This window comes from Agelaius tricolor, unplaced genomic scaffold (genome assembly GCF_023055355.1).
Source record: "Agelaius tricolor isolate 1412-34295 unplaced genomic scaffold, bAgeTri1.0.p SCAF_10, whole genome shotgun sequence".
In the NCBI taxonomy this organism is placed as follows: Eukaryota; Metazoa; Chordata; class Aves; order Passeriformes; family Icteridae; genus Agelaius; species Agelaius tricolor.
Window position 1 is genome coordinate 35,641,391 of NW_027269270.1, and position 69,115 is coordinate 35,710,505.

General features: G+C 54.9%; 2 protein-coding genes, 2 long non-coding RNA genes and 2 other non-coding genes across 10 annotated transcripts in view; 2 read left to right on the forward strand and 4 right to left on the reverse strand.

Moving 5' to 3' along the window:
- Window positions 1-25,075: 25,075 nt before the first annotated feature.
- On the reverse strand, window positions 25,076-31,371 carry NR4A2 (nuclear receptor subfamily 4 group A member 2). Of its 4 annotated transcripts, none has more exons than XM_071435535.1 (8): window positions 31,211-31,371; window positions 30,217-30,338; window positions 29,161-30,026; window positions 28,244-28,373; window positions 28,074-28,162; window positions 27,346-27,548; window positions 26,746-26,924; window positions 25,076-26,667 (listed from the first exon to the last, which is right to left on the reverse strand). In XM_071435535.1, the coding sequence occupies exons 3-8, from the start codon at window positions 30,022-30,024 to the stop codon at window positions 26,411-26,413; spliced, it is 1,722 nt and encodes a 573-aa protein (XP_071291636.1). In that variant the 5' UTR covers window positions 30,025-30,026; window positions 30,217-30,338; window positions 31,211-31,371; the 3' UTR covers window positions 25,076-26,410. The 4 variants fall into 4 exon arrangements, with proteins under 4 accessions (XP_071291636.1, XP_071291635.1, XP_071291633.1 ...); XM_071435534.1 differs by having other exon boundaries at window positions 27,999-28,162; XM_071435532.1 differs by having other exon boundaries at window positions 25,076-26,924; window positions 27,999-28,162.
- Window positions 31,372-32,226: 855 nt separating this feature from the next.
- Window positions 32,227-39,493, reverse strand: LOC139593963 (uncharacterized). Of its 2 annotated transcripts, none has more exons than XR_011680461.1 (3): window positions 39,318-39,488; window positions 37,743-38,472; window positions 32,227-32,544 (listed from the first exon to the last, which is right to left on the reverse strand). It is a non-coding gene; the product is annotated as an uncharacterized lncRNA (long non-coding RNA). The 2 variants fall into 2 exon arrangements; XR_011680462.1 differs by lacking the exon at window positions 32,227-32,544 and adding an exon at window positions 36,118-36,242 and having other exon boundaries at window positions 36,340-38,472; window positions 39,318-39,493.
- On the reverse strand, window positions 32,551-35,922 carry LOC139593964 (uncharacterized). Its single transcript, XR_011680463.1, has 3 exons — window positions 35,854-35,922; window positions 33,240-35,814; window positions 32,551-33,016 (listed from the first exon to the last, which is right to left on the reverse strand). It is a non-coding gene; the product is annotated as an uncharacterized lncRNA (long non-coding RNA).
- A 13,948-nt stretch (window positions 39,494-53,441) lies between the features above and the next one.
- On the forward strand, window positions 53,442-53,513 carry TRNAA-CGC (transfer RNA alanine (anticodon CGC)). Its single transcript has one exon. It is a non-coding gene; the product is annotated as a tRNA-Ala (tRNA).
- A 201-nt stretch (window positions 53,514-53,714) lies between these two features.
- TRNAG-GCC (transfer RNA glycine (anticodon GCC)) lies at window positions 53,715-53,785 on the reverse strand. The gene has a single exon. It is a non-coding gene; the product is annotated as a tRNA-Gly (tRNA).
- A 7,045-nt stretch (window positions 53,786-60,830) lies between these two features.
- GPD2 (glycerol-3-phosphate dehydrogenase 2) overlaps window positions 60,831-69,115 on the forward strand; it is a 48,938-nt gene continuing 40,653 nt past the window's right edge. Inside the window, exon 1 of the mRNA XM_071435537.1 lies at window positions 60,831-61,126. The gene's annotated coding sequence lies outside the window, so the exon portion shown is untranslated. The remainder of the gene's footprint in view (window positions 61,127-69,115) is intronic.

The window sequence follows — 69,115 nt, forward strand, 5'->3', positions numbered from 1 at the left end:
GAGGGGAATGTGGGATCAATTCCCCTGCAGACAGGGGTGCTGCAGCCTGGGGTGCATCCCAGCCCAGCCCACACAGCAGCAGCACTCGTGAGGCGCTGCAGGGCCCCTCGGCTGTGCCAGAGGGTCACTCACACCTGAGCCATGAACTCGGTGTTTGATTGCATGGGATGGGGCTGGGCTGGGCTGGCTGCACACGTGAGGAATGCAGGACCCTCGTGCCTGCTCAGCAGCAGCTCTGAAGGACGAGCTTGGTGCCACGGCAGGGCTCAGAGCGAGCAATCAGCTGTGAGGGGAGCAGGGCTCAGAGCGAGCAATCAGCTGTGAGGGGAGCAGGGCTCAGAGCGAGCAATCAGCTGTGAGGGGAGCAGGGCTCAGGGCAGCACGGAGCCCTTTGGCCACGGCTCCAGCAGCTCCAGCCACGCCAGGCTGTGACCCAGCCCTCCTGCTCCCCTGCCCAAGGTCCCCCTGCAGCTCTCTGTGCTTGTCTGCTTGGCTTAAATGAGTTCTCGGCCATTCCAGCAACCTCTCCTCTCCCCATGGATGTGTCCCTCTGCTGAAGTGGCAGTGACAGCTGCCCTGCAGCCCCACTGCTGTGCTCCTGAGACCAGGAGATCAGCACAACCATTCCAACCGGCTGCCAGGGCTGCACCACAGCTGCTCCCACTGCCCCAGGCTGCTCCAGACCCAGCCTGGCCTTGGGCACTGCCAGGGATCCAGGGCAGCCCCAGCTGCTCTGGGAATCCCAGCCCAGCCAGGAATTCCCAATTCCCAATGTCCCATCCATCCCTGCCCTCTGGCACTGGGAGCCATTCCCTGGCTCCTGTCCCTCCATGCCTTGTCCCCAGTCCCTCTCCAGCTCTCCTGGAGCCCCTTCAGGCCCTGCCAGGGGCTCTGAGCTCTGCCTGGATCCTTCCCTTCTCCAGGGGAACATTCCCAGCTCTCCCAGCCTGGCCCCAGAGGGGCTCCAGCCCTGGCACAGCTCCATGGTCTCCTCTGGGCTCTCTCCAGTGCTCCCACGTCCCCCCACACTGGGGGAATGCCAGGGTCAGGTCACCCCCTCCCCTCTGCCCCCATGGGCTGCAGGGCAGAGCCCCCTGGGCACGGCAGGGCTCATCCCTGGTGCCCTGAACAGCAATCAGGCAGTGCCCTTTGGGGGCTCCATTTTCACTGCCTGGATACCTGAGGGGAAAAAAACAACATTTCCCTCAGTGCTGCCCCACGGGGCCAAGCTTAAAAAGAGCTATGGGAGCTTTTTAAATAGCTGGAGCTGCAGGGAGGCTGCTGGAGGGCATATAATAAACGGGTAAATAAATGGATAAATAAATGGATGAATAAACGGATGAATAAATGGATAAATAAATGGATGAATAAATGGATGAATAAACGGATAAATAAGTGGATAAATGAAGGGATAAATTAAACAAACGGGCACATCCCGGTCCCGGCGGGAGCTCCCGGGCGGGGCAGCGGCGGCGCAGTTCCGGCAGTGCCCGGCAGAGGGCGACACAGGCGGCACCGCCCCGCCCGCAGCGGGGACGGCACCGGGACAGGAACGGGAACGGGAATGGGACAGGAATGGGAACGGGACAGGAACGGGAACGGGAATGGGACAGGAATGGGAACGGGACAGGAACGGGAACGGGACAGGAACGGGAACGGAACGGGAACGGGAAAGGAATGGGAACGGGACAGGAACGGAACGGAAACGGGACAGGAACGGGAACGGGACAGGAACGGGAACGGGAATGGGACAGGAATGGGAACGGGACAGGAACGGGAACGGGAACGGGAACGGGACAGGAACGGGAACGGGACAGGAATGGGAACGGGAACGGGACAGGAACGGGAACGGGAAAGGAATGGGAACGGGACAGGAACGTGACAGGAACGGGACTGGGACAGGAACGGGAACGGGACAGGAACGGGAACGGGACAGGAACGGGAACGGGACAGGGGAGCTCAGGGCTCCAGGCAGAGCTCAGAGCCCCTGGCAGGGCCTGAAGGGGCTCCAGGAGAGCTGGAGAGGGACTGGGGACAAGGGATGGAGAGACAGGAGCCAGGGAATGGCTCCCAGTGCCAGAGGGCAGGGATGGGATTCCCAGAGCAGCTGGGGCTGCCCCTGGATCCCTGGCAGTGCCCAAGGCCAGGCTGGACATTGAGGCACCCTGGGACCGTGGGAGCTGTCCCTGCCACTAGAGTGGCACTGGGTGGGCTTCTAAGCCCCTTCCAAGCCAAAGCATTTTGTGCCTCTCTGGTTCCATGACCTTGCAAACAAGAACACCACCACAGACAAATGTGCTCCTCTGCAAATGCCCTCACTGTGCCAGGCAGGGACAGCCTGGCAGGAAGCCCTTGGCACCTTTGGGTGTCCCTTGGTCACTGCAGAGCTCACCTGCCTGAGCAGAGCATCCCATTGCCCCCCTCCATCCTGCACCAGTGCACACCTTTGCCTTTGAATAAGGAAATCAAGCCCAAGCCCGTGTAAACCCATGAAATTCAGACACTTCAGACTCAGGATTTATGGCTAAACACCTGTAAATTCTTCTGAAACAACACCAGCAGTTGGTCCCAAGACAGCCTGGTTGTCTCATAACAGACAAGCACAGCGTTTGCCACTTCAAGAACACTCAATGACATCACAAAGACTGCAGAGTAAAGTTTGGAATAGATGCAGATTGTGAGAGAGAGACATAGCAATAATTAAACATCTGTCATGTCCATCCACCTTAAATCTGACATAAATCCCCCACCCTGTGCCACAGCTGGATCAGATATGGCCAGAACTCGTGAACAGGCTTTTAAAACCATCTTTGTTCTTTGATAACCTTTCCACAGCAGCACCCTCCCAGGAACCAGCCCTTTGCCAGGGAGCACAGGTCATTAAACACCCATGAGAGAGAAGCTGAAGGGAGCAGTGCCAGCCTGCTGCCCTCCCACAGGGCTCACCTGGACAGCTGGGGCTGCCTCACCCTTCCACGCTCCCACCCAAGCATTTCATCTTGGAAAGAGAAACAACCATCAGGTGAGAAGCCACAGAACCCAAAGAGCTTCCACAGAATGTAGGATTTTTAAAAATATCAAAGAGAAAAGCCATAAATACACACCAAGGGGAAATGGTGAGTGGCAAATGATTGAAGTGTGAGGGATTGGTCCTGGGAAATATTCCTGTTAAGGAAGCAGGGGAAATGCAGCCAGCCTGGCAGAGGAGGGTGTGTGGGTGCCTCTCACCTGCCCTGGGACAGCAGTGCCATTGCCTGGGAGCTCTGGAGCTTTTGGTTATTGGAACTGAAGGATTTGTGCTCACATGGACCAAGGAAAGCTCAGCCTTGGCATTCACCTGTCTGCTGCCCGTGCAGGGATCTGGGGGCACAGATCCTGGGCAGGGCATTTAGAAACATGGGCACACCAAAACATCCACAGAGAACATGGACAGATCAAGGAATCCATGAACTGGAGCTCAGAGAACATGGGCAGATCAAAACATCCACAGAGAACATGGGCACATCAAAACACCCATGAACTGGAGCTCAGAGAACATGGGCACATCAAAGCATCCATGAACTGGAGCTCAAAGAACATGGGCAGATCAAGGAATCCATGAGCTGGAGCTCAGAGAACATGGGCACATCAAGGAATCCATGAGCTGGAGCTCAGAGAACATGGGCACATCAAGGAATCCATGAACAGGAGCTCTGAGAACATGGGCACATCAAAACATCCACATTCTGGGGCTCAGAGAGCATGGGCACATCAAGGAATCCATGTTCTGAACATGGGCACATCAAAGCATCCACAGAGAACACGGGCACATCAAAGCACCCCTGTCCTGGGGCTCAGAGAACATGGGCACATCAAAGCATCCATGAACTGGAGCTCTGAGAACATGGGCACATCAAGGAATCCACGTTCTGGGGCTCAGAGAGCATGGGCACATCAAGGAATCCACATTCTGGGGCTCAGAGAACATGGGCACAGAGCACCCCTGTTCTGGAGCTCAGAGACCATGGGAACATCAAAACATCCACATTCTGGGGCTCAGAGACCATGGGCACATCAGAGCACCCATGAACTGGAGCTCAGAGACCATGGGCACATCAGAGCAGCCCTGTCCTGGGGCTCAGAGACCATGGGCACATCAGAGCAGCCCTGTCCTGGGGCTCAGAGACCATGGGCACATCAGAGCAGCCCTGTCCTGGGGCTCAGAGGTCACATCTGCTGCCTGCCTGTCCCTGCAGGATGGCCTCAGCCACCTGCAGAGCTGCCAGCTCCCAAATGGACAATTCCCTCTCCCCAGGGGCTTTGAGCACCGCAGCCAACAGGAGAATTTTGGTGATTCGGGTAAAGGCAATCCAGCAAGGGAAGTTTCCCTGCAGGGTGGGCATTCCCAGGAGGGTAATGCCTGGATTGCTTCAGAATAAATCCCACCAGGCTGTTGATTCAGTGAATCACTCACATCCCTGTGAGTGTGCCCCTCGTGCCCCCCCATTTCCAGCAGTATTTTACCTTAATTGATTACAATCAAATTCCTTCAATTGATCCCACATCCCTCAAAGTCTGCTGGCCTAAAGACTAATCCTTCTGAGCTACTACCTTTCACACAAACCTCAGGTGGGTTTCCAATCTGATCTGATTACCAGACCCTTGATATTCATCACTTTCCATCATATTTATCATACTTGCTTCATTTCCTAGGAGAAAGGGTCTGATTCATTAAAAATTATATGCTCCATTTAAGCAGGTTTTCTGCATACTTTACCCGGGAAAAAATGCTGAATGCATTTTTTTCCACATAAAAGTATGTCTTTTTTTGTGATTTATCAACCTTTTATGCCCTGCCTATCAGCAGCTGCCTCTCAGCCACGTACCCCAGTGGTGCAGGACTCCTGGAAAGGGTGATAACAGGCATTTCCAGCTCCCAGCTCAGAAACCACAAGCATTTCAGACAGAACAAATGCCACGTGCTCTCAGCCTCTCTGATATTTCTGTGGTTTTATTCCAGCCCCACCATTCCCGGCTCCAATTCCCTGGAATGGTTTAATTAACGCTCGATTCCGTCTCCGTTTGGAGGGAGTGTTTGTGGGTCAGATGCAATGCAAATGGTGTGGGGGCTGGCGTGGGTTTTTCTGGAGGAGCAGAGATTTCCACAGGGCTGTGATTCCTCTCTCTTTATTACTTTGGAGATTTAAGCGATCGTTTGCTGCGAGCCACGCCACAGTTAAGGAGGGAAACTTTTAATAACATCCAGGACGGGATTCACTCCTGGGCACAGAGCTCAAACAATGCTCAGGCCCACCTGAAGCCTTCAGGATGGAGTTTACACAGGCAGGCACCTTTTCACAACCTCTCCACAAGCTGACAAATCTCGGAGCCGAGACAAAAAAGCCTTTTGAACACTCGCCTCCTGAAAGTGCCTCCTCCTTTTGCTTCCTTTCCCAGGTGAGGGGAGGGAAAAGAGGGTAAAAGAAGGAGCAGGAGGCTGATGATCAAAAGGAAGAAGAAGAGACTGTTCTCAGCTCTTTTCCCAGGATCCCTGAGGATGGAAAACCCTCCCAGCCCATGGAGCTCCAGCTGTGCCCATGCCCACCCTGTCCCCAGCCCTGAGTGCCACCTCCAGGCCTTCCCTGGACACCTCCAGGGCTGGGCACTGCAAACCTCCCTGGTCTGAGAGAGGTTCACCTGCAGTTCAAACCAAAAACGCCCAGGGTGTCCCCAGAGCTCTCCAGCATGGCCTGTCACGTGTTTCTGACAGAAAAGAAAATGCCACTAATGAAATATCAGGAGGATGAAGCAGAACAAAGGACAGCTTTGGCATCACTCTCCACACAAACAGCAGATATTCCTCATGCAGCACGAGGCTCCTGGTCTGCTGAAAAGTGCCCTTGCCTGTGGCAGGGGGCTGGAACTGAAGGAGTTTTAAGGTCCCTTCAACCCAGGCCAGCCTGGGATTCTGCTGCTGTGACATTTAGACAGGGCTTGAAACCAGGGCAGCCAAACCAAACCTTTCCTTCATCATTACCCAGCACTAGAGCCCGCCTCAAGCTCCTTTAAAGAGAAAAATTGTCTTTTTCCTGCAATTGAAAGTCAGCTTGCACAGGAAAGACCCCCAAAATTGGGCTATTTGCTCGCAATGCCAGGGGCAGCGATTCCACAGCCCCTTCTCTGGCATCCAGACAGCCCTGGCAGGGCACAGCCTTTGCTGGGCGTGGGGACAGGGAGAGCCTCAGTGCCTGGGGATGCCAGGGAGCCCCAGGCAGGCCCAGCAGGGCCAGGTCTGAGCGGGAGCAGAGCAGGAATTGTCAGGAGCGCGCCTGGCCCTGGAGCTGAGCACGAGCTGCGAGCACCAGAACAGGGGCTCAAGCTGTTCTGTGACTCTCAGCTCCATTCTGAACTGGTAATTATACAGCACAGGAGCTGGCAGCTCACACACAGAGCAGATTTAGCTGTGACAAAGCGCTCCTGTTCCCAAAGGGCAGGCAGCAGGGCTGCAGCATCTCTGGGCTCTGGGCACGGCTGCAGGGGAAGGGGTCCCTGCCATGCACAGGGATGCCATGGGTGGGCTCTGAGCCCCCTCCCACCCCAAACACGCTGGGATTCTGCTCCTGAGGGCAGGAAAACAAAGCACAGCCACGACAAACTACACAAAACTTTCCCTCTCTATCGAACACAACTGTGAAAGCAGCCAGTTCCAATGCTCTGTGGAACAAACAGAGCACACCCACACTGCAGGCCAGGCTCACCTCACCTGTCATCAGCCTGCTCCTAAATCAGGGCTGCAGCAAAGCCATCAGGAAAACATCTCCCCTGTTCTGCTGAAACTTGCTCAGCTTCACCTCAAGATCCCTTCTGGTACTGGCGACACAGTTTCTTCTAATCATTTATTATCTTCTAATTATTTATTATATTCTAATTATTTATTATTCTAATTATTTATTATATTTATTATTATTTATTAATAATTATTAATTATTTATTAACTGCCTCACTCTGGGTTTGGGAGGCCACACTTCTGGCCCCACACACTCAGAGTCCCAGACTGGCAAGGACCTTAAATCCCATTTATTCCCCCTATCCATGGCAGGGACACCTCCCAGTGTCCCAGGCTGCTCCAAGCCCATCCAGCCTGGCCTTGGGCACTGCCAGGACAATTCCCAGAGCTGGTCACAGCAACAGCAGCACAGCAGCTCCTGTGCCAGACACAAACCCCTCAGGTGCCACGGTGAGCTCTCAGCTCTGTGTGCAGTTCACAGGCACTGCTGCCTTTTTTGGGGAAAAGTTACACTTTGTGCAAACTACAAATTCAGTTTACAGGATTTCCCTCCTCCCAGCTTCAGCTGCTCCTTTAGTGCACGCTTTCCCCTTACTTGGCTATCCAGAGCACCAATGTCCCCACAGGACTGCTTTACAACTTTAAACCTTCCCAGTGTTCCTACAGTTCCATCTGGTCCATTTGCCAGGCACCTCAATGCTGGAAAACTCCTTTGTGCTGAAGCCCTTTCAGCCACACCTGCCCCTGGCCTGCATCCCTCTGCACTCACCACTTTTGTACATTCGATATAAAACACTTGTTTATCTGTAAATGGGAGAAAATAAAGGAGCCAGCCCAAGATTCCCTGTGAGTTTCCCTCCCTGGAGCATCCCTCCCATGGAGGCAGGGTGAAATTACCCAGTGTTTGCTGGGAAAGTGCCTCTGAGGAGGAACATGAGGAGATTCAGAGATTAGGAGCCCTAATGGAGTTTGGAGGGGCTGCATTCTGAATCTATCAAACCCTGACATTTGAGGGAGCTTTATATTTTCCTTTAAGAGTAGTGCAGGCCCCAGTGAATTATGTAATGGAATATGGCTCCCCAATGTAATCAAAGTTGACCTAACAGATTTGTCTTTCTGGTGCTACAATCCACTGAAAATCTTTAAGGAAATCAGAACTGGATTCAAACAACAAAGAGGAAAAAATCACTTTTTAAATATAAAACAGGCCTAGAGAAAGCAACTCCTACCAATTAGGGATGCTGCAGCCATGGAATGGTTCAGACTGGAATGCATTGCTCAGGGTGGGACACCCAAAGGCAGCCACAGCAGCACTGACTGAATGCTCCAGGGGAGGCTGAATAAATCCAGGTTAGAGCACAAAAACTGTATTGATCAGCTTGAGGAGAGGACTCCTTCCTCATCCAGAGGAACAAAAGCAAAGGACTCAGGCTTGCCTCACAAATGCATTTCAAGAAGCATTTTCCCATTTTTCCCTAAAGAAATGGCACAACATTGAACTGATTTGATTAAATCCCTCAATATAAAAACATCCAAATGAGCCTCCCCCCAGATGGTTTAATCACACCCTTAAGTCAAATTTACCTGTAGCTAAAATATCTCAATTCCAGGATTGCTGTTAACTGAAGAACGTAATGCTGATTTCTATGAAGTTAAGAGCAAGGAGTAAAATTCTAAAAATCCAAATTTCTCTCACCAAGCAACTGAGCAGAGGAACCTGGATCAGAAGGCAGAGCCACTGCTGGTCCCTGAACACACACAATAAAACCAGTCAGATCCCATTTGCTAAAACATGTGATTCAATTAATTTCGCCATCTTTACTGAATAATTCACTTGATGAATCAATTCTTCTGGTAAATAAGCACTTCCACGTCCCATTGACCTCTGTGTGGGCACAACTGATTTTTCCTCTTGGCATTGATGTTCTTTGGGGCCAGGAAGGAAGGTGGCTGGGTCAGGAGGCAAATCCAGAGGAGCCACTGAAGAGCCCCTGGCACTGAGGTGTCACAGACATCTTTTATGGAAAATCCTTTCCTTAGGGATTTCTCCTCCTGAGAAGCTGAGAGGCCTCAGGAACAAAATGTACCCAATGGTTATCTGCTGCTGTGGAATGCAACAGGTGCAGCTGGGATTGGGCTCATGGGGTTGTTTCTAATTCATGGCCAATCACAGCCCAGCTGGCTCGGACTCTCTGTCTGAGCCACAAGCCTTTGTTATCATTTCTTTCCTTTCTATTCTTAGCCAACCTTCTGATGAAATCCTTTCTTCTATCCTTTTAGTATAGTTTTAATATAATATATATCATAAAATAATCAATCAGCCTTGTGAACCATGGAGTCAGATCCTGGTCTCTGCCCTCACCCTGGGACCCCTGTGAGCACCAGCACACTGAGGGACCCACCTGTGCCCAAGGCAGCCCCTGCCAGGGGCAAGGGGGCCAGGAGAAGGTTCAAGCCGAGCCCAGGAGAGGAACAGCCCTGGGGAATGACCCTGGAAGCTCAGCAGGGAACAGGGAATGCCCCCCGGGACAGCCCCATGTCACTCCAGCCAGCCCAGGGGACAGTGATGCATTTGGAGACTTTCCCCTCGTTTGGTTCCCTCCCAAAGGCGCCTTGGCCATGCAATAGGATTTGGGGGCTCTTAAGGACAATTTTTTCTTTGGCTGCTTCTATGACTAGTGAAAAATGTTATAACATTTTTAAAGAGGAGGCTTTCCAGTAAGCACCTCCAATTTCCTTAAAATGTTTGCCGTGGAACCTTTATCTCGGAGAACAGCTAAACATAAGGACACAGAGACAGAGAGGAGATATTCCTGCATCTATTTGAAGAAATCTCATCCATAAAGAAGCAAATTGCCATGGTAATTATCACTCCCTTCCTTGTAATGGTAGGAATAACCGTGCCTGGGTTATACATATGGACCGCTCTCATCCCATGCGTTCATCCTGCCTGCAAAGAAATGATCTTTTATGGAGCACCAGCCTGAAATGTGTTCTGGCAGGGGGAGCGAGGTGCTCAGAGCTGGAACTGCTCCTGGGGGCTGCAGGGCGCCTGTAGCCACCCCAAACCCAGGAGAGCAGCTCTGTGCTCCAGCCAGGCTGAGCATTGCCAGCTGGGCACAGGCACAGGGGCAGCTGCCCTGGGGCACAGCCACATCCTGCCACATCCTGCCAGATCCTTCCAGGCTCCTCCAAAAGCCCCAGACAGGCAGGGGCTGCACTGAGGGTGCCAGGAGTCACTGAGGGACCAAGGGGTGAGTGGCTCTGCCATGGGCTGGGCTGGAGTGAACAGCTGGTGTAAAACTGAGCCTCAGATCTGCCTCGTTAACCCACGTCTGGCTTTGTATTTAGTTCCTGTGGTCACTGCAAAGAATCCATTCCAAGAGGTCAAGGAGCTGGAGCGCTCCTGTCCCTGGTCCAATTGGGCACTGGGAATAAATCACCAAACTCTGCTGGACAGTGACCAGGGACCTGTTGGGAATGGCAGCTCCCTGCCTGCCCAGCTGGGCTCCAAACCCTGCAGGACAGACACACGGACAGAGTGACCCCACAGGACAGACACACGGACAGAGGGACCCTGCAGGACAGACACACGGACAGGGCAGCCCTGCAGGACAGACACACAGACAGGGCAATCCTGCAGGACAGACACACAGACAGAGTGACCCCGCAGGACAGACACACGGACAGGGCAGCCCCACAGGACAGACACACGGACAGGGCAGCCCTGCAGGACAGACACACAGACAGAGCAATCCTGCAGGACAAACACACGGACAAGGTGACCCCACAGGACAGACACACGGACAGGGCAATCCTGCAGGACAGACACACGGACAAGGTGACCCCACAGGACAGACACACGGACAGAGCAGCCCCACAGGACAGACACACGGACAAGGTGACCCCACAGGACAGACACACGGACAGAACGGCCCCACAGGACAGACACACAGACAGAGCAGCCCTGCAGGACAGACACACGGACAGTGACCCCACAGGACAGACACACGGACAGAACGGCCCCACAGGACAGACACACGGACAAGGTGACCCCACAGGACAGACACACGGACAGAGTGACCCCGCAGGACAGACACACAGACAGAGCAGCCCTGCAGGACAGACACACAGAGTGACCCCATAGGACAGACACACAGAATGACCCCGCAGGACAGACACACGGACAGAGTCCCAGCTGTGGCTGCCCTGCATCCCTGGCGGTGCCCAGGGCCAGGCTGGACGGGGCTTGGAGCAGCCTGGGACAGTGGGAAGGGGCCGTGCCCATAAAATCCAGCAAGCAAACACCAGGAATCCCCTCCAAAGCAATAAATGCCTCTTTTCCAAATCCCCGTCCTTCTCTACTGAGCTAAAGGAGGTGGCCAGGCCAGGCCTTTGCCATGCAGGAATGTTTGAGCTCCCTGCTCCCCTGGCTCTGCCATGGAAATGTTGCACAGGAATCTCCCTCCAAAGCCCTGAGCCCCAGCCCTGTCTGTGCAGAGCCCTTCCTGCCCCTGCACCCCAAATTCAGCTCCTCAGGAGTGTTCTCTGTGATTTGCATCGGGCTGGCTTTGACTCATGGATGTTTCCAGCAGCTGCCCTGTGCAAACCTGGAACTGGAATCTCTCATTAGTCAGATTTCCCTGCCTTCTGCAGGGAGCAGCGACTGCTGCTGTGAAATTGTTTGTGAACAGTGGAAAAGGACGTGGATCTCACTTACGGCACCGAAAACAGGAGGGTTTTCATCACGAGTACAGCACACAGGCACAGGGCTGGAGAGCTGTGCTGCACCTGCAGAGTGTGCTGGGGACTTTTTTGGTCAGCCCTGACTGCTCTCCATGTGCAAGGAGCAGAGAACTTGGAAATATCCCACGCTGAGCACTCATCCTGCCTTTCACTCCCAATACTGGTACGTGTGTGAGGAAAACACTGATTTTTTTAGAAGTTTTTTTCCTCAGATTTTTGGCCTCAAGTTTACATTTTAAAAAAAGTTTTTTAAAAAAAAGCCCCTATTCCTATTAACAAATGCAATTAAACTGCAAGCTAGAATGTTAATTTGGGCTCTTAGTGCTTCCTAATCTGTTTTTTTCCCTCCAAAATCAGCTCCAGGATGAGGCTCTGTCCTTCTGGAGGTGTCTGAGACCCCACAGACGCCACCACCCGTGTCCTTTATCCCCACTCACATCCCTGGGGGTGCCACTCTCGAGGACCAAACAGGGAAATGACCATTAACAAGGTCCCTAATTGCATTTAGGGCGTGGGTTTGGCTGTGCCAGGAGGGAGGCAGCAGAGGAGGTGTCACAGACATCTTTTATGGAAAATCCTTTCCTTGGGATTTTTCCTCCTGAGAAGCTGAGAGGCCTCAGGAACAAAATGTACCCAATGGTTATCTGTGCTGTGGGATGCAACAGGTGCATCTGGGATTGGGCTCATGGGGTTGTCTCTAATTAATGTCCAATCACAGTCAGCTGGCTCGGACAGAGAGCTGAGCCACAAACCTTTGTTATCATTCTTTCTTATTCTATTCTTAGCCAGCCTTCTGATGGAATCCTTTCTTCTATTCTTTTAGTACAGTTTTAATATAATATATATCATAAAATAATGGATCATCCTTCTGAAACGTGGAGTCAGATCCTCGTCTCTCCCCTTATCCTGGGACCCCTGTGAGCACCAGCACAGAGGAGGGGACCCATTCTGTGTGCCCAGCCCTCCTGTCCGTGTCCCCAGGACACACACATCCCATTCCCATCCCATTTCTACCCCATTCCCATCCCATTTCTATCCCATTCCCATCCCATTTCCCGGCTCCTGTGCCCCGGGGCTGCTCTCCCACGTGCTGTGGAGCTGCAGGAGCGGCTCAGAGCCGATGTGCTGTGACAGGTAAAGGGCACCGTGCGGGCTCGGGGCTCCGGCAGCCACAGGGGCCGTGCTGGGATGCGCTGCACCCTCCGTGTGCCGGCACGGAGCAGGAGAATCGCTGCTGCTGGCAGGCGGGGCTCCCTCTGCCCGGTGCCTGCAGAGCCAGGGATGGACACCAGGAACGGGCAGCAGCACACATTGCCTTCAGGGGAATAATGCACTGCAAATAAACCCTCTGTGTGAAATCCAAACACCCCACAGCAGCTAGGGGAAAGCCTAAATCGTGGGGACGTCTTAAAACCCCTTCTGGTTTTGCATTGATCCCGCCTAAATCGTGGGGACATCTTAAAAACCCTTCTGGTTTTGCACTGATCCAGCCTAAATCATGGGGGCATTCTAAAAACCCCTTCTGGTTGCTCTGATCCAGACTAAATCGTGGGGACATCTTAAAAAAAAACTCCTTCAGGTTTTGCACTGATCCAGCCTAAATCATGGGGACATCTTAAAAACCCTTCTGGTTTTGCACTGATCCAGCCTAAATCGTGGGGGCATCTTAAAAAAAAACCCTTCAGGTTTTGCACTGATCCAGCCTAAATCGTGGGGGCACCCTAAAAACCCCCTCTGGTTTTGCTCTGATCCACTCAGGAGGAAAAGTTTACATTTTCATGGAGCACAAGCATGAAAGTTCAGAATGCCTCCAGGCTGTGTGTGTCACAGAGGGGTCTGGGCTGGGAGGGACCATAAAGCTCCTGTGTTCCCAAGCCCTGCCCTGAGCAGGGACAGCTCCCCCAGGGCAGGAGCAGCCCCTCCTGGAGCCCAGGCACCTCCTGGCCATGGGCACCGACAGCTCTGCTCCCTTCTGAGAGAAAAGGCTTCAATGTGTTGCTCTAGAAGTTGCATTTTGGTCCATCCAATGGGCTTTGTACTCAACATAACTCCCAGACAATGCCACTGGGCTCAGCAGGGCTCCTGCAGCCATGCTCCCAGGAAGAAAAATGCTGTAAATAGTGCGTTCCAGGCCGCTATTTCAGGATGCACGAGGTTGGAAGGCACCAAAAAACTATTGCTGCAATAATTCCTGCTTCTCCAGTTCCGTCTGAGAAATCTCAGCGCTCGCTGCCCGGCCTTTGCAAGGCTCGTGTTTGTGTTCCAATTTTTCCCACATATTTGATGACGACTGTTTTCGCCAGCAGAGCGGCCAGACTCCCTCACAGAGCAATTACACAAGGAATTAATTATAGCAGGAGCAGATGAGAGCAGCACCCAAAATAACTCCAGGTCAGATTGATGCTGGGGATCGACTTCATGTAATCAGACTGGGCACCCCCAAAACTGGGCAGCCCCAAAAACTGGGCACCTGTGACTGTGCTCACAGGGGTCTCAGGTTGAGGGAAGAGACGAGGATCTGACTCCATGTTTCACAAGGCTGATTGATTATTTTATGATATATATTTATTAAAACTATACTAAAAGAACAGAAGAAAGGATTTCATAAGGCTGGCTAAGAAAAAGGAAAGAATGATAACAAAGGTTTGTGGCTCAGAGTCCGAGCCAGCTGACTGTGATTGGCCATGAATTAGAAACAACCCCATGAGCCCAATCCCAGATGCACCTGTTGCATCCCACAGCAGCAGATAACCATTGGGTACATTTTGTTCCTGTTGCATCCCACAGCAGCAGATAACCATTGGGTACATTTTGTTCCTGAGGCCTCTCAGCTTCTCAGGAGGAGAAATCCCTAAGGAAAGGATTTTCCATAAAAGATGTCTGTGACACGCACCCCCAAAAAACTGGGCACCCCTTCCAAGGGGAGCCCAGGGCAGGAGCCTCCATTGGGTTTTTCTCCTCCTGCCAGTGAGGAGCTTGCAGGAGCAGAGGAAGTTTTCCAGAGCTGAGGAATTGCATTTTGTCCTGGGGGAAACCTTGCCCACCTTGTAATTACAGCTCAGCAGGTGGACAAAGCCTTTCCCCCCCATGAACTGCAGCCTTTTAACGCAAGGAGCCCTTCCTGCTCCAGCTCTCCTTTTCCCAAACGTCTCCCAAACTGTGGGGTGAATCCCCTGCCATCCCAAAGCTGGGAGATGCTGCCTGGAACAGCCCCAGCGCTGCTCAGGGCTCTGATGGGAATGAAAGCCCAGCCTCACACGCTGGGTTTTACACCAGATCATGGCAACGACAGATGGACACACATTGAATGCACCAGAGGTGACAGATCCGGGCTCCAGGGTGGGTGACACCTCCAGCCTCATCCAAACACCTCAGGGAAGGGAGGGAAGGGCTGAGGGACACAGCAGGAGCTGCAGCCAGGGCAGGGCCACCTGCACGGGAATCCTGCTCATCTGCCAAAAAGCCACGTGGAAATTAAACTAAAAACAGGAAATTCACCTGTTGGAGAGAGGCCAGAGGAGGCTCTGGAGCTGCTGCAGGGCTGGGAGAGCTGGGAATGCTCCCCTGGAGAAGGGAAGGATCCAGGCAGAGCTCAGAGCCCCTGGCAGGGCCTGAAGGGGCTCCAGGAGAGCTGGAGAGGGACTGGGGACAAGGGATGGAGGGACAGGAGCCAGGGAATGGCTCCCAGTGCCAGAGGGCAGGGATGGATGGGACATTGGGAATTGGGAATTCCTGGCTGGGCTGGGATTGCCAGAGCAGCTGCATTTTTTGGAATTTTGTTTGGGGTTTTTGTTTTTGTTTTTGGGGGGGGGGTTTTGTTGTTATTTTTTATTTAGTCTCCTTTAACATTTTGAGTTCACTTGTGCCCAAATCCAGAGGCATTCAGAGCTCAGCTCAGCCCCAAAGCCAAAGCAGCTGGGTTTCATAAACATTTGCTGCCAACACTTAACGTTGATGAGGATTTTCTCCCTCTGCAGCTTCATTTCCCCTAAAAAGTTGATATTTTGCACTGCTCTAACTCAGGAAAATTTAAGGGCTTTTTTGGAAATATTTGGTGGATTTTATTTTTCCCCACACCGCTGTCTGGTGGGAATCTCTAATTTTCCCTTTGGAAATCAGGCACATCTAGGGGCAAGGCAGAGAAATGCCACCTGGTAAACTTAAATACAGATGTGCTCTCCCAACACCCGAAATTAAGCCATTGTTATTTCACCATTCAGGAATCCAATGACTCCTAACCATAATTTAGCTAAGATCAAGTGTAAAATCTGTTTAATAATACCTGCTACATCCTCTATCCTGGAGATTATATCCTGCATTTGCAGGGCATTGACTCCATAATCTAACAGGTCTTTTCCATCTCTGACTTCTATTAGCCTATGAATTATAACAAAAGGACCATTAGGCAAACCATAATTGTGGAAACAGCCTCTGACATGTGAGACTAACTCCTGCCATGGCAGGGAAAACCAAAATTAAAACTCAGACAATTGGAGGGAGAGCATTCCCTTTATCCAAGAGTTAAGTTGCTTGGTTAAAATCAGGAAAGCTCAGTAAGTCACAGAAAAGGCTTTTTTCCCCTCCCTATCTCTCCAGAGAAAAGACTTTGGGCAGCACAGCAGGTGCTGGTCTGTCCCTGCAGGAGGGATGGGACTGGGATTATTTGGGATATTTTCCTTATTTGCTGCCTCTGCCCAGCCCAGCCTTCACCCTGGAGCCATTTCTGCCAAGCAAAGTCACATCTGCCACTGAGCCTCACCTGGGGAAGCAGAGAACAGCCCAGGGGCTGGGGAGGCAGGGGGCTGAGGCATCCATCCTGCAGGGGGCTCAGCCATGCATCCTGCAGGGACAGGGGCTCAGCCATGCATCCTGCAGGGACAGGGGCTCAGCCATGCATCCTGCAGGGACGGGGGCTCAGCCATGCATCCTGCAGGGACAGGGGGCTCAGCCATGCATCCTGCAGGGAGCTCAGCCATGCATCAGGCAGGGGCAGGGGGCTCAGCCATGCATCCTGCAGGGACAGGGGGCTCAGCCATGCATCCTGCAGGGACAGGGGGCTCAGCCATGCATCCTGCAGGGACAGGGGGCTCAGCCATGCATCCTGCAGGGACAGGGGGCTCAGCCATGCATCCTGCAGGGGGCTCAGCCATGCATCCTGCAGGGACAGGGGGCAGCCAGCCTGTGACCGTGGTGTTCACAGGGGTTCTTGGATTGGGGAAGAGATGGGATCTGACTCCATGTTTCACAAAGCTGATTATTTTATGATATATATTCCATTAAAACTATACTAAAAGGATAGAAGAAAGGATTCCATCAGAAGGCTGCCTAAGAATAGAATATCAAAGAAAGAATGATAACAAAGGCTTGTGGCTCAGCTCTCTGTCCGAGCCAGCTGGGCTGTGATTGGCCATGAATTAGAAACAACCCCATGAGCCCAATCCCAGATGCACCTGTTGCATTCCACAGCAGCAGATAACCATTGGGTACATTTTGTTCCTGAGGCCTCTCAGCTTCTCAGGAGGAGAAATCCCAAGGAAAGGATTTTTCATGAAAGTTGTTTGCACCAGGCAGCCCAGCTGCTGGGCAGGGCAGGGCAGGGGGCTCAACCATGCACCCTGCAGCATTCAGGGGGCTCAACCATGCACCCTGCAGCATTCAGGGGGCTCAGCCATGCACCCTGCAGCATTCAGGGGGCTCAGCCGTGCACCCTGCAGGGCTCGGGGGGCTCAGCCGTGCACCCTGCAGGGCTCGGGGGGCTCAGCCGTGCACCCTGCAGCAGCTCTGGCTGCAGCTCACTGCTGCAAAGGTCAGCAGCTCTGCAGACAGCCCCGGGCAGAGGGGATGGCACGGGGGGCACACAGCATGGGGAGCGGTGCAGGAGCCAGCCAGAGCCAGCCCAGCTCCCTGAGGGGCTCCCAGCCTGTCCTGGGCTCTGCCCTGCCCTGGGCAGGAGTTTCCTTCCTCCCCAGCATCATCCTCCCACAGCACTGCCTGCCACAGACCTGGGGGCCATGAGCACTGCCCGAAGGGGCAGGATGCCCATCAGGGGCTGGGGAGCTCCAGCCCTGCTCCCTGGGGCTCCTCCCCCTGAGCCCAGGCCTCGGTGCCCAGCACGGACTGAGCCCCACAGGTGAGGCAGGGACAGCCCATGGGGTCACCTCATCCACCCCAGCAGGGTGGCACTGGCCCTGTGCTGGGAGCAGGGCTTGGAGCACCTGGCATAATTCGGGACCAGCAGAGCACCCAGCACTGGAGCGAGCCATTCCCAACACCTTCCTGACAAAAACCAGCTTTCAGTGCTCCAGGACACTCCTCCAGCTTAATTAAGAAACACTTCTCACATGCCCAACTGCTCCTTTTCCCCACTACTCCTACCAGGACTGTTTATGCAAAATACACTCATCAGAGACAGTTCTGCAGGCTCATCCCCTCTCCCCCTACCTGCACAGAAAGACAGGGACTCATCCCTTACCTGCACATCCCACTGCTGCTGAGGAGCTGCAGGCTGAGCCCAATGCATGTGAGCCCAGCCCAGTGCATGTGCTGCAGCAGGCTCTGCCAGCCACCATGCAGCACTCAGGGCTGCAGCAGGCTCTGCCAGCCATGCAGTGCCCTGCACCATGCAGCACTCAGGGCTGCAGCAGGCTCTGCCCACCATGCCCTGCACCATGCAGCACTCAGGGCTGCAGCAGGCTCTCCCAGCCACCGTGCAGCACTCAGGGCTGCAGCAGGCTCTCTCAGCCATGCCCTGCACCTTGCAGCACTCAGGGCTGCAGCAGGCTCTCCCAGCCGTGCCCTGCACCTTGCACACCCTTGCAGCCCAGCTGCTAGGCGCTCCCAGCCGTGCCAAAGGGGGTGGCAGGGAGGGCTGGTTGTTATTTATGGAGCAGAGGGACATCCAGGAGGGATTGGGAGGACTCTCAAGATCACTTCTGTTTGCAGCTTAAGTGGGGTTTGAGAACAGGTCTTCTCAAGCAAGTAAAATGGGTGTTTTCAGAGAGTAGAATCCTACATTTCTGCTCCGGCACGCTCGGAGCCACATTAACACTTCAGTTTAAAAACCAGCTCTGCAAGGGGGTCAGGACTTGGCAGCAAGTGCTCTCCATGAGCTAGAGGTGGCCACACCTGAATGGCATTTCTCATGACAATCAGATCCTGAGGAACATCCACACAGAGCTGTTGGCCGAGCAGAACCCATGGAAAAGCACTTGGCAAAGTCCCCTCAAGCTCAGCAGGGCAGGGTCACCCTCGCTGCACTCCAGAGCCCCTGGCTTGGGCAGGCAGGCAGGAAAGGATCCTGCAGGGCCAGGAGAGACAGGGGGGCTCACCAGGAGAGTGAACACTGCCCCTGTCCCAGCCCAGGCACAGCAGAGCTGCCCAGCCCTGATCCTGCAGGGCCAGGACAGACAGGGGGGCTCACCAGGAGAGTGAACACTGCCCCTGTCCCAGCCCAGGCACAGCAGAACTGCCCAGGCTGATCCTGCAGGGCCAGGACAGACAGGGGGGCTCACCAGGAGAGTGAACACTGCCCCTGTCCCAGCCCAGGCTCAGCAGAACTGCCCAGCCCTGGTCCTGCAGTCACTGCCTCACCCGAGCACATCCCTGCTCCTCATTGTCAGTGGGGTTGCAAAGGTCTCTCAGGGTCAGAAAAGTGCCCCCTTTTCAGTTCCTTTTTCAGAGAGGATTTGGTGGGACCCTGCCCTGGGATTTCCAGCCTGTTCCCACCTGCATTCCCAGCTCTGGGCTGTAATTCAGCCTGGAGCTCGGGGTGCCATGCCGCGGCATCTCCTGCACCAAAACAGGCAGCTCCTGCTTTACTTCTCCCTTTCCCTAAAGGAAGATCTCCACAGTGTTAATCCCCATTAAATATCATTAATAAGCTTGGGAAGGAGCTGGGGCCGGATGCATAAAGCCAGGATTCCCTGCTGGAAGCACAGAGCCCAGCTCAGACACCTGGGAGTGCTCCCAGGGCCTGTACAGCCTCTGATCCCTGCAGAAAATGAAACTGCTCCAGCTCTCCATGGCACAGGCACTCCTGGGACTACGGTGCCAAAGGTTTCTCTGCAGCCCCTGGTTCCCTGAACCTGCAGCTTTCTGCCCTGAAACGTCTCCAAAGGCAGAGAGCAGGGCTTTGGAATTCATTCTAGCATCACCTCACTAATAGCAGGGACTTCCTCCTGGTAACTTTGTCATTAAATCATATTTTGTTTGCAAATCTATTAAAAATACAACTCTAACCCAGCTGTATTTTATGGAACATGCATTTCTCATTGTGGCCCTGCTGCCCACTTACAGATGAGGAAAGCATTGTGAACACATGAACTGTATTTGTTTGTGTCAGGAAATGCAAGGAAATAAAAATGTAACAATTCTTTTAGTTCTATAAGGTTCATCTTCAGGAATTAGCACAAAGAATCCTTTTTACAGAGGTTTTCAGGAGAAAAGACATCAGCGTGTGACTTGAAATTAATTTGTAATGGGCCCAAGTGTGTTTTATTGTCCTTCTTTGTGCTCTCTGCTACACAGGAGATTATTCATGGCATAAATATCATGAATATATGATTTTGGGGTGCTGTTCTTTGGGACTCTCCATCATTTACATTTTACAAATATTTCTATAAAATGTTGTGATGCTGAGCTGACCAGCCCTGAGTTTCATCAGTTTGTTGATGCCACATACTCACATGCCAATGGCTGCAAAATTCATGACCAGTTACTGAAATCACATCACTCCAAAACCACATCCCTGCTCTTTGGACACATCCAGGGAAATACCCAATTTTACAGAAAACCAGGAAAAAATGTACAATGAGAGTCATTTAATGGCAGCTTTAGGGAAAGGCTGTGCTCTGGAAACAGAAGCCCTGAACCTTCCCTAAGTGCAGGGACAAACCCCAAACACCCTGAGGCAGGAGCAGCCAGCCCTGACCCATGGACCCCACAGGTTCCTGCTCCCACCCCTGTGTTTGCCATCTCTGACACAGCAAGGGAAAACTGCCACAGCTGAGCATCCCAAACGGCTCTGAAAGAATCACCCAGCCACGGGACAAGGGCACAGCTCCTACAGAGAGCACCTGGAGCATGAAGGAACCACAAAACCCCGGAGTGGCCGGGGTTGGGAGGGACCTTCCCCATTCCACCCTCCCAGCCTGGCCTGGGCCCTGGCAGGGATGGGGCAGCAGGGAGGGAGCAGAGGGGAGGCAGGGCAGAGCCAGGCTCAGAGCAATCCTGCAGGAGGGCAGGGCTGCAAAGCCTGGCCAGAGGCACCAAAGCCTGGCCAGAGGAGGTGCCCCCTGCCCTGTGGGGCTCAGGGAGCCACTCTGGGCACAGCCAGGCTCAGAGCAATCCTGCAGGAGGGCAGGGCTGCAGAGGAGGTGCCCCCTGCCCTGTGGGGCTCAGGGAGCCGCTCTGGGCACTGGGGGAGCTCAGGGTGTCTCTGCTCTGCAGGGTGGCAGAGCACAGAGAAGGGTTCTTGCTCCTTGTGTTGTCCCTGTGGCACAGCAATTCTGGCTGGGGTGCTGCAGCTCACCGTGGCATTTGTACGGAACGTTAAAATGAAATCATAATTAAAACTTTGGGGTTTTCTTCGTAGCAAACCAAATTAGCCAAGAAAAATGAGCTCAGTAACGTTGTTTGGTGTTTATTAACACGTGCAAGTCCCTGTGCCTTCAGTAAGGCACACAACAGGCGTGAAAAGCCGGGTTTGCCAGTGCTGTAGAGCAGAGCCATCCTATCAAAGCCATTAACTCAGCCAGAGCATCAGCCCAGCACACACAGAACAACCAGAGCCTGCCAGAGCCACCCCAGTGACCCCACAGCTGGGCAGGGCCCCAGCTCCAGCCCCGAGGGGGTTGCACAGAAAAGCTGAGGGCCCACACACAAAACCTGGCCCAACACCGCTTCTCCTCAGCGGGAACATTCATCTGAATTAAACTCCTCCACCTCAGCAAAGCAGCTCAGCTGTAAATGAGGAGCTGAGGAGGAAAGGCTGAAGTGACCAAAACACCTGAGGTTTGCCATGGGAAATTCTCATCCTAATGGTGGTCCCCAAATTACAGAGGAGGTTTGGTTTCTGACAGAGAATCATAAAGACTTTTATTAAAGTCAGAAATCATGTGGCTAGACAAGAGGCCCGTTCAATGAAAGGTGCTGCCACACTGCTCCAAGAGCAGATTTCCCCGAGTCCCTCGGCCTGGCACCTGCCCCAGGTGCAGCAAAGAGCAGGAGCTGGAGCCAGCCCAAGCCTCCTCCTGGCTCCAGCAGCGCTGCCCTGCCCGAGTCCCACCCCTCCAAACCTGTCCCTGTCCCTGCTGCAGGAGCTCCACAGTGCAGGCATCCCCCAGGACCTGCAGCCCGGACAGGCTGCCCTGGGAGCAGAGCACAAATCACCTTTTTGTCTGAACCAGCCCTCCTGGCCACCCCTGCCGGGACATTGCTGCATTTGGCCCCGATAAAATGCAACAATCCCATCAGAATGCAGTAATGCCACTGTTTTGATAGGCATATACTTTTAAATAAGAAATTTAAAAAAACAAACCCACAAAGCTCCAGTTTCTCTACATTGTGCCACAGCACCAGAGTGGGAAACTCTTCACTGCTCAACCAGGGGAGCAGAGACAGGAGGAAATCGGGAAAGCAGAGAAAGCACACCATATAGGAAATGTCAAATATGTCAAAACATTCATGAATACCAACATCTCCCTCTGCACCATCCCCAGCTGCAGAGGTTACTCAGGGCTAACGTTTCACAAGTGCAGATTATGCAGCACGGGGTTTACTTATACATAAAAAATCAGCTACAGGTGCATCCACGGTGCATTTTGCACGCAGCCAGTCCGGGGATTTCTCCCGCTACAGAAAAGCCAGGAGGGTAAAATCACATAAAACACGAATTTCCCAGCTCGGGCCGCCCCAGAGGATGGTGAGGCAGGGACACGCAGGTGAGGATGGTGAGGCAGGGACACGCAGGTGAGGATGAGGAGGCAGGGACGCGCAGGTGAGGATGAGGAGGCAGGGAGCGAGCGCTGCCGGCTGCGCTCCCAGAGCGGCGCGGCTCCCACCGGGAGCAGGAGCAGCGCACACGGCCCGGCCCGAGGCTCCAGCTGGCATTTCTGCCAGCCCCCTTCGGTGGCACTCGGAGCTCAACACACCCAGGGCATCGCTGCATCGTCCAGAGCCGCCGGAAAACGCGGCCGGGACTGCGGAACACAACAGGCGGGGCGAGCGGCACGCACCTGGCCTGAACCCAGCCCCGGTTCCCTTGTCAGGTTTGGAGATTTCGGCATGTTTGGGAGAATTGTGCCTTGGTGCAGCCCCCTCAGCCGCGCACAGCGGGAGGAGGAAGGTGCCAGCCCTGAGAGGAGCAGGGAGCCTCCCGTGTGCGCGGCAGGGCGGCCTCCAGACAAAGCGAACGCACTCCACCCTTACACCTCGGTGCACCCGAGGAGTAACTCCACGGAAAACAGCGGGAGCAGAACAGAACGCTGGGTTCCGATCAGCCCGGCGGGTTGGTAAGGAGCCACAAAAGCTGGAATTCCGAGGGAACAAACCGGGATGGGTCTGGCTGCTCCTCACACGAGCCCAGCAGAACGAGCAGTAACAAATTCCAGCAGCAGCGCGCGGCTAAAATAATTAAGATAGCTATTGATCTGGAATATTGCGAGCCCGGAGAAGTGAAACCATTTAATAAATCCTCCCATTGATACCACCAGTTAAAAAATCATTCCTCCAGCTCTACATTCTGCCTTGAGCTCCCACTCTGAGCGTTTTTCCCAACGTCTCTGCACAGTGCTCAGCATTCCCCCCTCGCTCTCCTGCCTCGCCGGAGCCTGCGGAAGGCAGGAAAGCAGGGAGCACGGAGGCTGTGCCCCGCTCTGCAGCCCCCAGAGAGGCTGTGCCCCGCTCTGCAGCCCTGCCCCTGCCCGAGCCCACCTCGGTGCCCGTGTCCGGCCGGGCCGCTCGCTCCGGGCTCGGCTCCTCCGCTCCTCCCGCAGCGGGACACGGCCGGGGCAGCTGAACTGCGGGGAAAAGGCGCGGCAGGTGTGAAACGGCCGCCCGGGAAGGATAAATTCTGCTCTGCCCAGGTGCAGAGGGTTAAACCTGTTCGAAAAGTTACTGCAAAGGGCGCTGATTAGAGCGGTGGGAGCAGCTGATTTCTGGGAGGGATTGGGAGCAGCTGGGGGATATTTAGAGGGGGATCGAGTTGTTAAATTCTTTCTATACACGGGTTTTTGTCTTTCTTTTTGCATTTTAAACCCCTTGTAGAGCATAGACATTTACGCTTTCATATTTATTTACACGTATTGAAGGAATGTCTGTATTCTCTCTGTATATTTAGGGTATACCCGTATTCCACGTGCACTGTTTAGGTTAAAGCCACAGCTACTCCAGCCCCGTGCCCGTGGTGATCCCGAGTTCCAGACCCCGCTCGGGATGAGTTGGGCAGCACCCGCATCTGCCCAGCCCCGCTCCTTGTGCCCCCACAGCACGGGCCCGCCACGGCACCGACTTTGATTCCTCCTTACAACTCTTCATTCTCGGGATTTTTCGCCCGGCCGAGCCGCGAAGCCCCTTCCCCGGCAAACCGGGTACCCGGGGCTCGCCCGCACCGGGGGCTGCAGAGCCGCGGATCGCAGACCCCGGCACCCCGGGATGGGCGTGTGGCACCGGCACCGGCACGGGGATGGGGATGCGGCACCGGGACGAGAGTACGGCACCGGGATGGGGATGCGGCACCGGGACGGGGATAGGGATGCGGCTCCGGGACGGGGATGCGGCATCGGGGATGCAGCACCGGGCTGGGATACAGCACCGGGCTGGGATACAGCATACCCCGGGATGCTGCCCGCCTGCTGCGGGAAGAGGCTGCCCGTCAGCCGTGTCCGTGGTGTTTTGGACACCGCGGGACGTGCGGCACAGAGGAGCAAAACCGATCACGGTCGTGGCTCGCTCCCCCTCCCGCGGGTGTTATATTGGCTCCCGAGGCGAGAGGCTGAAGCTCCGTCCCCACCGGCCGAACCAGCAGAGTTCGGGTTCCCCCTCCCTCTGCACGAGCGGGACCCGGTGAGCGCATCCCGGTCCCGGCCCCCGCGGGGCTCCGAGAGCCGCCCCGACCCAAGGCTGGCAGCAGCCCCGGGCTCTGGGACAGCGCTCCCCGGTCCCCGCTGCCCGTCCTGCCCCCCGAGCCCCTCCGCCGCCGCGGCTTTGGCAGTGCAACTCCTCCATGAAAGGTGTTTTGCTGAGGAATTGGCCCCCCGACGAAGGGATGCGCCTGAGCAAACGCCGGCGCGGGACGAGGGAGGCAGGGAGGGATGGCGCAGGATGCGGGTCCTGACGCGGGGTCTGGGTGCGGCGGGACCGAGCGTGCTGAAACGCGGGGAAGGACCAACCTCCGAGCCGCGGCTCTTCCTCCTCTTCCTCCCGCGGAGCCGGCGGCACCGAGCGGGAGCGGCCCCGGCCATCGCCGCTCCGGGATCGCCGCACGGGCAGAGGCTTTTGTCCCCTGGGTGCGGCGGGGGCTGGCGGAGCAGCTTCGCACTTCGGCAGAAAGGAGACGAAATTCGATTCGTTTACATGTTTTATTGTTGTAAACATTAAAATTGTCTTTCTCAAAGAAAGAGTTCTCGGGAGAAAAAATAATAATAATAATAATAATAATTATAATAATAATAATCCGCGTTTCTAACTGTCGTACACCATATTAAAAAAAGGCAGCGACTTTCCCGTGTGCCAAACCGGGGTATACAAAGAAAAATACTACAGAATATGGCAATATTAAAAATATTACTCGAACATAAAATAATATATTAACCGACAATTTTTAGACATAAAAAAACAAATGGAACAAAACAAACCAAGAATTCAAAGTGCTCAGTAATTTCCAGGGAGTTATGTATAGTATAAGCACTCTGGAAACAGTCAAAAGCTGCTGCATGCAAGATCTGTTTAGCTTTAGACAACAAAATAATCAAGATATAAACTTCTTCTTTAATCAACATCAACAGTACATACAACACTTACAAACAAGGGGTGTCGGGCGGTGTTTACAAACACTATGTGTCCCTTTGGGGGGGATTCCGGGGGTAACACTTGTGCCCACCTATTTTACAATTGAGAAAATGTTTGAAGCTTAGATAACTACCAGTCTTTATAAAAGCTACCAGACTACATAGTGTCTGAAATACTATTTATAGAATATAGACATTACTGAAATAGCAAGTGCCTATAACATTGTCACCCTGGAATCGTCATGCTTCCCTGGTATGGACAGATTGGGTTTTCTTTCTTTTTTTTTTTTTAATTCTCCCTTTTTTTTTTTTTGTAATTTTTTTTCCAAACACATTTAGCTTTTATTTTTGATTATTTTTGTTTTTAGAATTATTTTCCACCTTTCATCATAAATAGGCACAGAAGAATTTTTTCTTTTTTTTTTTTTTTTTTTGTAAAAAGCCAAACTGCATCTGATAAATTTACAAGCCTTCGCCTTCATTAATGCCACGCCACCCACGCAAGGGTTGGGCTCTGGGTATTTTACAGCTTTCTTTTGCTGCAGAAAACTTTAGTCTTTAGGAGGGTGAGGCTGGCGGGGCGCCCCGGCGCTGGGTTTGGCACAGCGTTAGCCGGCGCCGCCAGGCAGGCTTGTCTTTGCACCAGGAGTCCTTAATCATAAACTCATTTAGAAGCCGATAATAAAAAGTTTATACCATGGTATTTGTGTAGTCCATGAGCTGCATCCATGATGGCCCAGAGCCAAAATGCCCATCGCGTTCTGCCTGCAGGAGTTGGCAGCACCGGCCGGGTGGGAGCTGGCACCCAGGGGTGCTGCTCTGGGCCCACACCAGCTCCCCTTCAGGCAGGTGGAGCTTCTCCTCGGGTCAGCGGAAGCGTGCGGGAAGAGTCTTAAAAAGGTAAAGTGTCCAGGAAAAGTTTGTCAATTATTGCTGGCGGTGGCACCAAATCTTCCAGTTTCAGGTAGAAAATGCGCTGCAGCCCCTGTGTGCAAAGCGTGCGGAGTTCGGGGAGCTTCCCCAAGAGTTTGGACAAATAGTTGGGGCGATTCAGCCCCCCGTTATTGAAAGTCACGTGGTCTTTGAGACAATTTACAATCTTGTTCTGAAGCTCTTCCACCCTCTTGGGTTCCTTCAGCCCGTGCCTCTCTGCAAAGAGAAGGGAGCGGACGTTACGGGTCTGGCTCGGAGCGGGGCGGGCAGGGGGGCAGGAGGGGGGACACTGACCTGTCACCATGGCCAGGGCAGCGATGCAGGAGAAGGCTGAGATGTCGATGTTCATGTTCTGCAAGTTGGAGGAAAATTCCACGATGGAGTCGATCCACTCCCCAAAGCCGCGGATGCACTGCAACCGGTGCAGGACCACCCCGTTGCAGAAGATCAGCTTCCCCTCCACGGGGTTGGACCTGCAAGGAAGGGGACAACCCCAGAATGAACTGATGGAGAGATGGATGAGAGAGGGAGGAAGATTAGATAGGAAGAGAAAACGGAGGAAAGGAAAGAAAAAGACAAAAGATAAGAGAAAGACAAAAGATAAGAGTAAAGAAAGAGAGAATGAGCAAAAGGAAGAGAGCAAGAAAGACAGAGAGGGAGAGAAAGATAAAATAGAGAAGAGGGAATGAAAGAGAAAAAACAACAAGAGAGAGCAGGAAAGAAATAAAATAATAAGAAAGGAGATGATGGGGGAGAAAATCTAAACAACTAATTACTTGAGGAGCAATAAATGAAGGATTTAAGAGGCACCTAATTACCGAGGAGTTAATAAAAGGCAGAGCAGTGGACCTTGAAAGGCTCTGATTCCCTGCCCGCGCCCCGACCCCCGCTCACCTGTACGCCAGCCGCAGCACGAACAGCTCCAGGAAGGCGGACTCGAAGAGCAGGTCCTGGTCCGTCTTGGGCAGGTCGGTGAAGCCGGGGATTTTTTCCGCCCAGCCTCGGATGATCTCCATGGAGCCGGTCAGGAGATCGTAGAACTGCTGGATGTGCTGGGTGTCGTCACCGCTCAGCTGGTAGTCGGGGTTAGCCTGGAACTGGAAATTCATTTTAAAAAGCACTTAATGAGGTTCTCTAAAGTCTATAACCCGTGAAATTGCTCACCCCGTCCCTGGCCGGGGAGCGGGCTGGGATAACAATTAAAGCTCTCTCTGACCGGTGAGGAAATTAGATGTTCCGGGGGCAATTAATTCGATTAGGAACGGCGCTCCGAGGCCGCCGCTCTCCGTGCGCGGGGGGCCCGGTCCCGGGCGGGGCCGAGCCGAGCCCCCGGTCCCGGTCCCGGTCGGGCAGGGCCGAGCCGAGCCCCCGGCCCCGGTCCCGGGCGGGGCAGGGCCGAGCCCCCGGTCCCGGTCCCGGTCGGGCAGGGCCGAGCCGAGCCCCCGGCCCCGGGCGGGCTCGCGTGTCCCCCCTGAGCGGCCGCGGGGCCGGACCCCCCTCCCCGGGCGGCGGCGGCGGGGTCCCTCCGCGAGCTCGGTGCCGCTTACCCGGGAATAGTCCAGGCTGGTCATAGCCGGGTTGGAGTCGACATGGGCTCTCACCAGCGCACTGATCAGACTCACCGGGGGAGAGGGGGGAGAAGGCTCCTGGGGGCTCTTCGGTTTGGACGGCAAGCGGCCCCGCCGGCCTTTTAGGCTGTCTGTGCGCACCACTGCAAGAGACGGGGGTCAGCCCGGCGCCGGCGCCGCGGGGCGCGCCCGGCACACGGACACACGGACGCACGGACACTCACCCTCCTTGACCATGCCGACGGCCAGGCACTTCTGGAAGCGGCAGTACTGGCAGCGGTTGCGGCGGCGCTTGTCCACCGGGCAGTTCTTGTTGGCCAGACACACGTACTTGGCGTTCTTCTGCACCGTGCGCTGCAGCGGGCGGGCAGCGGCGTCAGCGCCGGCCCGGGGAGCGCCGCCGCCTGCCCGCCCCTGCCCGCAGCTTCCTTTACCGCCTTTCCCCCTTGCTTTTCTTTTTCCTTCCCCCCCTTTATTTTCCTTTCCGTTTTGCCGCTTTGTTTCTTTCCCTTTCCCCTTCGTTTTCCGTTCCCACTTTCATTTTCCCCCCTTTATTTTCTTTTCCTTTTTTTATCTTTACTTCTCCTCTTTTTAACCTTTATATCCCTTCCCCTTTTTCATCTTTATTCTCTTCTCCCTTTTAAGTTTTTCCTTTCTATTATTTCCTTTTTCCCTTTTAAGATTTATTTTATTTTCCCTTCATTTCCTTTCCCTATTTATTTTTATTTCCTTTCCCCCTTTATTTAGTTTCCCTTTTATTTCCTTTTCCTTCCCCCCTCCCTTCCTTTTATTTTTTTTTTTCCCAGGGCATTTAACAGGAGAAAATTGACAGCGTTAACATCCAAGCTAACCTCGCAGCTCCTAGCCGTGTTTTATATGCCAAGAGGAGGGAAAGAGACGCTCGGTAAATACAAATCCGTGGGCATTCATATTATTTACATTCCTTGGAGACCTCCTCTATTTAAAATGATAAGATTATTCAATCAGGATGGTGAAATAAAGAGATCACTTAATTTTACCACAGGGAATTCCGTTCCACACGGTTAGCTCAGACGCACTCCCCTGTCCTAACCCATTTCCATCTGCGGGCCCCGCGGGCTCCCCCGCCGCCCCCCGCACGGCCCCGCACGGCCCCGCTCACCTTGAAGAAGCCCTTGCAGCCCTCGCAGGTGCGCACGCCGTAGTGCTGGCAGGCCGCGTTGTCGCCGCACACGGCGCAGAGCCCCTCGTTGGACGGCGAGCCCCGGGAGGGCGGCGAGGGCACCTGGCTGTCCAGCAGCTGCGGCGCGGGGCCCAGCTGCAGCCCGGGGAAGGCCATGGAGGGCTGCTTGCGGATGCCGCCGGGCACGGCGAAGGGCTGCCCGTCCACGCCGTGGTGCGGCCCCGCCGGCTCGGCGCCCATGGGGACGTGCAGGGGCCCCTCGAAGCGCATCTGGCAGCTGGACACGGGCGTGCCGGGCGGGGACTGCTTGAAGGAGAACAGCGACAGGCGCGACACGGGCGTTTTGCGCTGCTCGATCATGTGCGTGGTGGCCACGTAGTTGGGGTGGAAGTTGTGCAGGGAGCCGGGCTCGTCCCACACGGGGCCGTGCTGCACCTGGAAGCCGGGCGTGGAGGGGGTCGGGGGCGACGAGGGCTTGTAGTAGACGGAGCCCGAGTGGGACATCATCTCCTCGGACTGGGGGGGCAGGTGGCCGTGCTGCTGGTAGCCGTGCATCTGAATGTCTTCCACCTTAATGGAGGACTGCTGTCCGGACAGGGGCATTTGGTACAAGCAGGGGGGCTTCACGTCGTAGCTCGTGTTGTAGTTGTCCATAAAGGTACTGAAGCTGGGGAGAGAAGTGGTGGCGGTGATTTCGGTGTTGGTGAGGTCCATGCTAAACTTGACGAACTCCGGAGTCAGGAAATCGGAGCTGTACTCTCCCGAGGAGTGGTAGCTGTAGCTCTGGGAGGCCGGGCTGGCTCCTTGAGGCGAGGACCCATACTGAGCCTGAACACAGGGCATGGCTGCGAACGAAACAGCGGCAGGTAGGCTCGGCCCGCGCCGCCCCGCGCCGGCCACGGCGGCCGAGCGCCGGGAGCACCGGGAGCGCCGGGAGCGCCGGGAGCGCCGGGAGCGCCGGGAGCGCCGGGAGCACCGGGAGCGCCCTGCCCCGCCGGGGCTGCCGCCGGGGCCGCGGGGACGGAGCGCACCAACCTTCAGCCGGGGGAGAGGCGGGTTCGGGGCAGCCGAGGGCGGACAGCGTCGGAGCGCGGCGGGGAGCGAGGGGTCCGCGGGTTCAGAGCGCGGCGGCGGCTCCAGCCTGCCCGGCGCGACGGCTGCGAGAGACACACGGACCCGCCGGTGAGCGGACCGACACACGGACTGACACACGGAGCGACACACGGCCCCGCCGGTGAGAGGATCGACACACGGACGGACACACGGAGCGACACACAGACCCGCCGGTGAACGGACCGACACACTGACACACGGACCCGCCGGTGAACGGACGGACACACCGACACACGGACCCGCCGATCGGGCAGCAGGGGCGGGGGACTGACACACAAACCCGCTGGTGCGGGGACAGACACACGGAACCGGAGCGGAGAACAGGCACACGGACCCGCCGGTCAGGCAGCCCCGGCGGGGAACTGACACACGGACGCGCCGGTGGAGGGACAGACACACGGAGCCGCCTGAGCGCGGACAGACACACGGAGCCGCCGCGCTCCGCCCGGCTCGGGGGAGCCCCGCCTGCGCAGCCCACGGGAGCGGGAGCGGTGCCGGGCAGGGCCGTCCCGCGCCCCTGGAGGAGCCGGTCGGGCTCGGTTTGGGTTATCTCTCGGTAAGCGGGCAGGCGGCTCCCCGCGGGCGGGCTGTCACCGGCTGCCAGGCTCCCTTCCCCACGCCCTCCGGGAACCGCCGCGCGTCCCTGGGGAGAGCGGGCGAGGCGCGGGGCTCCCGGCGCGGCGGTGCCGGCACCGGAGCGGGGCGCGGGTGACAGCCAGCCCGGGCGGACCCGGCTCGGCGCGGCAGCTCCGCGGGTCACACGCGTCCTCGGGCAGCGCCACCCGTCCCGTCCGGGGACCAACCCGAGCGGGGACCGCCAGCAGCTGGGACGGCACGGCACGGCACGGCACGGCACGGGTCGGGGGCGCCTCGCGCGGGAGGGGGGCGCGGGAGGCGGGCCGGGCCGGGCACTCACCGGGGAGCGGAGCGCGGGGCGCGCATCCAAGAGCGGGCAGCGGCGGGCGGAGCGGCGGCGGCGGCGGCGCGGGCGGCCGGACTGTGCCCGCCCGCAATGTGCCTTTGTTTATGTGGCCGCGGCCGCCGCCGACCAACGTGCGCCGCGAGCCCCCGCGCGTCACCGCGCGTCAGCGCCGCCCGCCAATCCGCGCCGCCCGCGGCCCGCCCCGGACACGCCCCCCCCGCGCGCCAGCGCGCCCTTTTGGTAAGTTTCCGAGCGGTGACGTCACGCGGAGGGACGCGCCCCGGCCACGCGCCGGGGCGGGGGCGTGGCCTCGTTTGCATAGAGGGCGGTGCCGCCCCCGCCCCCCCGCGCGCGTCACCGTGACGCGAACCCCGGAATAGCGCGCGCGACCGCGACCCCGGCCGGGGACAGAGCCGGGAATGGGACAGAACCGGGACAGAACAGGGAATGGGACAGAGCCGGGACAGACCTGGGACAGGGACAGAGCCTGGAATGGGACATAGCAGGGAATGGGACAGAGCCTGGAATGGGACATAGCAGGGAATGGGACAGAGCCGGGACAGGGACAGAGGAGGGCCTGGACAGAGCCAGGCCAAGGCCACAAAAGGAGCCCAATGTGCGCCCGCTTCCACTTCCCACCTGAAATTTAATCTATTTTATTCTATTAGTATTTTGGTTTTATTTCAATATTAACTTTATTTTTAATTTATTTTATTATTTTCTTTCTTTTATATGTTGTATTGATTTTATTTTATTTTGGATTTATTTATTGTATAATTTTTCATTTTAGTTATTTCTGTTTATTCTTTATTTCTTATTTTATTAGTTTTTATTGTATTAGCTTTTATTATTATTATTTATTTCATTGCTTAATTTAATTCATTATTTTCCGGGCTTTATATTTTATTTTATTCGGGTTTTTTGTGTTGTTTACTTTATTAATAAATTTATTAATAAATTTATTAATAATTTTATATGTTAATAAATGATTATTTTTATTTATTTTAGACTTATTCATTTAAATGGCCGATGTTTATTTACTTAAATGCACATCGTTTTTTTAAATTATTATTTTATTTTATTTTGCCTCTCCCCAGAGCCCCCGCGGGTTCCCCCATTCGCAGCCCAGTCCCAGGTGTGTGGATGGGGCGGGCACGGGGCGGGGCGGTGCAGGTGAAGGCGCTGCGTTCATCCAAGGCCAGCCCGCGGTCCCGGCTCCCCGCTGCCCCGGCGGCGCCGGACCCGGCTCGGGAGGGTGACAGGGACACGGCCTCCCCCTGGCTGGGCTCTGCTCTCCAGCCCTGCGTTTCCCACTGCTGCGTTCCGGCCTGGAAAAAAGCAAACAATGGCCTCAGGGGTGAAAGGAACACAGCCCGGGGCCAGAACCAGCTCCCGGCCCGGGATAAATGCCCAGAGCCCAGCCCGGGATAAATCCTCATAGCCCAGTGCAGGATAAACCCCCCAGCTCAGCCCAGGATAAACCCCCCAGCCCAGCCCGGGATAAACCCTCATAGCCCAGTGCAGGATAAATCCCCCAGCTCAGCCCAGGATAAACCCCCCAGCCCAGTGCCGGATAAACCCTCATAGCCCAGTGCCGGATAAACCCTCATAGCCCAGTGCCGGATAAACCCTCATAGCCCAGTGCAGGATAAACCCCCCAGCTCAGCCCAGGATAAACCCCCCAGCCTGGCCCAGGATAAACCCCCCAGCCCAGCCTGGGATAAACCCTCATAGCCCAGTGCAGGATAAATCCCCCAGCTCAGCCCAGGATAAACCCCCCAGCCTGGCCCAGGATAAACCCTCAGCTCAGCCCAGCCCGGGATAAATCCTCATAGCCCAGTGCAGGATAAATCCCCCAGCCCAGCCCAGGATAAATGCCCAGAGCCCAGCCCGGGATAAACCCTCATAGCCCAGTGCAGGATAAATCCCCCAGCTCAGCCCAGGATAAACCCCCTAGCCTGGCCCAGGATAAACCCCCCAGCCCAGCCCGGGATAAATCCTCATAGCCCAGTGCAGGATAAACCCCCCAGCTCAGCCCAGGATAAACCCCCTAGCCTGGCCTGGAATAAAACCCGACAGCCCAGCCCAGCCCAGCCTGGGATAAACCCCCCAGCCCAGGATGAAACTCCATAGCCCAGCCCAGAATAAATCCCCACAGCCCGGCCCGGGATAAATCCCCATAGCCCAGTGCAGGATAAATCCCCCAGCCCAGCCTGGGATAACTCCCCAGCCCAGCCCAGGATAAATCCCCACAACCCAGGATAAACCCACCAAGCCCAGCCCATCCCAGCCCAGCAGCCAGTGCTGGCTCCCACAGCCCTGCCCGGGAACACCGAGATTTCCCAGGAAAGTGAGGAAAACCTTCCCAACGTGCTCCTGCCACTGGAGCCACCCCACAAACACCAGAGAAACCCCACAAACAGCAGGGAAACCCAAACTGCTCCCACTCCGAAACACCGTCCCACACTGTGCTCTCCTGATCCTACAGAGCTCCTGCAGAAGGAACACCCCAGGGCTGAGACACCCCAGGGCTGAGACACCTCAGGACTGCCCAGAGTGGCATTCTTGGGGTCAGTCAGGAACACCCCAAGGCTGAGGCACCTCAGGGCTGCCCAGAATGTTCTGGGGTCAGTCAGGAATACCCCAGGGCTGTCCAGAATGGCATTTCTGGACAGAATATTTGGACAGAATTCTGGACAGAATTCATTTCATGAATACCCCAGGGCTGAGACACCCCAGGGCTGTTTAGAACAGCATTTCCTGGGGTTGTCTCCGTGGGGTTCCCCAAAGGAGGAGCTCAGGCAGCCTCCCTGAGCTGCAGCGCCTCAGAGCCATCGCCGTCAGTCACACCCCGACAGCTGGTCCAGCCCACAGCTCCACACCACAACTTCCAGCCAAGGCCCTCATAGGGCTGAGTGATACATCTAATTACCATATCCTTAGAATAGATGTAATATAAATTTCATTACTCACTTAAAAGTTCTAAAGTTAACAGCATAAACTTGAAGTTGAGTAATTAAGTAATCCTTATATAGACACTTATTAAAGTATTTATACATATTATCTTAAATCTACATCTATCATTTTGCCAATTAAAATTAGGACTTTAATTGCAATTAAGTAATTTAATTGCCAATTGAACAGCAAAATTGCTAAGTGACTAATTTTAATGCCTATTTTAATTACCAATCATGACTGGGGAGGGAGCTAATCAAGCAGTATCAGAGTAATGATGTGAAAAAAAGCGGAGAACAAACATTCCAGACTCCACGCTTTTCAAAAAAGAGCTCCAAATTGAATAAGTGCAAACACAATCGCGGCCGTGTGGGGGAACGCCGGGTTTGGGAGCACTAAGGGCTGTGTTTAATCACAGCCACCTCGCCGTGCCCCGGGTGCTGCCGCCGGGGGCTCCGTGCGCCCGGCGGGGCTGGGCCGCCCCTCGCAGCTCCTGCGGGAAAGCAGCGCCTGCAGCCCAGCTCGGGGATCCCAGGGCACCCCAGCGCGGGGAGATGGGCACAGGGCAGGCGAGGGGAGCAGGAGCGCCGCTGGGCTGCCCAGGTGGGGGAACAGGCCCATGCACGCTCCTTGAGGTGCAAGCCCACCGGCCTGGCAGGCTCTGGGTGCCGCGGGGGAGCCTCTCCAGCCATGGCTCCTGTGGGGCCAGGCCAGCCCAGCCGGGCCCACAGGCCCCAAGGGGAAGTGCCTCTGGTGGTGCCATTTCCCATAAAAACCCCAAATCCCATAAAAACCCTGAATCCATGGCAGTCTGGGCTGCTATTTCCCATAAAAAACCCAAATCCCATAAAAGCCCCAAACCTATGGCAGCCCAGGCTGCCATTTCCCACAAAAGCCCCAAATCCCATAAAAGCTCCAAAGCCATGTCAGCCCGGGCTGCTATTTCCCATAAAAACCCCCAAATCCCATAAAAGCCCCGAAACCATGTCAGCCCGGGCTGCTATTTCCCATAAAAACCCCCAAATCCCATAAAAGCCCCGAAACCATGTCAGCCCGGGCTGCCATTTCCCATAAAAACCCCAAATCCCATAAAAACCCCTGAATCCATGGCAGCCCTGGCTGCTATTTCCCATAAAAAACCCAAATCCCATAAAAACCCCAAATCCCATAAAAACCCTGAATCCATGGCAGCCCGGGCTGCCATTTCCCATAAAAACCCCAAATCCCATAAAAACCCCTGAATCCATGTCAGTCCTGGCTGTCATTTCCCACAAAAGCCCCAAATCCAATATAAGCCCCAAAGCCATGGCAGCCCGGGCTGCCATTTCCCACAAAAACCCCCAAATCCCACAAAAGCCCCAAATCCCATAAAAGCCCCAAACCCATGTCAGCCCTGACTGCCATTTCCCATAAAAGCCCCCAATCCCATAAAAACCCCCAAACCCATGTCACCCCAGGCTGCGGTGCAGCCGGTGCCCCAGGGAGCACAGTCAGTCCTGTTTGGGGTGAGGCACCCGCGGGGGCTCCCGGGGCTGCTCCTCCCTGGCAGGAGCCGTGCGATGGCATCAGCACCACCGCCGGGAGGCCTCCACCCCTGCAGCCCCCAGGTGCCACTGGGGCGCTGGCCTGGCACTGGGGGAGCACTGGGAGAACTGGGGGGCACTGGCAGCAATGGGGGGCACTGGGGGGCACTGGGAGAACTGGGGGGCACTGGGAGCACTGGGGGGCACTGGGGGGCACTGGGGGGCACTGGGGGGCACTGTGGGAGCACTGGGGGCACTGGGAGAACTGGGGGGTACTGGGGGCACTGGGGGCACTGGGGGCACTGGGAGGGCACTGGGGGGCACTAGGGGGGCACTGGGGGGCACTAGGGGGGCACTGGCAGCACTGGGGGCACTGGGAGCACTGGGGGGCATTGGCAGCACTGGCGGGCACTGGGAGAACTGGGGGGGACACTGGGGGCACTGGGGGGCATTGGGAGCATTGGGGGGCACTGAGGATGCACTGGGAGCACTGGGGGACACTGACAGCACTCAGGGGGCATTGGCAGCACTGGGGGACCCTGGCACCCCTGAGGGGCACTGGCAGCACTGGGGGGTCCTGGCAGCATTTGGGGTGCACTGGCAGCACTGGGGGGTCCTGGCAGCACTGGGGGGCACTGGGAGCACTGGGGTGGCACTGTCAGCACTGGGGGGCACTGGAGGGCACTGGCAGCACTGGGGGGCACTGGCAGCAATGGGTGGCACTGTCAGCACTGGGGGGCCCTGGCAGCAATGGGTGGCACTGTCAGCAATGGGGGGCCCTGGCAGCAATGGGTGGCACTGTCAGCAATGGGGGGCACTGGCATCAATGGGGGGCACTGGCAGCAATGGGGGGCACTGGCATCAATGGGGGGCACTGTCAGCAATGGGGGGCACTGGCAGCAATGGGGGGCACTGGCAGCACTGGGTAGCACTGGGGATGCACTGTCAGCAATGGGGGGCACTGGCAGCAATGGGGGGCACTGTCAGCAATGGGGGGCACTGGCAGCAATGGGGGGCACTGTCAGCAATGGGGGGCACTGTCAGCAATGGGGGGCACTGGCAGCGTGGTGGGCAGCACCGAGGGCAGCACCAGCAGGGCCGGGCAGGGTCAGTGCTGTGCCCCTGGCAGCAGCTCCCTCCAACACCCCCTGGCAGGGCCTGAGGGAGCCCATAAATCAGAGGGGTTTGGGAAAGCTGCAAAGGGCAGCCCCAGAGACAGCAGAACTGTGCTCAGAGCCAAGCAGCAGCCATGGGATTGGGCAGCAGAAAAATTATTTAAACTGTAGAAAAGCAAGGACAAATAGAACAATGGTCTGTGTATTAATGCTTGTCTAGAATAACTCCCCAAGGTGCTGAAAAGTTTATCTAGTGAGATATTAGTGAGTTCTGAGCCTAATAATGGAGTTTTATCTGCTGCCTAAGATATGAGCTGATGACACCTTCCCATTTTCATATCCATGTAATGAGACTGATGCTGAAAAATAAAACATCTCAAGGCACGTTCCCCAGCAGTCCCACCCCGTTTGTGGTTTGTAAATAGGCCCTGGCCAACGATAGGGCTCGGTGGGCATGGCAGGGCTGAGCTTGTGGGGCATCCTCAAGAGGCTCCTGCAGCCCCTGTGCAGCTCCTGCAGCCCCTGTGCAGCTCCTGCAGCCCCAGAGCAGCTCCTGCAGCCCCAGAGCAGCTCCTGCAGCCCCTGTGCAGCTCCTGTAGCACCAGAGCAGCTCCTGCAGCCCCTTTGCAGCTCCTGCAGCCCCTGTGCAGCTCCTGCATCAGGCCCTTCCCTGCACAGACTCCCCTCACTGCTCACACCCTGTCTAACCTGCTGCTTGTCCCAGCAGGCAGTTTTGGCAGGGGAGGGATTTGCTGCCTCTCCAACAGAGCAAAGTTTCAGACCAGGCAGGAGGTGCTGGCACAAAGGGACAGTCGTGTGCCAGGGCCTGGGTGCCCTGCCTGGCCCAGGGGGTGCAGGGGGCAGTGCCAGGCCCCCAGAGCCACCCCTGTCCCCACAGCAGGGACACGGGGACAGCTGTGCTGGTGCCCTCACCCTGATCCAAGGGTGCTGTCACTCCAGTGAGCCCCCCGAGGGAACGAGGGTGGAGTGTCCTTCTGTCCAGCGTCACACGAGGGCTGAAGTCCCCAAACAGAGAAGGAGGCGCGGCCTGGAGCTGGTGTTGCCCCTGGGCAGTGGCAGCCCCAGCCCCAGTGCCAGCCCCAGCCCCAGCCCCAGCCGGGGTTCGGTGTCTCAGGGCAGCAGCAGCAGCAGCTCCCAGCTCCCCTCTGGCCTCGGTGGCAGCTCCAGCCCCGGACACTCGGTCCCAGGGCTCACTCTCGTGTTCCACCAGCCCACCAGGCCCCCAGCAGCTCGGACCCAGCTCTGATGTCCGTGAGGGGCTGGAGGCACACGTGAACCTGGATGTCCTGGTGTGAAGTCAGGGCGCGGGGGTCTCCCTGCCGGGCTGGGCTGTGAACGGGCCATCTCACAAGCACTCCGTTATCCCCCTCAGATATCCCAGAAACTTCAAGGGAGCGTTATTCTGCTCTTCCTCCCGCTCCTGGTGCCCTCCCGAAGCTCAGCCGTGCAGGCGGTGTCCGGTGACACGAGGTGTTTATCGCAGCAGTGCCCATTTCCCCGCAGTCCGTGCCAGTCCCGTGGGAGCCGCGTTGTCCCCGTGTCGCTGCCGGCCACTCGCAGCGCCTGCCAGGGCCCCGAACGCGGGGATGTTCCCGGTGCTCGGTGTCCGGGTCGGGTGCGGCGGGAGCGCTGCGGGCTGGGGCTGAGATCCGCGGGGGGAGAGGCTGAAGGGCCCGTATGGCGCTCGCTGCCGCCCGTCTGCTCCCTGCCCCGCCGCGCCTGCCGCCGCAGCGTCTGCCCGCCCGCAGGCAGCTGTGCCGAGCCGCGCCGAGCCTCGCCTGGCTGCGGGGGCTGAGTGCCGGGACCCCCTGTCCTGTCCTGTCCTGTCCTATCCTATCCTAATCCTATCCTATCCTGTCCTGTCCTGTCCTGTCCTGTCCTATCCTATCCTAATCCTATCCTATCCTGTCCTGGTCTGTCCTGTCCTGTCCTATCCTATCCTAATCCTATCCTATCCTGTCCTGTCCTGTCCTGTCCTGTCCTATCCTATCCTAATCCTATCCTATCCTGTCCTGTCCTGTCCTGTCCTGTCCTGTCCTAATCCTATCCTATCCTAATCCTATCCTATCCTATCCTATCCTATCCTATCCTATCCTATCCTGTCCTGTCCTGTCCTATCCTAATCCTATCCTATCCTATCCTATCCTAATCCTATCCTATCCTATCCTGTCCTGTCCTGTCCTGTCCTATCCTATCCTATCCTATCCTTATCCTATCCTAATCCTATCCTATTCTATCCCCACCCCCATCGTCTCCATCCTCACCCCCATCCCACCCCCATCCCCATCCCGTCCCCGTCCCCGTCCCCATCCCCGTCCCCGTCCCGTCCCCATTCCCATTCCAATCCCCATCCCCGTCCCATCCCATCCCATCCCATCCCATCCCATCCCATCCCATCCCATCCCACCCCATCCCATCCCATCCCATCCCATCCCATCCCATCCCATCCCATCCCATCCCATCCCATCCCATCCCCGCCCGCTGTACCTGCCTCCGCCGCGGGCGCGGAGCGGGGCGGAGCGGCCGGAGCCGGGAGCGGAGCCGGGAGCGGAGCCGGGAGCGGAGCTGGGAGGGGAGCCCGGTGCCGGGGGCCGCCGCGCCCCCTCGCAGCCGCCGCCGCGCGTCAGCGCCCGTCACGGCCCGTCAGCGGCGGCGGGTGACGGCAGCGCCGGGGGAGCGGCCCGGGGCCGGGGGGAGGCTGCCGGCGGGCGGGGGCGGCCCCGGGCTGACCCGCGTCCTCCCGGGCTGACCCGCGTGCTCCCGGGCTGACCCGCTCCTTCCCGGGCTGACCCGCTTCCCTCCGGGCTGACCCGCTCCTTCCCGGGCTGACCCGCTTCCCTCCGGGCTGACCCGCTCCATCCCGGGCTGACCCGCTCCTTCCCGGGCTGACCCGCGTCCTCCCGGGCTGACCCGCTCCCCTCCGGGCTGACCCGCTCCATCCCGGGCTGACCCGCTCCTTCCCGGGCTGACCCGCGTCCTCCCGGGCTGCCCCGCTCCCTCCCGGGCTGCCCCGCTCCCTCCCGGGCTGACCCGCTCCTTCCCGGGCTGCCCCGCTCCTTCCCGGGCTGACCCGCTCCCTCCCGGGCTGACCCGCGTCCTCCCGGGCTGACCCGCTTCCCTCCGGGCTGACCCGCTCCATCCCGGGCTGACCCGCTCCTTCCCGGGCTGACCCGCGTCCTCCCGGGCTGACCCGCTCCCCTCCGGGCTGACCCGCTCCATCCCGGGCTGACCCGCTCCTTCCCGGGCTGACCCGCGTCCTCCCGGGCTGACCCGCTCCCCTCCGGGCTGACCCGCTCCATCCCGGGCTGACCCGCTCCTTCCCGGGCTGACCCGCGTCCTCCCGGGCTGCCCCGCTCCCTCCCGGGCTGCCCCGCTCCCTCCCGGGCTGACCCGCTCCTTCCCGGGCTGCCCCGCTCCTTCCCGGGCTGACCCGCTCCCTCCCGGGCTGACCCGCGTCCTCCCGGGCTGACCCGCTCCCTCCCGGGCTGCCCCGCTCCCTCCCGGGCTGCCCCGCTCCTTCCCGGGCTGACCCGCTCCATCCCGGGCTGACCCGCTCCTTCCCGGGCTGACCCGCTCCATCCCGGGCTGACCCGCTCCCTCCCGGGCTGCCCCGCTCCCTCCCGGGCTGACCCGCTCCTTCCCGGGCTGACCCGCTCCCTCCCGGGCTGCCCCGCTCCCCTCCGGGCTGACCCGCTCCTTCCCGGGCTGCCCCGCTCCCTCCCGGGCTGCCCCGCTCCCTCCCGGGCTGCCCCGCTCCCTCCCGGGCTGACCCGCTCCTTCCCAGGCTGACCCGCTCCCTCCCGGGCTGACCCGCTCCTTCCCAGGCTGACCCGCGTCCTCCCGGGCCGACCTGTTCCCTCCCGGGCTGACCCGCTCCCACCCGGGCTCTTCCTCTGTCCCCTCTGTGCTGTCCCGCTCATCCCGGGCTCTCCCTCTGTCCCCTCTGTCCCTCTGTCCTCTCTGTGCTGTCCCGCTCATCCCGGGCTCTCCCTCTGCCCCCTCCGGGCTCTCCCCTGCCGCTGCTCAGCACTCCCGCATAGCCGAGGACTGGGGAGTGGTCTGTGTTTTGATTTGAGGGGTTTTTTGGTTTTTTTTGTTTTTTTGTTTGTTTGGTTTGGTTTGGGTTTAGTTTGGTTTTTCCCACCCACCACTCACCCCCCGATGTTCCATCACCACTCTGGTTCAGGGAGCATTCCTGCTGCAAGTGTTGGACCGGCTCCAGCCCTGGCTCTGGGGAGCTCAGCCTGGAGCAAAGGAGGCTCAGGGGGCCCCTGTGGCTCTGCACAGCTCCTGCCAGGAGGGCACAGCCGGGGGGTCAGGCTGTGCTCTGGGGAACAGGGACAGGGAACGGCCTCAGGCTGGGCCAGGGCAAGTTCCTTTCAGATATTGCAGAAAATTTCTTCCCTGAAAGCGCTGTCAGCCCTGACACAGCTGCCCGGGGCAGTGGTGGAGTCCCCATCCTTGAATGGATTTAAATTCCCATCCTTGAATGGATTTAAAACCCCCATCCTTGAACGGATTTTAAACCCCCATCCTCGAATGGATTTGAAACCTGTGTGCATGAGGCACGTGGGGACCGGGGTCAGTGGTGACCTCAGCAGTGCTTGGGGACTGGTTGGACTCGATGGTGAAAGCTTTTCCAACCCCAACAATGCCGTGATTCCCTGATTTTGGGATCCCACGGGCCCAGCCCTGCCCAGGGTGCAGCTGCTCCCCTCTGTGACGAGGAGCGCATGGCTGGGTTTGATGTCAGACACGCGTCCCCTGCGTGCAACCGATCCCAGCAAACAGACTATTTAAAGTGCCTGCTGAAGTTTCCTTACATAAAACATCTCCAGACTCGTCCCCCACGCACACACGCTCACACAGGCGTCGTTGGGTTTTTAGCTTGGCAGCGTTCTCCTAACAGGCTTGGCAATGCCGAAAGCAGTAACTACGCTGCAGAGTCTGTTACAGCTCCTCATGCTACGCACTCCTGAACTCCTGCTGGCTGACAGGCTGCCAGCCAGGCTGCAAGAATGGGAAAGCAGCCCCCAAACCATCCCAGGAACAGCACAGCCCCCCTGGCTGCAGGTGGGGCGGGGAAGGATCGGGGACAGGCAGCCCAGCCCCGCAGGGACAGATGACAGAGCTGCCCCATTCCCGCTCCTCCAGCAGATTACAGGGACACAGCTGCACTGTCCCTCTGGAATTCACGTGCGGCTGCCCCTGGGTGCCCTCGAGCCCCGCAGGAGCACCAGGAGGGGGTCCCAGGGCCAGCTCTGCCCACGGTGCTGGGGAGGCGTCCAGGGTCTGCACTGGCCATCGCCCACTGCTGTGGGAATGCTCTCAGGGACTGTCTCTGCCCCAGGCTCTGGAAAACCCCCAAAACACAGAGCTCAACTGATGTATTTGTGCCACAAACAGTCAAAAATAGCATAATTGCCCATTGTTTTCCTGTATTTTGGGAATTACTGACACAAGACACAGAAATCTGGAATAATTAACTGCTTTCGTTAAGTGAAATGTATTTTGTTGTTTTGAGTGAAACCCTTCCTCGGCTTGGGAAGGATTTGCTCAATGTATCTGAGGTCCTTCCCCTCGGCAGCATATTCCCTGGAAGACACTGCCAAGCAGGAAAACCAGCACCCACAGAAGCAGGGAGAAGGAGCAGGTTTGCAGCGAGGTCACACAGGGAGGAGCTGCTGGCCCAGCTCCAGATGGACAAGGCTGTCCAGAGGTCCTTGCACACGCAGAGGGGTCAGTGGCGAGCTCCAAAAGTGGCCCTGGGTCTGCTGGGAGCAGAAGCCAGGGGAGACACTCAACACAAAGCCCAGCATTTTTCCTCCAAGGTGTTTCTCATTGCAGGGGCCTGTGTGAGGTCCTGGGGCTTGGATCAGGAGCCACATCCCCGGTGCCAAAGCCGCCCGTGCAGAGAGGGGATGCTGGGGACACCACGGCAGCTGTCACCCATCCCGCTGTGCAGTGCAGGTGTGACACAGTGCCCGAGGGGTGTCTGCTCCCTCCCAGCCACCCAGGCTGCTCAGTGAGCCGGGCCCCAAACCAGAGGCTGAAGTGCTCCCCATTTTCTGTGGGATTTACGGCTCAAAGGAAACACAGGGGCTGCAGGGAACAGGGAACAGGAGCATCCGGGGGCTGAGGGGAATGGGGAACAGGAGCATCCAGGGACTGAGGGGAATGGGCACAGCCAGGGGCTGAGGGGAATGGGGAACAGGAGCATCCAGGGGCTGAGGGGAACGGGCACACCCTGGAACAGGCACAGCCAGGGGCTGCAGGGAACGGGGAACAGGAGTATCCAAGGGGCTGAGGGGAATGGGGAACAGGGAACGGGCACAGCCAGGGGCTGAGGGAATGGAGAACAGGAGCATCCAGGGGCTGTGGGAACGGGGAACGGGCACAGCCAGGGGCTGAGGGGAATGGGGAACAGGGAATGGGCACAGCCAGGGGCTGAGGGGAATGGGGAACAGGGAATGGGCACAGCCAGGGGCTGAGGAATGGGGAACAGGAGCATCCAGGGGCTGTGGGAACGGGGAACAGGGAACGGGCACAGCCAGGGGCTGCAGGGAACGGGGAACAGGAGCATCCAGGGGCTGAGGGAATGGGGAACAGGAGCATCCAGGGGCTGCGGGAACGGGGAACGGGCACAGCCTGGAACGGGCACAGGGGAACGAAGCCCACGGCCCCACCAGTGAGAGCCTGGCCCGCCCTGCCCCGGGGCTGCAGGGGCCCGTCCTTCCCCTTCGCCCACAGCTTAACAAAGCCATTTTCCAGCGGGGCTGCGAGCCCCGAGGCCTCCCGAAGCGGAGCTATTTTGAGTATTTTCCGCAGCATCTCCGAGCGCTGCTGTGCTCATGACTGGTGGGTGGGAGATGCACGCACGCAGATCCCCGGAGTGTGCCAGCCCAGCCTCCTCCTCCTCCTCCTCCTCCTCCTCCTCCTCCTCCTCCCGGCAGCGGAGCCCGGGCTGAGGCGGCGGCTCAGAGTCCCCAGCAGCCCAGGCTGTCCCGGGCTGTCCCTGCGGGGCTGGGTGGCTGTCCTGGCACCCTGGGTCACACGGTGCCTGTCAGGGGCCGTGTCCCCTGCCCAGGACATGTCCCAGCAAGGGGCTGCTCCAGGGATGGAGGGTTTGCATCCCTCCGTTCCCCCGGACAGGACAGCCTGGTTTGCACAGCACGAGGGTAATTTCTAGAGGAGACCCAGGTGTGTTTTGAATTCATGCTCTGAACCAAGGCCCTGGCAGTGTCCCAGCCAGGTGTGACACTGGGGCTGGAGCAGCCTGGGGCAGTGCAAGGTGTCCCTGCCATGGCAGGGTGGGACACAGTGAGCTGTGAGGTCCCTTCCATCCCAAAACATCCTGCACTCTCGGGTTCTGTGTTGCTGAAATGGCTCCTGAGGTATTAAAAGTCTTTTTCCCAGCCCCGTGACCGAAGAAGTTGAGATTCCTCAGCTCTGCTTTTCAAGTTTGTTTATTTTTCCTTATCTGTTCCATTCTTTCTCTGACCTGCTGAGATCTGTCAGGCAGGTCAGGCTGTGGCACAGTCCCTGCCCTTGGGGTAGTGTTGGCTTTTTATACTAAGAACTACGAAATTATTTACAATAATTTCCAATACCTATCACCTATGTTAGACAGTCTGCCTCTACTCTAAACCAATCCAGAAGTGCCAACATCACAGCAGAAGATGGAGGACAAGAAGAAGAAGAAGAAGAAGAAGGAGAAGGACAGGACACACCCAGATTCCTCCATCTTGCCTCTTGAACACCATTCTACATCCCCAAAATTCTACTTTTTCACCCTGTGACAAATTAACCATCATTCTACCCAAACCCTTGTGGCTTGTGAACCTTCACACAAAGTTGGGGATTGTTTCCATGGGCTAAAATGGAAGGCACAGGTGTTTGTGACTCCATGCCAAGGTCTCTGAGCCCCTGCCAGGGTCTGGAATCACCCAGGGCAGCCAGAGCGATGTCCTGGGCTCTGACACTGCAGCTCTGTGATGCTGAGCCCAGGCTATAAAGCACAAGCTCCTCTGTGCAGAGGCTGCTGGCACCTTCCATCCCTGCTGAAGGTCCTGATGACCAGGGACAGAGTGCGAGAGCCCCGAGCTGCACCCTGAGCCCACCCCGGCCTTGCCCAGGCTGCTGACACCTCCTCCACGGGGCAGGGATGTGGCTCAGCGCTGGGCTTGGCAGCAGTGATGGGTTCATGGCTGGGCTCTGTGTCTGAGAGGGCTTTTGCACCCCAAACCCTCCTGTGGCTCTGAGACAGCCCCCAGAGATGGAGCTCAGCACTGTCTGTTTGTCCTGCCGCCCGAGTGTTTGTCCTGCCGCCCGTGTGACAGTGCTGCCTCCTGCTAAAAGGCTCACGCTGTGCTGCAGGCCCCAGAAAAGAGAGGGAAAACACAGAGAAAAAACAGCTCCTGAGAGTCATGAGTCTGCAAAACTCGCCGTGTCAGCGATGGCTGCTGTCATTAGGGGGAAATGGCAGGGACAACAAACCCATTAATGCAGCTGTTAGTTGGACACAGGACCGTGTGGAGAACGGCGTTTGTAATGACGAGAATAGTTACTAAAATACCATTTTTGCTTTTTAAAATGCCTGACTTCAGTACAGAGTATGGAGGAGTTATGGTTTGAAAAGTTAATTATTTCCAGGAGCCGGGAGGGGGAACCGGGAGAGGGAACCGGGAGGGGGAACCGGGAGGGACCGGGAGGGGTCGGGAAGGTTCGGGAGGAGTCGGGAAGAGGAACTTGGAGGGTTCGGGAGGAGTCGTCCCGGTGCCGCTCCTGCTCCCGGCGGGGCTGAAGGCGGCCGGCAGCCGTGGGAACAGACAGACAGACAGACAGACAGACAGACAGACAGCGTTCGTGTGCGGACTGAGCGCAGCTGGAGCCGGGCAGGTGTGAGCAGAGAACGGCTCCTACGGCAGGGCAGCACGGGCTGCGAGAGCGCTGGGCTCCGGCTGCTGGGACAGGGATTGATTCCTGCAGGGACAGGGATTCCCCCAGGGGCAGTGATTCCTGCTGGGACAGGGATTCCTGCGGGACAGGGATTGATTCCTGCAGGGACAGGGATTGATTCCCGCAGGGACAGGGATTCCCCCAGGGGCAGTGATTCCTGCAGGGCAGTGATTCCTGCTGCAGGGCAGTGATTCCTGCAGGGACAGGGATTCTTGCTGCAGGGCAGTGATTCCTGCAGGGCAGTGATTCCTGCAGGGACAGGGATTCCTGCTGGGACAGGGATTCCCCCAGGGACAGGGATTGATTCCTGCAGGGCAGTGATTCCTGCAGGGACAGGGATTCCTGCAGGGGCAGTGATTCCTGCAGGGACAGGGATTCCCACAGGGACAGTGATTCCTGCAGGGGCAGTGATTCCTGCAGGGCAGTGATTCCTGCTGCAGAGCAGTGATTCCTGCAGGGCAGTGATTCCTGCTGCAGGGCAGTGATTCCTGCTGCAGGGCAGTGATTCCTGCAGGGCAGTGATTCCTGCAGGGCAGTGATTCCTGCAGGGGCAGTGATTCCTGCTGCAGAGCAGTGATTCCTGCAGGGCAGTGATTCCTGCTGCAGGGCAGTGATTCCTGCAGGGGCAGTGATTCCTGCTGGCACAGTGATTCCTGCAGGGCAGTGATTCCTGCAGGGCAGTGATTCCTGCTGGCACAGTGATTCCTGCTGGCACAGTGATTCCTGCTGGGACAGTGATTCCTGCTGCAGGGCAGTGATTCCTGCAGGGACAGGGATTCCTGCTGCAGGGGCAGTGATTCCTGCAGGGCAGTGATTCCTGCTGCAGGGGCAGTGATTCCTGCAGGGGCAGGGATTCCTGCTGCAGGGGCAGTGATTCCTGCAGGGCAGTGATTCCTGCTGCAGGGACAGTGATTCCTGCAGGGCAGTGTTTCCTGCAGGGCAGTGATTCCTGCTGCAGGGAGCAGCGTGTGCAGGTGTAACGCACTGTGCTGCACACTCCGGCTGTGCCTGGAGCTGCTCCCCAGGGAATTCTGCCCCTCTGCCCCTGTGCTCAGGTGAGAGCCCACCTGCAGAGCTGCCCCAGCCCTGGGCTCCCACAGCAGAGGGACCTGGAGCTGCTGCAGGGAGCCCAGAGGAGCCAGGAGCTGCTGCAGGGCTGGAGCCCCTCTGGGGCCAGGCTGGGAGAGCTGGGAATGCTCCCCTGGAGAAGGGAAGGATCCAGGCAGAGCTCAGAGCCCCTGGCAGGGCCTGAAGGGGCTCCAGGAGAGCTGGAGAGGGACTGGGGACAAGGGATGGAGGGACAGGAGCCAGGGAATGGCTCCCAGTGCCAGAGGGCAGGGATGGATGGGACATTGGGAATTGGGAATTCCTGGCTGGGCTGGGATTGCCAGAGCAGCTGGGGCTGCCCCTGGATCCCTGGCAGTGCCCAAGGCCAGGCTGGAGCAGCCTGGGACAGTGGGAGGTGTCCCTGCCATGGGATGGGATGGGATGGGATGGGATGGGATGGGATGGGATGGGATGGGATGGGATGGGATGGGATGGGATGGGATGGGATGAGATGGGATGGCATGGGATCTAAGGTCCCTTCCAGCCCAACCCATTTTGGGATTCCCTGATCCTACAACCACGAGGGTCTCCAAGCTTCAGTTCCTCTTCTCTCCTCTCAGCACTTCTTTGCTGCCAGCCAAGCTCACTGGAATTCAGCACAAGTGTAGGATGGACGCACACCCAGTGGTGCAAAAATGTACACTCACCCTTTCCCAACAATGGAATAATCATGGAGAAACATGCAATTAATCATGCATAGTAAATAATTTAGTCTTTTTTTGCAACACATGAAGCACAGTGAGTAAAAAATCAGTGATTTGAGAAGAGTAGTATTAAATAAAACTATGCAAAATGAAGCTCAGCCTGCGCACTGAATGGAGGAAAAACTGGGTTTTATTCAATTTTAATTAAATGGGATCTGGTTCTTCAATATGGAAAAACTAGATTAAAACTGAGGCAAAAATTGAATCCCATTAATATTACCAGTAAATAAAAATACATTATTTTTTGGTTGAGGGAGCTTTAATAATAAGAGGCATCATAAAGAGAGAAATCAAAACTGGATTGTACATTCACCAGATTGTTCAATACAAAAGCCAACAAAATTAGCCCATATTGATGTGACAAGCAAGAAGAAATATATTAGTTTCCAGCTCACAACATTCGTCTACAAGGTATCATTGGAAAACCGAGTCAATTTTGATATCAGTCAGATCCCGATTAAATGAGGCCACGCTTGCAGCAGCAGCAGCCCCACGGGCCTGGCCCCTCCAGGAGAGGAAAATGGATTTATTGCAGCCCCTGCCCTGCCCTCCAGCAGGGCCTGGTGGGCAGGGCTGCCAGGCTGGGGTGGGCAGTGCAGCCACTGCCACCTCTGGGGCAGGAAAGCCCAGGAAAGGTCTTGTTTTAATATTTGCAGTGAGATTTCATGTTTGAAACGATGCTGTGGGTCAGCCTGGATAGTGAGGGCTGTCTGCTGCCTGTCATGGAAGGTGACGTGTTCCAGGGATAGAAATATGTGTTTCCAAGGCTCTTCCAGGAAAAGAAAAAAAAATGGGTCCAGGAGAGAGATTTCCTAATATCCATACCTTAAAAACGTGATACTAAGCAAACAAACTGAAAACCAAATATTTTTTACCTGAAGTGTTTCTGCTGGCTGGGGACAGAGCAAGAGCTGCAAATGGAGAGTGAGGTTCAGGGAATAAGTCAACATTGAAGGAAATATGATAATAATATGAACAACAATATGAACTATATTAGTAACAATAATAGCAGTAATAATAATAGCATTATTATTATTATTATTATTATTATTATTATTATTACCCTTTATATATATATATATATTATTATTATAACCCTTTTTAAGGGTTAGGGTGAAATATTTTAATCAGGTATTCTCTGAGGCATATTATTATATATTATATTATATATTATATATTATATATTATATATTATATATTATATATTATATATTATATATTATATATTATTATTACCCTTTATATATATATATATTATTATTATAACCCTTTTTAAGGGTTAGGGTGAAATATTTTCATCAGGCATTCTCTGAGGCATATTATTATATATTATATTTTAGTTGTTATTATTATTATTATTATTATTATTATTATTATTATTATTATTATTATTATTATTATTACCATATATATATATATATATATATATAACCCTTTTTAAGGGTTAGGGTGAAATATTTTCATCAGGCATTCTCTGACAAATGGAAAGTGCCCTGTTGAGTGATCTGCCTAACAAGGCTCCACGCAGGTGTCCAGAGCAGCTCGTGCCTTGCTCTGCCGGGAAGGGCAGAGAATTAAAGGGCTGTGAGGAGGCAGGAGCACCCCGCTGCCTGGACAGCCTCCTTGCCAGTGTAACCTGGTAATTGTGCTGGAGCCTGGCCTCCTCCTTTGCCTCAAATCCTGAAATGTTAATTTTCATCTCTGATTAAGCTGCAGACCAGTCGAGGCTCCTTTTATTAAGTCAGGCAGACTCCTACCTGCTTCCCGAGGGCTAAATTTGGCTGGCAAAGCCATTGTAATATTGTGTAATTAATTTGCCAGTCAAATAATTTCTGCAGGGCTCTAATTTACTTATCTGTCTGCAACACTAATGAATCTCCCAGCTCAGTACTTTAATCATGTTTTCTGCCTTTTTATCTCCTTTTTTAACTCCAACTTTCCTAATTGTTTGCTATGGGCTCATCTGTCACCTGTATTTTGGGGCTGTGTTTGTTCTCACAACAAAAGGCAGCCAAGCACGTGGACTCTGTAGCTCTCCTTCATGGCTGGGAGCTGCTGGAAGCCTTCCTTGCTTTATTCTTCAATTCCAACACGCAAGAGAGCTGAGTCAGTAAAAATCAAGATGCAAAGATCCAGGAGAAAAAGCCATTTGTATTTGGAGGAGTCAAGGTAGTAACTTCATTCCAGCTCGTGTAACCTGTGTGCAGAACTTCCTAAAGGTCATTCTGAGCACTCTATTGCCTGATTAGTGCCAGTGGGAAATAGGTTTCAAAAAATAGGGATATGACACCTGAGGACAGCATTGGTGGCCATGGTGGTGGTGGGTTGATGCTTGGATTCCATTATCTGAAAGCTCTTTTTCAACCTTAACAATTCTTTGATACTTTGAAATGTAACATTGGCAAGTTTTTACTTGCTTAACTTTGCAAATCACAAGTCTGTAGTAATTTTTTGTTTTTCTAACAAATTTATGACATAAAATACTGCAGTAAGTGGCACATTCCTGTAGTGTTAAGTACTTCAGTGTGGTTCCAACACACCAACTCTGATGTTTGTCACTACACAGTTTTCCTGGTCTCTAATGGGAATGTTTTGTGAAGGAGAACAGGAATGCTCAATAAAAGATAAATAATCATACAGAATCACAGAATCCCAGGATCAAGGTTGGAAAATCCCTCCAGGATAAGGAGTCCCAGCTGTGCCCATGCCCACCCTGTCCCCAGCCCAGAGCCCTGAGTGCCACCTCCAGAATTCCTGGGACACCTCCAGGGATGGGCACTGCAAACCTCCCTGGGCAGCTGCAATCCCTGAGCCCCCTTTGCATGGGGAAATTCCTGCTGTGCCCACCCTGAGCTGCCCTGGGCCAGCCTGAGGCCGTTCCCTCTGCTCCTGTCCCTGTGCCCTGGGATGATCCCAAATCCCCCCGGCTGTGCCCTCCTGGCAGGAGCTGTGCAGAGCCACAAGGGCCCCCTGATCCCCCTTTTCTCCAGGATAAGAGGCTGGAATTCAGGTTGGAATTCTGCACCCCCTCGTTTGGATACCTCAAACAAATCGATGATATGGCCATGTGATGAAAGAAGAAGAATCTGATGTATTTAAGTATAAATGGCTGGTGCCAGGTGGGCTCAGGTGTTACAGGAGGTGTCAGACACACCTGGGAGCAGAGACCCACAGCTCTGGCATTGCTCCAGGGCTGGATCCACCACATCAATCCTCTCACCTGTTTGTTTTACACCACGGGGCTCTGCTGCTGCACTCTACTGAACGGGAGCGCTGGTTTTCAGAGGGAACTTGGAGTGTGAACATTTAATCCTGGGAACAAGTGCCGTGGTAGGAAGCTGTGCTAGGAGGAAACACAGACTTGTCCATCTGTGTCCTCAGAGCCCTGCTGTGATCCCTGTTCCCATGCAGCCTGGGGACTTGGGAGCAGAGCTCTTGTAGGCTCCACCAGCGTGCACGAGAGTCGCTTGGAAAACAGCGAGTTTATGCTTGGAAAACTCGAGTTTGTGCGTGTGTCTGACGAGAATTGATGAAAAATCAGAAACTTGAGTAGATCAAAGAAAAGCCCATCCCAGGGCCTCCCTGAAAGGCTGAGGTTCCCTCCCGAGGTACCAGGAATGAGTTAATCCCACCAAGGAATGCGGAGGGGCTGCCAGATAACAGAGTGACATTGTTTTTCCCTGATGTCAGCACAGAAACCCAAACACAAAGAGGTGAATGTAGTCCTTGGAGGCAGCTGAATGTGGAGCTTGTGCCGGCATCCAGCCGCATTGAAACAAGATGACAAAGTGTTTCCTGGAAGCAGGGGCTGGCTCCGGCCAGCTGGGCCGGCCACCGAGCTGGGGAGGATCAGGGATGTGCCCTGGTGGTGGGGAGGGGATGTGCCCTGGTGGGGAGCTCAGGGATGTGCCCTGGTGGTGGGGAGCTCAGGGATGTGCCCTGGTGGGGAGGATCAGGGATGTGCCCTGGTGGGGAGCTCAGGGATGTGCCCTGGTGGTGGGGAGCTCAGGGATGTGCCCTGGTGGAGAGGATCAGGGATGTGCCCTGGTGGTGGGGAGCTCAGGGATGTGCCCTGGTGGCAAGGATCAGGGATGTGATTGTGCCCGGAGTAGGACAGGGCCCCATCCTGCTCCCTGCTGTTTATGAACACACAGCTCTGCTAGGCCTGGGGCTTCACCCCATAATTCACATCCATCCATGGGCATTTTATTTTCCTTCTTGGTCACCTTATGGCAGCTTATTTTCTCCTGCAGCATCCTAGTGCTGTATCTTTCCTGAATAATTCACCTTTTCTGTGTTTGGTAGGTGATGAGGTCTAGAGGATAGTTAGACCAGGCTAGAAGAGAAGCCTTGTTTCACTTCAATATAGGCAGCACTTTTATTGCTGCCACAGGGACAGGAATTAAACACTTGCTGATAGGCTCTGGATGTGGAGCTGCTCTTCTCAGCAGGCAGAATGTGCTCTGCCTTCATCCACTTCCCAGAGGGGAAGCTCCACAACTTAGTGACTGTCCATCACAGCTGACAAATCCATAACACCATAGTAATGTCTGTACTATTCATTTTTGGCTATTCCAAACTCTACAGGAAAGTAAACAAAAGGAGAAAAAACTGAAGAGAAAGATTTAAATTGCTTTGTGTTTTTATTGCAAGGTTGGTATTAGCACCCATGGCTCAGCCTGGTGAGGAGCCACGGCCACTCTGCACATTAGGTTACACACAAACCAGAGTTTGTAACCAGATCCAGTAACTCCCAGAAAGCAGCTTCTTAAAATCTGGCTGGAAGAAAGTCAAGCCATAAGCACTGTTTTCTGACAGGATGGAAAAACCTGAGTGGCCAAGGTTATGGATGTCAAAATGGGAATGGCTGGGTGAGAAGGGCCCTGAGGGATTGGTATTGCTGCTTGTGGGAGAATAAATTGAATTAATTTATTTAATAAATTAAATATAGTATCCAGTATTCCTCCCTGTGAGGGAGGTGAGGTCCTGGTACAGAGCAGCTGGGGCTGCCCCTGGATCCCTGGCAGTGCCCAAGGCCAGGCTGGACCCTGGGGCTGGGAGCACCTGGTACAGGGGGAGGTGTCCCTGCCATGGCAGGGTGGATGGGATGGCATTTAGGGTTTCAAACCCTCTACACACGAATGGGATGGGATTTAGGGTTTCATACCCACCCAGGCTGTGAGCTGTGGGGTGGCTGGGCTGCACACACGAATGGGATGGGATTTAGGGTTTCAATGCCCCCAGGCTGTGAGCTGTGGGGTGGCTGGGCTGCACACCCGAATGGGATGGGATTTAGGGTTTCAAACCCTCCAGGCTGTGAGCTGTGGGGTGGCTGGGCTGCACTGAGGGCACGCAGCACTGCCATGGAAATGGCGTTTGGGTTCTGACACCGGCGGCACCGCGCAGCTCCGGTAAAGGCAATAGACGACGCTGGTTCTGCTGGGTCTCCGCACGGGAACAACGTGTTTGGGTTCCTCTCCGTCAGCACCAGGGCTCCAGACCCGCCGGGTCCTGTCCCCGCTAGGGCATCAGCACCGCGGGCTGCCCCAGGCCCGGGGCTCTGCCTGCGGCTCCCCGCACACGGACGGGCCGCTGCCACCCCCGGGGCTCCGAGTCCTGGTCCCGGGGCTCCGTGCCCGTGTCCCGGGGCTCCACGGCTGTGTCCCACTCCGTGCCCGTGTCCCGGTGTCGCCGGGGGGGCTCCGTTGCCGTGTCCCGGTGCGGGCGGAGCGCGGTGCCGGCAGAGGGAGTTGTGTGGGGACAGAGCGAGACAGGACCGGCGCCAGCACAGGCCGCAGCCCGCCCTCCATTTGGGGGCGCCCGGCGAAAGGCCCTCACAGCCGGGGATGTAGCTCAGTGGTAGAGCGCGCGCTTCGCATGTGTGAGGTCCCGGGTTCAATCCCCGGCATCTCCAGGCGTTCTTTTTTTTCTTTATTTTATTTATTTTTTTTTCCCGTCTCCCCGCGCGGCCGCTGGTTCCGCCGGGCCACGCTAGCCCCGCGCCTCCGGCCCGGCCCGGCCCGGTGCTGCTTCCTCCCGCCCGGGAGCCCTGCGGGGAAAATCAAAGCGCGGCGTCACAAAACGCGGCGGCTTCTCCGCCGGCAAAAAGAGAAACTGCATTGGCCGGGAATCGAACCCGGGCCTCCCGCGTGGCAGGCGAGAATTCTACCACTGAACCACCAATGCGCGCTGTTACAGTATTTCCCGCCCCTGCCTGAAGGAGCTCACCAACAGCACCGATGGCATCGACGGCACCGCGCCTACCTGCCTCACTCTGTCCCCCAGCCCCACACAGCACTTTCCAGCCATCATTTCCAGGGCAAAAAAAGTTTTTAAAAAGTCAGCACTAGCCATTCTACATTGTTCCTCTAAAGGATTAAAAAAAACCCTGCAAAAGTGTATAATGCACCCACCATACACGCCACAGAGTCTGGCCTGGCTGTTGGTTTTGGTCTTGTTCATCTCTCACAGATGCAAGATGTCACTAATGATTATTTCTGTAACAATTTTAAAAACTTTTTTTTCCTCTGCATATTCTTGGAAAACTTATTTTGTTTCTAAGCATTCTGTTTGTATCAGGGATAAACTAATATTATCCCTTGAATAAGCAAGGAGTGATTTAATGGAAGAACTTCAGGAAATTACAGGTGAAGGTTTCCAAGATTCTTTACCCCTAGCTCTATGGTTGGAGTCGATCTTAAAGGTCTTCTTCAACCTAAATAGTGCTGTGATCGTTCTTTACATTTAAAAGCTTTCAGATCAAGTCACAAAAGTGTATTTTTGTTCCTTTTCCACCCTGGAAGGACTTTGCCAGGGGAGGCCAGCAGTTAAGGGCTCAGAGGCTCAGCTGACCCACAAAGGAGTCATCAGAGTATGCCCACAATGGTCTCTGTGACTTGCCAGGTGATGACATTTCAGCACACTGTGCTGTGTGTGGTGATGTCAGCAGTGAGTCCCAGATTGTGCTGTGACATGGCCATGCTGTGTCCCAAAATAAACTATCAATTTGCCTTGGACACGCTCCCACAAACAGCCACACGTGAGCCAGAGTCCAAGGAAAAGCTGCAACAAGTGCTTCACATCAAGGGAACGTGGAGATTTACGTAAAAAAGTGCTGGAGAACAGGGCCTGGACAGGAGGAACAGCTACAACCACCCACCTCGCACAGGTCAGAAGCAGGTGTTTTCTGGCTCAACCTTCTGGCCATGTTCCAGTGTCCTGTGCTTGGATGTGCATGGACACCACAAGGTAACAACCCAGCACAGCTCCCTTTCCTTCTCAGCTTCGGCTGCCAGAAGACAACATAATAAAAACTGTAAGTAATAATTATCATTTAGGCTGTGGCTAACGGTTGGATTAGTCAGCCTAGCAAAACTGTTTTCTCAGACAAGCCCGGGACCAAAACCCCACAAGCACTCAGGCAAAAGATTTTCATATTGGGAAGCCCTAATTCCCTGTTTTACTGTGTCTGTAAACTGAAAAACTGTTTTCTCAGACCAGCGCAGGACCAAAACCCCTCCAAGCATTCAGGTAAAAGATATTCACATTGAGAAGCCCTAACTCCCTGTTTTACAGTGTCTGGGAGTCAGCCACACAGAGGCCTCCCCTCCTGTTCTCCACCTCCTCTCACTGCCGGTGAGCCGGGGCTCTGCCAGGCAGGGACACCTGGCACCATCTGTGCCCAGCAGCTGGGACCAGCAGCGTGCCTCGGAGAGGGGCACGGAGCCAAAGAACCGTGGGCTGGCTGAGCCTGGAGAAGCCCTGGGAGATCACCGGGTCCAAGGGGTCACTCGGCGCTGGCAGGGCACCTCTGATCCCTGTCCCCAGGTGTCCCTCTGCTCTGGGGGGCAGGCAGAGCAGAATGTGCTGTCTGTGCCACAGTTTGGAGAATTATTGCACAGAGGGTCCCACAGTGACAGACTGGGCACTGCCTGTTCCCAGAGCAGAAATGGCAGCTGTCCTTGCACTCATGGTTAGCAACTCACAGAACAGTTTCCCATGTCCCTTGGACTGCTGTGCAAATGCTCAGAACATCTGGGAGTGTTGGCTGAGGTCCTGCAGGGAATTCTGTCACCAGGAGGAGTTTGGGACTCCCAGGCCTCCCTGGGGCCCAATGTCACCCCAGAACATGCCCTGGGAACCCGTTCCCAAGCTGAGTGAGCCAGGCTCACACTTGGCTTCCCTCAGAACTGACTGGGAGTAGGAGGGTGCTGAACGGGGCAGAAATCGACACCTGCAATATGAGAAATGGTGCTCCAGAGCCTCAGAACTGCAGAAAATCTCACAGGGTCAGTTCAGCTGAGTAGGAATCAGAACCCTACTCCAACAGAACAAGTTCTAAGGGGTTCCTTGCCTTAGTTGTTACAATGGCTGGGAGAGTATTCCCTGCCAAGCTGCAGTGCAGAGGGATCTGTTCTGTGTGCCCCAATGGACACAGCACTGTGGCAGCAAGCCCAGAGCAGGTCACGGAGTTGCTGAGGGGACTGGAGCTCCCTGTGAGCTTGAGAAAGCTGGGCCTGTTCAGCCTGGAGGGGAGCAGCCTCTGGGGACACCCCAACCCCTAACCCTAAACCCTACACCCTGAGGGACACCTAAACCCCTAACCCTAAAACCTGAGGGACACCTCACAGTCCTTTGCAGTGTCTGAAGGGGTGTACAGCAGAGCCAGAGAGGGACCCTTCACCAGGAGCTGCAGGGAGAGGGCAACGGGGAATGGCTTCACACTGACAGAGGGGAAATTTAGGTTGGATATGTGGAATAAATCCTTCCCTGGCTCAGGTTCCCACAGAAGCTGTGGCTGTCCCCGGATCCCTGGCAGTGCCCAAGGCCAGGCTGGACACTGGGGCTGGAGCAGCCTGGGACAGTGGGAGGTGTCCCTGCTTCTGGCTGAGGCCTGACAGGGCAGAGCCCAGGAGCTTCAGGTGTTCCTGCTGTGCCCCTCTGAGGAGGATGCTGCAGCTCAGGGCCACCCGCAGCCTCTCTCCCCAAGTTCAGCTGGTGCACTGTGACAGGAACAAGGCTGGGTTCATAGGCAGTGGTAAATCCGCTCAAATCAAGCCTAAAAGTGCAGGTGGGGCTTTCCTGGGGTGTGGCAGTGGGTATTGTTGCTTCCCTCCTGCCTGCTGGCTTGGACACGTGCTCCCCTGTCTCGTGGAGGGACTGTGCAGTCATCCCATATAAAATGGGCGTTGCACTGATCTTTGTCCTGGCACATGAAAATGGGAAGTGTGATGGCACAGCTGTACCTGTGCCGCTGGCTCTGGTCCACCTCCTCATGTGGAGCTGTATTAAACCATGTACCACCTGAAGGAGCAGCTGAGGGAGCTGGGAAGGGGCTCAGCCTGGAGAAACGGGGGATCAGGGAGGACCCTGTGGCTCTGCACAGCTCCTGCCAGGAGGGGACAGCCAGGGGATTTGGGATCATCCCAGGGAACAGGGAGAGGAGCAGAGGGAATGGCCTCAGGCTGGGCCAGAGCAGGCTCAAGGTAGACATCAGGTTGAAAATTTTTAGAAATCCAGGAAGAATTTTTCACAAAAGTGTGGTCAGGCCTTGGCAGGGCTGCCCAGGGAGGTTTGGAGTGCCCATCCCTGGAGGTGTCCCAGGAATTCCACAATGTGGAACTCAGGGCTCTGTGCTGGGGACAAGGCAGGCATAGGGCACAGCTGGGATTTGGTGGTCTTGGAGGCTTTTTCCAACCTTAGGGATTCTGTGATTCTCTAAATGGAGATCTTAGAAATAAAGCCCAATGAGTAAATCAGAGCACCATGAAGCACAGCAAACCTCTGTGTAAGAACCAGCTGGTGTTTCACTAACTCACACACCAGGCAAGCCCAGTCAAGACTTCCAAAGCACTGAAGATAACAAGAGGCCTTGCAAAATGGCTTCTCAAAGCCTCTCCATAAAGGTTTCCCAAGTGTGTTCTTATCTCCTCTTCCGGAGTGCAGAGAAATTGCTCCATCCCCGGCGAGTTCTCCGCTGAGTGGAGCACACGCACATCAACTCGATTTTAACAGGTCACGGAATAAGCCGGGCATTTAAAAATATCCACCTACCCAAAAGGACAAATGAATCCGTGCTGTGGAGCCCTCAGCAAAGATGGTTGGAACAAAACAAACAAAACAATCCTGGTAATCTTTTAGGGGAGACTTATAATGTAGAACAACTTGTCAGTGCGGGTTAAAGTTTTAAGGCCTAGCAATTTTGACAGCGTCCCTTTGAGCACAGCGAGCGCACGGGGACGAGCAGGACAGCAAAAGGTCACTTGGTCACACATATCTGCTGCCTCTCTGAAGTTTAGCTCAAGACCCACCAGGCACGTCCCAATTAATTATTTAAATCTGCAGGGAGAAATATTTCAGTAGATGAAAAAGCATAATCTGAAATTCTGGGGAAGGTACAGGATGGCTGGCATGGTGCTGAGGGAAAATGGGGCGAGATATCCCTGCCACAGGACACAGAGGAGCCACTCCCATCCAGGAATGCTGATTGCTCCAGATACCAGCCTCTCAGGGATTTTCCAATATCCTTTCTTTTTCAATGGAATCGTTCTGGATCACAAAAGGTCACTGAAACCAAATTGACAATGATACATGTGGTTATTTAAAATAACTCTTCCCGGCACAATTATTGATGATGTTGCTGGCAATCTGTAAGTTCCTTATAAATGCATGGACACCCTGAAACTGTTCATCCCAGATCCTGCCTAAAGTGTCCCAAAGGAAAGCCATCAGGCAGGCAATGCTGGGGAAATGGGCACTGGAAACAAACAGGAGACTCAAATCCTGGATTTATTCATTACAGGATACCAGCCTGGGAATTTTAAAAAGTCACTGTATGTGTCTTTGAACAGGTTTTCTAAGCTTTTCCTAATCAATTCAATGGAGAAAATACCTGGATAAACAGCAGACATGTACAGTCCCAGGGCTGGTTTTCATCTGTCATTGTCTGAGAGAAAAAAATAATACAGCACAAATTCTGAAGAGCCTTTTGCCTTGCTTTTGCTGAATACAGTTTCTCACTCCAGCACATGTACAGAAAATAAATTTAATAGGTTTTTCTTTTCATATTTCCTGCCACAACAAAGCTCCTTAAACGTTTAAAGAGAAAATAACTACTCTTGACTAGTCCAAGCAGTCTTGCTTTCTAAAAGATACTGTCCTCCTTCTTTTCTTTACCAACGAATTCACATTGTCCATCAGACCTAGCTGGGCCATTTGCCCCAGAAAAACACGGATGCTCCACATCCCTTCCTTCCATTCCCTCCTGTGCTGCCATTGCAGGGAGAGGCCAATTAATTACGGTGTTTGTTCTGCCACCAAGAACGTGACCCGTGACCTTATTCTTTTAAAGCTGCAATTCTTGCACTTGTTTCTGTGGCTCAGCCCTGGTGCGGGATCTCGATGGGACAGCCAACAATCAGACATAATTACAGTGATAACACACCGTAACAGGAAAACCAGCCCCTCTCTCTCCCTCAGAGCACTGGATTTATCTGCTGCAGGGCAGGGGAACACCTGAGCAGCAGCAGCAGCAGCAGCAGCAGCAGCAGCAGCAGCAGCACATCCTGCTGGGCGGTGAGCTGAGCACGGGGAAAGCCATGGGCTGCACCTGCAGTGACACCCGACACCCCCGGGCCGAGACGGGAATGATTGCAATGCCTCACCACAGCCACCACCGGGCACTTGCATTTTCCATCGGCAGGACCTACCCTGGATCCTGCTGGAAAAATCCCAGCAGAGAAATTCTGCATCTGTTTCTGTCCCTTTGTCTCAGCTCTCCTGCAACTGTCACCACCCTTGCTCCTCACAAAGACATTTTCCTCAAGACAGATTAGCAGAAAACATATTTGTGAACGTATGAACAGATTTTCTTCTTATGATACATAACTTTGGCATGCAGTCAGGAAACGATGATGATCTTTTTCCCCATCTTCCCTTGCTAATGAAGAGAAACTGCCTCTGGGGTTGAGGACAAAAGGTGAACTCTCCCTGCACACAATTTACACCTGCTGAGCACATGATTTCGGGCATCTGAAATTCCTGTCTTGGCAGGTGTCCCGGGGACCAAGCCACACGCACGGAGACTTACTCTGGAGGTAATATTTTCATCCAGGCATTAAATAAAAAACAGACTTGAGAGGGATGAAATTTGCAATACTTTCAGGCATCTCATTTTTTTACTTAACCTTGTAAAATTCTTTCACTCTTCAAACTTATGAAGCCCAATGTTAAACAATCGGTAACGAAGATAAAAAGACTGTAGTAGTTGAACAGAAGCCTACAGTAGGGGAGGGAGCAGCCCATCCCTGTTTATTGGTAGCTGCACTGTGAAGGTGAGGAGAACCTTCCCTAGAAAGTGAGATTGCTTGCGATCTTTATGAAGTTTTCACTTTCCCTTTATGAGGAGAGTAGTACAATGCTCTCATTTTCTTCCCCCTTCAAGATTTTGCAGGTAGGAAAAAGCTGATGAGACACAGCAGTACTGGGGTGCACAAAATGATCACTTGGAAACTGGCCATAGATACATTTTGCACTCAAAAACTGCCCTGTATCAATCAAAATTTGTCATACATGAACACTGACAGTGCAGCTACATGTGGGTAGACAACCACTTTGAGGGGTGGGAAGAAAGGGGATTCTCCTAGCTCTAACAACTATTTGTTAGAGATGGATGAAACAACATCTAGTGCCATCTTGGAACACATATATGGGGTAGGCATATACATCCAGAATTTGTGTGTTGGGTCATGATGAAATGATTTGCCAGAAAAAGCATATTAATCCTTTTTTTTTTTAAATTTTATTTTATTTGTATCCCAATTATTCTTCCTTTGTGCTCCAAACACCACACACCTTAAAACCATATCCTTAGAAAACAATGAATCATTGTCTGGTCTTTTCCCTTTTATTTTCAATTCTTTCTCTTCAGTTGACAGCTTCTAAGCCAGAGTATCTTCTAATTCCAGCTGCCACTCAAGATCTTAGCTCCTTTTAAGAGCACTAATGTTCCTGGGATAAACACTGCTCTCCCATCACCCATCCCCAGTGACTGAATATCACTGACTTTGCAGAACTCACGAAACCCAATCCTTGCAGTTGTTTACTGACTGGAAATGACACCCAGACAGCTGAAGACCACGATCATCTGCGCGGGCGGCGGAGCCGAGCCCCACGCGTGGGCCGCAGGCCTCCGGTACCGCCTCCGGTACCGCCACGGGCGCGGTCCCGGGGAGGGGCCGCCATGGGCGGCGACCCCCATCACGCAAGGCCGGGGATGAGGAGGCCGCAGCGGGCCCCTCCCCGCGGGCCCAGGCCGCAGCGGCGGCGCTCCCGCGGCCTTGGCGGGGCAGCCGCGGCCCCGGGCGGGGAGCAGGGCGGGGAGGCGCCGGCGGTGTTCGAGGCGGAGCTCGGGGGAGCCCGGCTGGCTGCTGCAGGCGGAGGGCGGGCAGGGAGAGAGCCGCCCTCGCTGATCTCCTCCCGCGGCCGGCGAGCAGCCCGCAGAGGGACGCGGGCTCCCGGCGCTCCGCAGTAAGTGCCTCTCGGGTCCGGCTCAGCGGGGTCCGAGCCGCGGCGGGCGGGATGAGGGAGCGGGGCTGGCCCGGACGCGCGGGTGGAGCGCCTTGAACACCGCAGTGCTTTTATTATGAACGCGTATCAAACGCATCCTGCCTGCCTGCCCTCCACATGCTGCCCTGCTGGACACTGGGGCTGGGAGCACCTGGGACAGGGGAAGGTGTCCCTGCCATGGCAGGGTGGGACCGGAGCATCTTTAAGGTCTCTCCGCACCCGAACCATTCTGGGATTTTATCATTCCCTGTGGAAGGCTCAAGAACAGCACGGGTGGATGGGATGTTGGGAAGAAATCCTTCCTGTGAGGGTGGGCAGGCCCTGGCACAGGGTGCCCAGAGCAGCTGGGGCTGCCCCTGGATCCCTGGCAGTGCCCAAGGCCAGGCTGGACACTGGGGCTGGGAGCACCTGGGACAGGGGAAGGTGTCCCTGCCATGGCAGGGGTGGCACTGGATGGGCTTTAAAGGTCCCTTCCAACCCACACCATTCAATGACTGTATGATCTTATACAGCAGCTTTCACTACCAAGTGCTCTCAGCCTTCTCCCCCTGTTTTATTTAAGCTTTTGGACGGGAAAAAAAAAAAACCAAAAACCAAAACCAAAACCAAAAAAAAAAAAAAAAAAAACAAAAAAAAAAAAACAAAAAAAACCAAAAAAAAACAAAAAAAAAAAAACCAAAAAAAAAAAAAAAAAGGAGAGTGTGGCAGTTTTACAGAAGTGGTGCTGAGCCCCTGGCAGCTGTCCTGTGTGTGGGTCATCCCTAAGAATGTCCCACAACAAGAGGTCCAGCCTTAGTGTCTCCCTATCAGGACAGCTGCTGTGTGCCTGTAGGTATCCATATATAATAAATAAGGAGGTTGCAGAGCTCATTAACTATATTTTTTTTTCTTGGCTGGAGCTGACAGAAATAATATCTCCCATTATAAAAAAGCCCCAAAATTCTTGGTAAGAAATAGCACAGCTGTAATTACACTGAACTTTGTAAAATGAAAGTAACTTATTACTTCCGCTGAACGTACTCGTGGGACCATTGCTTGGTGTCCTAAACTTCTCTGAGTTTTTACCTCTTTTAAGCAGTCAGTGAATGTTTGTAAGCCTGATTCTATAGGAAAAGATGTAAATGTGTGTGTGGAGAGCTTGGGCTCCAAAGCAGCCACATTTACTTCCTCCTTGATGTACTCTGGTGAACAGGTAGTACAGGTGTGCTGAGAGCAGCTCCTTTCACCTGCTGGGAAGCAGGGGCTCTCCTCCAAAGGATTTGCATTTTCTTCTCTTCCCTGCTCCTTTCCTTCTTTTCTTTTCCTTGCTTATTCTTGGTTACAGTTCTTCAGGAATTTTCAGTGATGGGCAGTGACTGATTAGCCAGTAAATACTTGGTCTGATAGTTCAGGATCTGTCTGTGTTAATATGTAAAGCAAAGTCCAGTATTGCCCCTTCAATAGCAATAGCCAGAATATTATTCATTTTAACATTAGGCATTAGGAGCTTACTTAGTCTAAAGTTGGATGGAAGTTTTGGGTAGACACAAGTGTGCATAAAAAATGATTCGCACCCCTTGTATCTAATTGGTAGCCTTATTTTGGTTGTGCATGTATATGGATTTACACTTTGTTTTGCTTAATTATGTGTGTGCACAGGAGCACAGTAATAATAACAAGGTTGTGAGCTGGACCTTGCTGCATAATGTAGTATTTTCTCTAGAGATCCATTTCTACCTGCTGGCTGTCCCCGACAGGAATTGAGGAAGCTGGCAGGATGTGGTCAGTGCAGAGGCCATTCATGCAGAGCAGTTTTCCAAAGGACAGCTCCTGCAGGTTCCTTGCTGCTGCCTGCTTTGTCTCCACACGAGTCTCTGCAGGCTTTAGCAAACATTTGAAAGAAATGTGGGTTTTCTGCTGTCAGTCTGCAGTTGTGACTTTCACCTTCCACTTGTAGCTGATGGTTTCAAAACAGGGCTTGGCATTTGCAAGTAGCTCAGTTAGGCAACATCTTCCTTGTGCTGGTGCTTGTTTGTGTGCTGGCAAATGGGGCCTGGGGAGTTATTTTGCCTTTTTATGGGCTGGAGGTGGCACTCAGGGCTCTGGGCTGGGGACAGGGTGGGCATGGGCACAGCTGGGACTCCATGATCCTGGAGGGATTTCCCAGCTTCAGTATTTCTGGGGATTCTGTGCAATAAAAATTAAAGGGTGGGAAAAGAAAGCTGAAGTAAGTGGGACAGAAGTAGATCACCCTTTAAGGAAGGAAGGATTCCTGCACTTCCACTGCTCTGTGGGTGCTTGTGGGTCACTGGAGCCACTTGGGGTAAACACTGCAGAGCACAGAGACCACAGAGCTGTTTGCAGCAGCTGTTGGGCTCTAGGGCTCCACTAATTAGCTCTAATGTAGATGCAGCCTATTTCTTCCAAAAAGCTTCACTTTAGGAAATAGCTTTTGTTACGTAAGGAACAGACGGTTTGTAATCAGAGCTCTTCCACAACATCACAGTATTGATTTTGGAAACATTCCATATCACTAAAAGGGTCTCTCTGGGCCAGGTTCCCGAGCCAGCGTGTAGCTCTGTCTCCAGGGGTTTCCAGGTGAACTCACCCCGAATCACAGCCAGATCCTGTGGATGGAGTCCAAAGTCTTGGACTGGGTTGTTTTTATTTGCTTTGCAAAGCTTCTCAAATGAAGCGTTGGTTCTGATTTCAGAGTGATTCTGAACACAGGCCCCTCCTCCAGGATTAGATTTGCATGTGCTATCAGGTCTCAGTCTGTATCCCAGGATATAAAATTAGGCTACTTCCTTGCCACGCCTAAGTGTTCACCTAGTTAGCAGCTATTTTTTGAGCAGGTTCCTGATTGTGTGTGCAGGTATATGTCCAGTCTTGTAAAAAGCGAAACACCTTGTTTTCTAACCCCTGCTCCTTGAGTCTTTGGCCAGGGAGTGGAAGGAAGAGCATGGGTAAGGTGCCAGCATTGGGAGCAAGTTGAACTGGCAGACTGTCTGTTCCAATATCCGCATTAAAAATGAGGGGAATGAAGGTTATATAAAAAAAGGGAAACAGCTATAAATTAACTGTATCTGACAAGTGCGTTTCTTTCTAGTGGCAGTAATTGGCTCACAGTCATTGTATTGTGTGCCTGGTTGATGGCTGATATTAACCCCCACCAGCAGTGAAAGCAAGAGTGACTATCTGAGAAGTTTAAGCTAAAACAATATTGGCACAAGAACACAAAAGTGTGGAAAACATCCTGCACACATTAGTCAGTGGTCAGGCTGGGGACCAGGCTTCCCATGGGACAGGAGGGAATTGAAATACTTTCATCTAGAACTTGATAAATACATTGTGATGTGTGTATGCTGGGAAAGCTCAAAGTACCTGTTGAGATTGGAGTTTCTTTGTATTCCTGTTAGTCCTTAGATACAGTTCTTGGGATTACAGCCATCCCTGTCTGCAGTGTTGCCTCGTTGCCAGAGACATGCTACTGTCTGTGGCAAGACTATTGCTATTGAAATTCCAAGAGGGATTTACACAGAGGACTTTTCCCCTTATCATCTGTAAGTGGGAGGGTAATGAAGCAGCAGAAAAAGAAGTGGTTAGGCTAAAATCGAAACACTCGACACTAGACATTCGAAAGAGGAGCTAAAACGGTTTGTTCCTTGTGGGACAGAGTTCACAGCAGTGGTTCCATCCTCTAAAGCAGGGTGGGAATATCTTGGTGTCTGGGTGCAGAAGGCAGATGAAGCAGTTGGAAGCAGTAGGACCAAGAGGAGGAATGAGGATAGGATACCTATTTTCTGCTCTGTTTCTCCTTTATTTTTGTGCCTGACAAGTGCCACAGCCACTTTTGGGCATGGGAGCCGAGCTGGTTGCCTGTGCTGGAGCGTGGGAAGGACTTTCCCCATATGGTGAAGTGCTGCTTGGCTTCCACTTATGGCACGGGGGGGTTGGGGGTTTAAATCCTGCATGCAGGATGTTCCATGGCTGTGGGGTGACTCTGTGAGCTGGGTGGATATCGCAGGTTGTGCTCCTGTGCTTGGCTGGAGAGGTGGTCTTGGATAATGACTTTAATTGCAGTGCCTGCCTTGTGTTTGAGAGCCCAGAGTGACCGGGGAGGTTCCAGGGCAGGCTCTGGAGAGTGGACGTGTCCGTGCTGTGTCAGCCCTGGTGGGACCCTCTGGAGCCCTTCCTTGGGGTGTGTTGGGTTGTTCCCACCAGAGATCTGCCCTGCAGGGGAAGCATCTCCAGCTTGGCTTGGGTTAAGCTTTAATCAGTTCCTTTCCAGCTACTTCAGTTGCTCTGGCCTGACATCCCATGTAACATTAACCACTCCCGGCCTCTCAAAGGCACACGAGAGACAGCTTGCTAGATGACCTGCTTAACAGGGTGCTAATTGGGCTCTTTTCTGGTTACATCCCCTTTTCTGGTTAGTTGGCCGCTTCCTGCATTGACACACCCTGAAACTGCGGGTAACAGACCAGTAGGGCTTTAAAGGCTGAAAGTGCCCCAGTCAGAGCTTAACCCTGGCCTTGCTGCTGGGCCACCGTGGCCACCTTATGAATAGTCCTTCGAGAGGGATGAGAGCTGGGTTGCAGGCAGCTGAGGGTGGGACTGCAGCTCTTTGGAGGGGCAGGACTCAGCTCAGCCCAGAGGGACATCAGTCTGCGCCTCTCATCGTCCCAAACTCACCTGAGGAGCTTTGGGAAGGAAGGAATTAGACAATGCTCCTGCGCCAATGGCAGGTTATGCAAACCATAGTGGAGATGATTATAAGTTTTCTATTTTTAAGCCTTGCATGGAGTGACTCACTTTATTAGACGTGTTCATTTGCAATGGAATGCGAAGCGCCCGGATTCCATGGTAATGGCCTCGTAAGGCACACGGGTATCCAACATAACAGATTGGGTTTCTCCTCCCGGGGTGTCTCAGAGCCTGTCTGATGGCAGCGCGGGGCGGCTCACGCTGCTGCGGTGCAGCTCTGCAGCCTCCATCCATCTGTGCCTCTGCTTCTGCTGCAGTACCCATCCTGCTCCATCCTCCTGGCCCCGGGGCTGAGCTCCCTGCCATTCCCCTTCCCTCATTCCTTTCATTCTTTCCCCAGGCCTTGGCCATGAGCTGCTCGTATCCAGCCTGTACCTGGCGGTTGTGGCGCTCCCCTTTCAGCCGCCTGCTGCCTCGGGTGGGAGTGGGTTGCACAAGTCCCAAGAACATCCAGGCAATGGTCTGGCAGCTGGCTGGGCCGGGCATTACGGGAAGGAGGAAGGCAAGTCCCTCCCAGGAGCTGTGCCAGCCTGCTGAGGGCTGCAGGTGACAGAGGTCTGCCGTGTGGGATGTGCTGTGCAGAGGCATCTGCTGAGGATGGCTGTTGAAATCTCTTCTTTGAAACCCAGGCTGTGAGTGGTGCCTTGTAGGGCTTTTTTGGGGTTGAAGCAGTGTCAGGAGTGCGTTGACTGCTGAAGTGGAGCCCTTGCCTTTGACACAGCAGGTCCAGGGTCTGATACCTGGGGAGGGTCACCTGGGGACCTCACCAAGGCAGGAGCTGGTCACCAGCCTGGGTCTGGAGTGGGAGACTCCTCTGGAAGTGGCTATTCCATGTTGCTGTAGTCCAAGTGAGTGTGACTGATGGTTAAGGAATGCACCAAGGACTTCCTACTGTGACTAGGGTTTGTATTAACTTTTGGAAATTGAAAGCAGGAACTTGTGCTGATAAATCTTTTGTGTAGTTTCCATTTTCTGTAGACTGCTCTCCCCGCCCCTTTGTGTCCTTTCAAGTTTAAAGCCTGTTTCTTCTTATCATGAATCCTTTAATAGCAGTTTGAGCTCACGTCCCTCTGAATCTTCACCAGTGCTCAGCTGTTCCTGGGAACTGTTCCCTGGGGATATTGAACTCCTTGGACAGATCACTCTATGCAGTAGCTACTCCCTGTGACGTGCTCCTGGCTCTTCCCACGCCAGCCAAGGGCTCCTGCTCCTGCCACAGCTTGTTCTAGAGCCTGTCAGGGACCTCAGCCCACCCTCCAGGTGAGGCCATGGGTCCAAAGGTGCCATTTATGGCTTCTATTGAAATCAAGGGTAAGGCTTAACATGCAGATTTAGTGTGTCAGATGGCACTGACAGCACTGAAACACTCTGAGCCAATTTTAAAGGTGATTCAGAATATTTGCGTGATGGAAAGATGACATTTCTGACTGTAGCGCTTCTCATGCTGGTTGCTATTATAATTTTCATTAAAGTAAAATCCCATTTCTGTCACAAGCTATTGATCTCAGCTTGGAAGAGAGGCAGGTTTCAGTACCTGCTCCCAGCAGAGGAGGGGTTTGTGAGCGTGGGCTCTTCCCTGGTGCAGCCTGTGGGGACCACACGGGCTGCATTCCTTCCCCTTTCATCTGCACTGGGGTGGATCCTGCCCAAAGCTGGCAGCAGCCTTCCTCAGCCATGTGGGACAGAGCTGGGGCAAAAACCCAGTGTCTGACCAGAGCCTCTCCTTTGCCTGTGGCTTGTGGCCACCAGGCAGCGTTCAGGTCATCTTCCTTTCCAGAGGAGACCTTGTGAGCCACTTGCTGCCTGCAGAGCCGTTCCTTTGGGAACAGCCAGAGCTGAGCCGTGCCCTGGCAGAGCCTGGAGCAGCCTGGTGCCAGCAGTGCCCGGGCCCTGCCCACCTGCAGTGCCCTGAGCTCACCCAGCCTCATCCAAACACATCCTCAGGAATGAGGCTCGTGTTTGCCGGGATGCAATTGAGCTGTTCCAGGTGTAAAAGCGCCGTCTGGCTGGAATGCCTGTCTGCCTTTGTGCTAGAGTGGCTTATGCTAAGCCCTATTTTCCTTTCTCTCCTGGATAAGCTCCTCTTAGGGATGGTGAGCAAGATTGATGTGGCAATTTGAGCAGCCGGTCTGCTGGGAGAGTTCCTTCTCCTTCAGGGAGAATTGCCTGTAATCGGCTCCCGGCTCTGAGGAGAGCTAATGCAACACGCCCCGGGGCCAGGCAAGGAGTGGGGAGCCCTGAGGCCAGAAATCCTCTTGCAGAGGGCCATCGAGTGCCTTTCTGGGTGTTAGAGATGCTACCTGCAGGATGAAAGTGGGAAAGCTGTGCGCTGTGGCATGTCTAATGTCCCTTCAGCTGGAACAGCTGGACCTGGCTGGGCTCAGGTGACAATCACTGAGCCTCTCAGTCAGTGGTTAGTGTACCTTGTGCAAATCCCATGGAAAGGAATGCTGTAGCTGGCTGGTGTGTCCCTGGTGTCCCAAATGAAGTCCCAGGAGAGGTCCAAGCCAGGGGATGAGAAGCAGGGCTGAGGGGTGTCTGTGCCTGCAGGAACCCTGGTTCTGAGCAGGGATTGTGCTTCAGCCTCACCCTTCCTCCTGAGCTCATACAGCATGGAAAGGGCATGCTTCCCTTTGTCCTCCTGCAAGCCAGCATCTCTGCAGATGTGTGACATGGCTCCCTGGAAGATGCTGATTTGTTCCTTTTCAGCTCCCTGCATTGTTGTGTTCTGGCACAGGCGCTTGGAGGGCTCCAGGCTCTCAGAGACGCTCCTTTGCTGCTGCACGAGGGCTGTGGAGGTACTCCAGTACTGCCACCAGCCTTCCTTGGGCAGCAGAGCTGTCATTCCTGCCTCCTGGCAGCCTCGGGCACAGCTGAGTGTCCTGCAGTGCTGCCTGGGGTGTGCAGTGCTCCTGTCACCATCTGTGTGCGTGGCTGCAGGCAGTGGGAGTGACACCTGAGCTCCTTCAGTGTGGGGATGGCCACGGGAATGTCCCAGCTGCTCTTCAGCTCCTGTGCTCTCCTGGATGTTCCAGCTGCTCTTCAGCTCCTGTGCTCTCCTGGATGTTCCAGCTGCTCTTCAGCTCCTCTGCTCTCCTCCTGTGCTCTCCTGGATGTTCCAGCTGCTCTTCAGCTCCTGTGCTCTCCTGGATGTTCCTGCTGCTCTTCCAATTCCTGTGCTCTCCTGCATTCCACCTTGTGATC

Bases quoted from the DNA above. Each gene is read 5' to 3' on its own strand.
- NR4A2 (XM_071435532.1), bottom strand. From the start codon at position 30,024: ATGCCCTGTGTTCAGGCTCAGTATGGGTCCTCGCCTCAAGGAGCCAGC. The intron at 28,374-29,160 runs GTGAGCGGGGCC...CGCCCGCTGCAG, and splicing joins GCTGCAAGGGCTTCTTCAAG to CGCACGGTGCAGAAGAACGC. The intron at 27,549-27,998 runs GTAAGCGGCACC...ATGAATTTCCAG, and splicing joins CCAGCCTGGACTATTCCCGG to TTCCAGGCTAACCCCGACTA.